This window comes from Taudactylus pleione, unplaced genomic scaffold (assembly GCF_031769625.1).
Source record: "Taudactylus pleione unplaced genomic scaffold, aTauple2 ptg000276l, whole genome shotgun sequence".
Taxonomy (NCBI): Eukaryota; Metazoa; Chordata; class Amphibia; order Anura; family Myobatrachidae; genus Taudactylus; species Taudactylus pleione.
This window is the reverse complement of record NW_028284678.1, coordinates 447,704-519,792: the sequence shown is the minus strand read 5'-3', so window position 1 is coordinate 519,792 and position 72,089 is coordinate 447,704. Positions and strand designations below refer to the sequence as shown.

The window sequence follows — 72,089 nt, the reverse complement described above, 5'->3', positions numbered from 1 at the left end:
GTTAGAGCCGAAAGCTCTCTGGGGCTTGCGGCAACGAACATCGCAAGCCTGCTGGTCTCGATGGTCTTGATCCCAGCTCCTTCCTATCCCTCCACCGCCTCCTCACTACCTCCTCGTCGGCTTTGTGCCTGCGTGACCCAAGGTCACGCAAGCGTAGCCAGGACGACAGGGAGCAGGTAAGTAACACAGCTACAGAAGTAGCTGCGATACTAACCACTGGGACAACTGGTTCTCGGACCAGCTGTCTCTGCACCGGAGCAGTGATGAACTGCTCTGGTGTGACGTTTTGCCCGCGTTGAGTTGGATACTTAAGTATCCCTTGCAGCGAGATCAAAACTTCATCGTCAGAGGCCATACGGCCTTTGATGTTGAATAGTGATCAACAATCTAAAAATAAAACTGTATGTTCATAATTTGACATAGAATTCTTGTTATAATCTCAAAGGTAGTCCAAGAACGTAATTTGGCTGGTCACACTGGCAGGTAGGGGATAAGTGTACCGACCGTATGGTCTGGAGCAGGGATTCTCATACCCGACCGGAGCGGAGATAGCTCTTCTGCAAACATCACTAGGGGGTGTGGCGGTAGGGTCTCGCTGCCGGAAGCCCCAGGAGTGATTTTGGCTCTATCAGAGCCAAAATCACTCCCACTGACATCATTACTGATGTCAGTGGGAACGCCTCCGTCTGGCAGCCACGCCCCCGGCACGCCCACCAAAGGGGGAGTGCTGTCAGTCACCATCGACAGCACGCCCCCTTTGGTGCGAGACCCCGAGCGACGTATTCCTCGTCGCTCGCCGGGTCTCGTGCATGTGCACGACGGAGCTCCCTCCGTCGTGCGCATGCGCATTCGGCAAACATCGACCCGCTTGCGAGCGTCCTTTGCTCACGAGCGGGTCTGAATGACCCCCATGGTTCTATGTGTCAGTGCCAGCGGTGTGTGATATGCAGGCATTGCAGTGCTGGGTTTCCTGGGTGACAATCTGCTTTTCGGCGTTGGCCTGGAATGCATATTTTTAGGATGAATTGTGAACTTTTAAATGTGCTTTAAATAACCAAACACGACCAAATCCTATGTACAGCCTGCATTTTGCCATCACGGCAATAAAAATTCCCATATTATGGTGTTTATGTAATAGGATGTGGTGCTCCTTCGTTATGGCCGGCTGCCGGCCATAACGTACTGTAATGAGTCAGTCAGTTATTATTAGTACTGTACTGATCTCTGATAATGCCGCCGGCTGCGGGCCCTGTGATTGCCGTGGGCCCCGTTGCAAAGCAATGTCTGCACCGCCGATAGTTCCGCCAGTATGTATGAAGAAAATCATAAAGAACAGCTCGGTAATAGCGGTCCTTTGCGAATGAGGGACTTCCGGATCTAAGGGCCTGATTCAGAGCCGCTCGTAAGCAGCAGTACGCTCGTTCCGAGCGATGTTCGCACATCTGCGCATGCGTACGGTTTTTAATAGTCAGTGCGGCCGAAAATCGTTTGTTCGCTATATAGCAAATGCCTGCTATTTTGAGTGACAGGAGGAGGCGTATGTGGGTGGTAACAGGGGAAGGTGCTTGAAAACGGGGAGTGGAGATCAGAACGCAGGCATGCTTAAAGGTCAAAGCGGGCGTTTTATGGGTGTGCATAATTAATACAGCAGCGTCATTGACCACGTCACTGGGTTATTTTATAGCCAGAACTGCTCGCAATATAGTGGTAGGAAAAACCAACCACAAGAATAGCGAGCAGTTCATACGCTGTTCGATGTACTCGATTAATCTAATAAATAGCGGACATGACGTATGATGCGAGCGGCCAGGGGGCGTATTTTTCAAATAAACGTCCGCATGTTTTGTTCGCTCGTTCAGACATGGAGGCGTCAACAGACCGCAAGGAGCGAACGGTTCATTGGAATAGCCACCCCCTTTTTCTGAACGAGCGAGCGCTAATTGCGTCCGGCTCTGAATCAGGCCCTATGAGCGCTGGGGGGTGCTGGGAGGGATCCCTCTCACAACACTCCCCAAATAGAAGCCCATAGGCTTCTATATGGTAACGCCATCAGAAGATGGCGTTACCCACCGCATCCAAGATGGATTCCGGGGCATATGAGAAATGCGGTCAAACCCGCATTTTGGGGGTTTGACCGCAATCCTCCCGTTGCTGCATCCCGCCCTGTATGCTTCTGGGTTTTGAGTAGACCATTTTAGGCAGACTACAGTATATGTATGTATCAAACATAAGGAATTATGCCAGTAAATTTTAGTACCAAGCAAAATGATTTAATAAGACCTCATTATTAAGTAGGGATATCATTTAAGTACATAAATACATTTTAGCTCAGCAAGTTCAAAACTGAACTTGCTGAGCCCAAGTGTAATAAAGTGTAATAAAACTCTATAACATTAAAGGTAATCCAACTACAATTCTTATACCATATATACATAGCGGTAGCACTTACTGCTGTAAAGGAACTGGGAGATCTGCAGCAAAGGATTTTATTAGGATTCTTTTTATTCCTTGGCTGTCGTCTTAGTAATTGATGGGAAGGCTCTTCCTACAGTTTATGCCTTTCACTTGTATCCTGCGATTATTCTCACATGCCCATCCTCCATCTTGTTTTGACAATTATTCTTCTGGCGCCATCCTAAGCAATTATCTAGGATTAAAGTAAGCCTAATGATATGTTGCCCCTAAGTATGGATATTTATTACATCTACATATTATTTTCATCAAGTTGTTCAGGGATAAGAAGGAGGGTGGGATCACACCAAAGACAGATTATAATAATAATATTTTCAGCCCGTCTACTGCAATCAATTCCCCAAAGATAGTAAAATGTGCAGTAGCTTGATAGATTATATCTTTTTATTGCTTATAATTAGCATCCAATTAATCAACACCTCCCTCTTGTGGTAAGATGCACTAACGACATACACTACCGCAGTCATATCATTAAGAATCATTTAATTAGCCTGTTCCCTTGTGAACTGACACGTGTTTATGCTGAGATAGATATTTAGTGGGATGTGTTTTTCTGTCAATATATATTAATTTGTCAGCTTCATAAATATTGAAGTGAGCTATAAACAGCAAAAAAAAATACAATATGTGATGTCTTTCTGTGGTAATTAAGACACATAGGAGTCAATTCAATTAGGTGCAAGTTGGGTACTTGAAAGCTGGCGAACTCGCACCGCAAATTTCAGTTGCAATCCAATTCCAAACTCAAAATATTTTAAGATAATGCCGGAACACAGGGCCTGATTCATTACGGATCGCAACTGCGATTATGCATGCAGATGTGCTGCGAAAATATGCTAATGTTTGCAATCGCAATGCCATCACAGGCCAACGTAAACGCCCTGGCACATCTGCGTATCACCGTCCAAGCCCCGTCAAAACCCCTAAACATTCACTTCCATCAATCACTCTGCGATGAGTCTGCGTGGTCTTTATGGCAGTGCGATGGCAGTGGTGCCTTCGTGCACGTGCACTGCAATGCATAGGCTTTCACAGTACGCAACAATCGGCCGTCAGCGTGCATAATCGCAATTGTGATCCTTAATGAATCCGGCCCACAGTGCAGAACATCTGGTACTCCCCTCACAATGAATAATCATGCACTTGAAGGGGTTTAACTGGCATAATTTGGCCAATAAAAACATGTCAGTTTTCAGGTGAAAATCTCTAAAAAGCTCAATAAAGGGTTAAATGATGTGGGACAGGTATGTGGATGTGTAAATTATATGTGACAGGTAGGTTGAGCTGTAAGTGCTGTGAGGCCGGTATGTGAAGATGTAAATGATGTGGGACAGGTACGTGGAGCTGTAAATGTTGTGGGACAGGTAAAGGGAGGTGTAAATGATGTGGGACAGGTATGTGAAGATGTAAATGATGTGGGACAGGTAGGTGGAGGTGTAAATGATCTGGGACAGGTACGTGGAGCTGTAAATGTTGTGGGACAGGTAAAGGGAGGTGTAAATGATGTGGGACAGTTATGTGGAGGTGTAAATGATGTGGGACAGGTATGTGAAGGTGTAAATGATGTGGGACAGGTATGTCAAGGTGTAAATGATGTGGGACAGGTATGTGGAGCTGTAAATGTTGTGGGACAGGTAAAAGGAGGTGTAAATGATGTGGGACAGGTATGTGAAGATGTAAATGATATGGGACAGGTATGTGGAGGTGTAAATGATGTGGGACAGGTACGTGGAGCTGTAAATGTTGTGGGACAGGTATGTGGAGGTGTAAATGATGTGGGACAGGTATGCGGAGGTGTAAATGATGTGGGACAGGTATGTGAAGGTGTAAATGATATGGGACAGGTATGTGGATGTGTAAATGATATGGGACAGGTATGTGAAGGTGTAAATGATGTGGGACAGGTATGTGGAGGTGTAAATGATGTGGGACAGGTATGTGGAGCTGTATATGTTGTGGGACAGGTAAAAGGAGGTGTAAATGATGTGGGACAGGTATGTGGAGGTGTAAATTATATGGGACAGGTATGCGGAGGTGTAAATGATATGGTACAGGTATGTGGAGCTGTAAATGTTGTGGGACAGGTAAAAGGAGGTGTATATTATGTGGGACAGGTATGTGGAGGTGTAAATGATATGGGACAGGTATGTGGAGGTGTAAATGATATGGGACAGGTATGTGGACGTGTAAATGATATGGGACAGGTATGTGGACGTGTAAATGATATGGTACAGGTATGTGGAGCTGTAAATGTTGTGGGACAGGTAAAGGGAACTGTAAATGATGTGGGACAGGTATGTGGAGGTGTAAATGATGTGGGGCAGGTATGTGAAGGTGTAAATGATATGGGACAGGTATGTGGATGTGTAAATGATATGGTACAGGTATGTGGAGCTGTAAATGATGTGGGACAGGTATGTGGAGGTGTAAATTATGTGGGACAGGTATGTGGAGGTGTAAATGATATGGGACAGGTATGTGGAGGTGTAAATGATGTGGGATAGGTACGTGGAGCTGTAAATGTTGTGGGACAGGTAAAGGGAGGTGTAAATGATGTGGGACAGGTATGTGGAGGTGTAAATGATGTGGGACAGGTATGTGAAGGTGTAAATGATATGGGACAGGTATGTGGAGGTGTAAATGATATGGGACAGGTATGCGGAGGTGTAAATGATATGGTACAGGTATGTGGAGCTGTAAATGTTGTGGGACAGGTAAAAGGAGGTGTATATTATGTGGGACAGGTATGTGGAGGTGTAAATGATATGGTATAGGTATGTGGAGCTGTAAATGTTGTGGGACAGGTAAAGGGAGGTGTAAATGATGTGGGACAGGTATGTGAAGGAGTAAATGATATGGGACAGGTATGTGGAGGTGTAAATGATATGGTACAGGTATGTTGAGGTGTAAATGATGTGGGACAGGTATGTGGAGGTGTAAATGATGTGGGACAGGTAAGTGGACAGTGTAAATTATATGGTACAGGTATGTGGAGCTGTAAATGTTGTGGGACAGGTAAAGGGAGGTGTAAATGATATGGGACAGGTAAGTGGAGGTGTAAATGATATGGGGCAGGTATGTGGAGGTGTAAATGATATGGTACAGGTATGTGGAGCTGTAAATGTTGTGGGACAGGTAAAGGGAACTGTAAATGATGTGGGACAGGTATGTGGAGGTGTAAATGATGTGGGACAGGTATGTGAAGGTGTAAATGATATGGGACAGGTATGAGGACGTGTAAATGATATGGTACAGGTATGTGGAGCTGCAAATGATGTGGGACAGGTATGTGGAGGTGTAAATGATATGGGACAGGTATGTGGAGGTGTAAATGATGTGGGATAGGTACGTGGAGCTGTAAATGTTGTGGGACAGGTAAAGGGAGGTGTAAATGATGTGGGACAGGTATGTGGAGGTGTAAATGATGTGGGACAGGTATGTGAAGGTGTAAATGATATGGGACAGGTATGTGGAGGTGTAAATGATATGGTACAGGTATGTGAAGGTGTAAATGATGTGGGACAGGTATGTGGAGGTGTAAATGATGTGGGACAGGTATGTGGAGCTGTAAATGTTGTGGGACAGGTAAAAGGAGGTGTAAATGATGTGGGACAGGTATGTGGAGGTGTAAATTATATGGGACAGGTATGCAGAGGTGTAAATGATATGGTACAGGTATGTGGAGCTGTAAATGTTGTGGGACAGGTAAAGGGAGGTGTAAATGATGTGGGACAGGTATGTGAAGGTGTAAATGATATGGGACAGGTATGTGGAGGTGTAAATGATATGGTACAGGTATGTTGAGGTGTAAATGATGTGGGACAGGTATGTGGAGGTGTAAATGATGTGGGACAGGTATGTGGACAGTGTAAATTATATGGTACAGGTATGTGGAGCTGTAAATGTTGTGGGACAGGTATGTGAAGGCGTAAATGATATGGGACAGGTATGCAGAGGTGTAAATGATATGGTACAGGTATGTAGAGGTGCAAATGACGTAAGACCGGTATGTGGAGGTTTAAATGATGTGGGACAGGTATGTTGAGGTGTAAATTATATGGTACAGGTATGTGGAGCTGTAAATGTTGTGGGACAGGAAAAGGGAGGTGTAAATGATATGGGACAGGTATGTGGAGGTGTAAATTATATGGGGCAGGTATTTGGAGGTGTAAATGATATGGTACAGGTATGTGGAGCTGTAAATGTTGTGGGACAGGTAAAGGGAGCTGTAAATGATGTGGGACAGGTATGTGGAGGTGTAAATGATGTGGGACAGGTATGTGAAGGTGTAAATGATATGGGACAGGTATGTGGAGGTGTAAATGATATGGTACAGGTATGTGGAGCTGTAAATGATGTGGGACAGGTAAAGGGAGGTGTAAATTATGTGGGACAGGTATGTGGAGGTGTAAATGATATGGGACAGGTATGTGAAGGTGTAAATGATATGGGACAGGTATGTGGAGGTGTGAATGATATGGTACAGGTATGTTGAGGTGTAAATGATGTGGGACAGGTATGTGGAGGTGTAAATGATGTGGGACAGGTATGTGGACACTGTAAATTATATGGTACAGGTATGTGGAGCTGTAAATGTTGTGGGACAGGTAAAGGGAGGTGTAAATGATATGGGACAGGTATGTGGAGGTGTAAATTATATGGGGCAGGTATGTGGAGGTGTAAATGATATGGTACAGGTATGTGGAGCTGTAAATGTTGTGGGACAGGTAAAGAGAGCTGTAAATGATGTGGGACAGGTATGTGGAGGTGTAAATGATGTGGGACAGGTATGTGAAGGTGTAAATGATATGGGACAGGTATTTGGAGGTATAAATGATATGGTACAGGTATGTGGAACTGTAAATGATGTGGGACAGGTAAAGGGAGGTGTAAATTATGTGGGACAGGTATGTGGAGGTGTAAATTATATGGGGCAGGTATGTGGAGGTGTAAATTATATGGTACAGGTATGTGGAGCTGTAAATGTTGTGGGACAGGTAAAGGGAGGTGTAGATGATGTGGGACAGGTACGTGGAGGTGTAAATGATGTGGGACAGTTATGTGAAGGTGTAAATGATATGGGACAGGTATGTGGAGGTGTAAATGATATGGGACAGGTATGTGGAGGTGTAAATGATGTAGGACAAGTAAAGGGAGGTGTAAATGATGTGGGACAGGTATGTGGATGTTTAAATGATATGGGACAGGTATGTGGAGGTGTAAATGATATGGTACAGGTATGTGGAGCTGTAAATGATGTGGGACAAGTAAAGGGAGGTGTAAATGATGTGGGACAGGTATGTGGATGTGTAATTGATATGGGACAGGTATGTGGAGTTGTAAATGATATGGGACAGGTATGTGAAGGTTTAAATGGTATGGGACATGTATGTTGAGGTGTAAATTATATGGGACAGGTATGTGGAGGTGTAAATTATGTGGGACAGGTATGTGGAGGTGTAAATGATGTGGGACAGGTATGTGGAGGTGTAAGTGATGTGGGATAGGTATGTGGAGGTGTAAATGATGTGGGGCAGATATGTAGAGCTGTGAATGATGTGAGACAGGTATGTGGAGGTGTAAATGATGTGAGACATGTGGAGGTGTAAATGATGGGGGACAGGTATGTGGAGGTGTTGTCTTGATGGGAGAGGGGTTTCCGAACTTGCAGATGAGAGATAAAAGTGCTTATTCCAACTTTTTACAAACTTGTATAATTATAAATACAAAAAACAAATAGTCACCCAAGCGCAATGAATTTAGAAGTATAATGTGAATAGTTCCTAAATAACGTAACTCTGGGTACAGTTCTTTGGGCCTGATTCAGAGCCGGACGCTCTGAATGAGCGCCCGCTCTGAATCAGGGCGTTTTTTTTTTTTTTGGTGCATCCTCCTGGACGCTCGCATAGCTGTGGGTTACCACCCACAGCTTATGCGAGCGTCCATGATAATGGTCGCGATGGTCTTGACCATTGCGACCATCCGGCTTGCAACGAGACCCTGCGGTAGGGTCTCGGTGACCGCAAGCCCTGGAGTGATTTTGGCTCTATCAGAGCCAAAATCACTCCCACTGACATCACTAGTTCCCATGGGAACGCCTCCGTCTGGGCAGCCATGCCCCGGCACGCCCACCAAAGGGGGCGTGCTGTCACTCACCTAATTGCACCCTTGCACCTAATTGAAAAGCGAAAATCCCGCATCTGCTGAAAAAAGCTCGCAGTCGCAGGATTATTGCTATCCTCGTCCTCAATTGAATATGCCCCTAGGGTTCATTTAAGAACCTCGAAAATATGGCTGTCAGTGCACGTCATTTCTTCCCAATTTCTTATGTAACACTAGTTTGTACAGGAAAGTGCATGTTTAGATGAGGTTCCTGTGAGTAATATATTGGGAGGAAAAGTGAATGTTAATACGTTCAATATCCCAGCACTGCGGATGCTGTCAGAATACCAGCGCCGGCATTCCGACTGTCAGCATCCCAAAGGTAAGTAGCGGGTTTAGGGGGGGCATTAGGGTTAGGGAGGGGTTAGGGTTAGGCACTAGGGGGAGGGTTAGGCACTAGGAGGGGAGGGGGAGGTTACGTTAGGCACTAGGGGGGAGGTTAGGTTTAGGCACTGGGGAGGGAGGGTTAGGATATAGAGAGGAGCAGGGTTAGTATACCTACCGATAGGTGTCGGTATTCTAACCCTGTCAGGGATTTTGACTGCCGGAATCCCGAGCGACGGCATCCCATACCCATCTCGCGCCCAGTAAGCCCCAAGGGCGCACATATCATGGATCTCTGGAGCTCATTCAGACCCGCACGCTAGATACGTTCACTCGCACCCAGCATATGCAAATCCAGCGCACACCCAGCAAGGCAGGCAATCGCACGGCAAAGCATTAGCACGCCCACTAAGTCATGGCGTCCGATCACTGTGTGTATGCAGATGCCCACCAGCCATTCATAAGACGCCCACATGCCCACGTCATCTCCTGGAACCGCTTGAAACCAATGGTACATCGAGCACCATCGGATGCGATCGCAGCGCTTGAGGTTGACTATACCCTGCCGCAAGCACTGCGATCACTTCAGTGTGAATACAATCAGGTGATGTGTACTATGAAGCTGCCTGTTAATTATGCACGCCTCTGCAACGGTGTTAAGATGGTCAGGAACGCCTGCGTTCGCTCCTCGGCCTGCCCCTGTTACCACCCACAAACAGCTTCTCCTGTCACTCACTCTGCTGGGCTGTCTATGCGTAGCATGCGAATACTTCCTGATTTCTCGCAGTGGTTCGCGCACGCGCATTGCGATGCATATGCATGCGCAGAAAGCAACAATTGGCCAGCTACGAGCGAACGCATCCTAGCAAGCGGGTCTGAATCAGCTCCTCTGTTCGCACTTTTTTGGTGTGTGACCAGAAATCTGCATTAAATGAACCCTCTGGAAATACCACAGTCCATAATTCAATAGGTCCGGGCACTGAACCCAGCTGCTAAAAGCCTGCAGTAAGTCCTGCGGCTAATTGAATATGCCCCATAGAATTAATAGTGTTTAGATTTTACTATTGATTATTTACAGTTTGCAACTACCAAAGCAAAGTCTACATATGATGTAGCAGTGGCGTAACTAGGGTCTTTGTAGCCCAGGGCAAGTTGAAAAACGGCGCCCCCACACGCACACACAAACACACAGCCAAATATATTTGAGCGCCTATGGTGCGCGTCCAAAAAATGGGCGTGGTCACTGAAAATGGGGCATGCCAACATGACACGCCACCCATTTCTCATCACTCTGGGAACATTCCTTTCCATTCTATATGCACCTTAGCTATTTGGTAGTTTCTCACAATGTGGAACCTCTGAAGAAATGTATCCTCCCTGGCAGGGGCGTTTCTAGAGAGGAGGGGGCCCGTGTGCATACTCCGACACAAGCACCCTCCTCTCTGAACGGCGGCCGGCAGCGCCGGAGTTATAGACTCTGGGCACTAGAGTGCGCCCAGAGTCTATAGAGTATGCGCAGGTCACCGGGAAAATGGCCACGGCAGCCATTCTCCCTGTACTGCGCATGCGCAAACGATGGAAAAATGGCTGCGGCGGGCATTTTCCAGTAGTTTTTACAGCGCCAGACCCCCGCACCGAGCTCATGTAGCTTGACAATTAAAAACAGGGACAGTTTAAGCAAGTCGTATAATTCACTGTGTACTACATTTTGGAGGGCAAATAAGATAAGCCCTCTTTAGGATCTGTTATAGATTTGTTTCTTTTAGAAGAAATCATTTTAGTTCAAAAGCATATGTCTGGATGAGGAAAAGGGTTAATTGATTGGACGAGAGACAGTCCCAGGGACACAGGGCCTGATTCAGAGCCGCTCGTAAGCGGGCGCTCGCTCCGAGCGATGTTCGCACATCTGCGCATGCGTATGGGTTGTAATGCGCATGCGCCAACAAGTCAGTGCGGTCCGAAATCGTGTGTTCGCAAAATAGCAAGTGCCTGCTAATTTGAGTGACAGGATGAGGCGTTTGTGGGTGGTAACAGGGGAAGGTGCTTGAAAACGGGGAGTGGAGATCCAAACGCAGGCGTGCCAAACGGTCAAAACGGGCATTTAATGGGAGTGGATAATTAACAAAGCAGCGTCATCGGCCACGTTACTTGGTTGTCTTTTAGCCTGAACTGTTCGCATGATTGCGGTAGGAAAATCCAACCACAAGCACTGCGAGCAGTTCAGATGCCTTTCGATGTACTCGATTAATCTAATAAATAGCGGAGATGACGTATGATGCGAACAGCCAGGAGGCGTCTTTACAAAATAGCGAGTGCATGTTTCGTTCGCTGGCTCAGACATAGAGGCGTCAACAGACCGCAAAGAGCGAGCGCTCTATTTAAATCTCTGGCCCCTTTTTCTGAACGAGCAAGCGCAAATAGCGTCCGGCTCTGAATCAGGCCCACAGTTCTGAGAGATATCTGGGGACACAGACTCTCACACACGATATATCAAAATATGTTTCCAGAATATACTATTAATTACCAAGCATAATATGGGTTAACACCTTTCTACATACTTACTTAGATCTAACCAATCACATTAAATGTCATGTTATTGTGTAGAGGCAAAAAAGTGAACTACACTAAGGCCAGTTTCACACATACAGTACTCAAAAGTTCTCATCACCTGCTGTTTTTATTGTAGCCACAACATAGGCCCTCATTCAGAGCCGCACGTTAACAACAGTACGCTCGTTGCGTTCCGATGTTGACTAACCGCGCATGCGTCGGTGTTACACTGCGCATGTGCGTACGGCAGATTGCGAGCTTTTTTTCTCTCGTTCCTAAAATAGCGTACAGGAAGTGACATGTCAAATGTGATTGACAGAACAGGGCGTTTTTGGGTGTTGACGGGGGTGGAGATGAAAAAACGCAGGCGTGGCGAGGCGTTTTTGGGGCGTACATACATTAGCAGATGCGAACGTCCAATGTGTTTGGACCGTCTCATACGTCACTGGAACATCCGCTTTCCCTTCAAAATGCTCGCACAGCTTAGGGTCAGGATTACTCGACCACATTGGCGATGGCCTTCTCCTCCGTCCCGGGACTCAACGATGGTGCTGGGATTAATCGCGGCTGGTCAGTAAAGTAATTAGTGTTGGATTGAAAACCGGCTTGGTATGTGTTTGGAAAGCAGTTTATTGGGATAGCACAAAAGCGTACGCAGGTGGAAATCAGAGCTGCTAATGTCATGATTACACAATCAATTAGCGTACATTTTGGGTGTTTGATTTTGGCCACAATTTGTTGGTTATGGCCTATTGTAACAATAATGTCATCATGTTTTAATTAGCTCCCCTTTTTTTTGGTTTACTGTGGAATTTGCATCGCTATGTGATTTTTTAAACGTTCCTTAAAGAGGCCTTTTTTTTTTTTTAAGAGGGTCAGTTTTTGCCTTTAGGGCCAGGATTAAATGGAACCCATTTGTACAATAATGTCACAATACAATCTCAGTTTTTTGTTTTAAATTTATTGTTTAAACACAAACAAATTGGCATAATATTTTGTTGCCTTTTTTTGTGGCAAAGATATTTGTTAAAAAAAAAAAAAAAAACATAACTGGTAACATAAACGTAAATACAAAATTTAAAAACATTTCACAAGAAAGGAGAGGGAAGTTTTGACCAGAAAGGAATATGAGCCAAGCACAGAAGGAGTGTGGGAAAAGTCGCCATTGCTGTCACCGTTTTCTCGCCCGTTTGGCTGGGTGAGGGTGGGCGCCAGACCGGGTCCGGGATGCCATCGGGCTGGCCTGTCCAGAGGCAGATGTTGTGGCCTCTGGACTAGGCACAGGGCTAGGCACATTTGGAGGATTGGCTGATGTTGTGCCAGAGGTGTAGGATCCGGATGTTCCGGCAGGAAGGGAGGTCGGCTCCACCATGTGCTGGCGAACGAGCTGCTCCAGGGCATCGGCGATGCGGATGTTGGCCCTGGTATTTTCCGCCAGGGCCTGACCAATGGTCACGTTGGCCGCAGCATTTTGCTCCAGGGCCTCAGCCACCCGTATCAGACTGGCGTCCATCCTCTGCAGAATCTCCGTATGGCAATCCGATTTAAAATTGAGTTCTGTGAGGAGGCCCACTGCCTGCGAGGGGGCACGCCCTGGACTGGCTTCTGCAGGGTCCTCAGCCGGATGTACTGGTTCCTCCCCTGCAGAGCCAGCAGAAATTCTGCGGCCAAGGCTCCCCTCTGGAGCAGACTCATCCGCCTCTGTCTCTGTTAGGAAAATTGCGAAAAGACTCACATTAGAATCTACATATTGGCACAATAGCATTTCACAGTTGGTGACATCACAAGACTTACCTTGGCCAACATGAGGAGCCGCAAAGTCTGGCATGTCCGTATCCATGTTGGACACGCCAAACACCTCCACAGCCTGCACACACCCCTGTGCCAGCTCTTCTAAGTCTGTCAACTCCAATGACACAGGGGTGGGACCCCCACCTGTCCCCCTTGCATGCCTAGCCCTGTCGGCAAGTTTTTGCTTGAGACGATATTTGAAGTCTGCCCATCTGTGGAATGAAATTGGACCCATTATCCTTTTTTTTACAATGGGGTTTGTTTATAGGATGGGAAAGTGTTTACTTACCGCCGTTTGACATCCCGGGCTAGACGGACATAATCACCCACCCTATTGACAGCAACGGCGACCTCCTCCCACATTCTCCACTTCTGGCTTTGGCTCATATTCCTGGCTGCCTGGGGCAGGATGTCAACGCACTTCTGGATCAAAACCTCCATCTCCTTGCTTGTGAAATGTGGCTGCCTTTTTTTTTTGGCAGCTTTGGCGGGTTGACTGGGGCCAGCAGTCTCTTCCATGTCATCCTCCTCACCTATTTGGGTAAATATGCAGATTTAGCCACTTCACAACTTGACCAATATATTTGTTTTAAAATAATCATTGAGACAAAATGCATGAAGGCCTTACCGCCGGATTTTTGGCCATTGTTTCCCTGGTCTGAAGCCATGTCTCTGCTTCCAGAATGAAATCAACCAGAAATTCAATGTGATTTCGTGACGTATTTATACATGCGTCCTTTGTTTGCGGCCGCATCATTGATTGTGCGTCCCTATGATTCATCCTTAATTTGTGCGGGAAAATAAACACTATTTATGGCTTGGTGTGTGTGGAGTCGAGGTTGGGTTGTTGGATTGTTGGCGGTTAAGTAGTTTGGATTTGGTTGTTTGCGGTTGGAGGATTTGGCAGAGTTGGTTTTTTGTTTGGTTTTGCTACAGTTGTTTTGGTTTTCCGTTCGCATTTTTTTGCTTTTTTCCCCATTCTTTCCTGATTTGGTAAGTTTTGTGCAGTCTAATTTGTGGCCAATTGGTGTCTACTTCTGTTTTTTGGTTAGCTATTTTTTTTAAACACTAATTTCATCTTTTTTAGTTTGTTTTGGCTTTCGGACCCAAAGACCTTTTTTTTGGAAATCTTATATATTCGAGTTGGGTAAGTCAATTTTTTTTCTTGCATTTGCGAACTAATTAACGCATTTTTGACTGTTGGTGTAGTGACTTGCATTTGCGAATTAATTACCGCATTTTTGACTGTTGGTGTAGTGACTTGCATTTGCGAACTAATTAACGCATTTTTGACTGTTGGTGTAGTGACTTGCATTTGGGAACTAATTAACGCATTTTTGGCGGCTTATTCATCATGTAAACCAGTTTTGCTTTTCCCTTTTCCATTTTTGGGGTCCATTTGAACCCTATTTGACGTACGGTGTGCAATGTCGTTTTCATCCATGGCCAAATGTGTGTTTCGCCTATTTTATGTGTTGGCTTGCAACAATTTGAAAACCAAAAATTCACCCTCTAAATTTTTGATGTCTCATTTTTGGCTTTTTTACAGTTTATACGTATCATGACAAAACCCCGGCATGTAAGCAGCTATGGATGGTATCAGAAAGCTAAGTTGTTTTTTGTTACTTTTGGGGTGGCTCAAAAGCCTTACATTGTAAACTTTGAATTTCAGGTAGATCTGGGGCGAATTGTTCTGGCCCTGCTCCCGGAAGACGACCAACCTCAAACTCGTCCCAGGCGTAGGCATCGTAGGCATGCAAGGCCCCAGATATTTCGAACACGTGTCACCCTTTTTGGAATGCCCGATGATGAGGTTTTAAGACGCTACCGTCTACCTCCCAAAATCATCATAGACACTCTCTCATTAATAGAAAGTGATCTTGAGCGGCAAATTGACAGTCCAACAGCAATACCACCACTGACGCAATTTATGGCGGTGTTACATTTCTGTGCCTCAGGATCGTTTCAAACAACGGTGGGAATAGTGGCGGGCATCTCCCAATCCTCCTTTTCCCGGATCCTGAGGGCAGTGATGGAGGCACTTTTCAAGCACCTCCATCATTTTATTCAAATGCCTTTGGATATGGGTGCCCTTAGTGTGGCCAAGGCCAATTTTTACCAAATAGCTGGCTTCCCACACATCATAGGGGTTGTGGATGGTACTCACATACCACTTCAGCCTCCAGCACGGCTGGAGGCAATATTTAGAAACCGTAAACACTATCACTCCCTGAATGTAATGGTGGTATGTGATGCCTCCCTCCAGATCCTGTCCCTGAATGCTAAATTACCCGGAAGTGCTCATGACTCCTTCGTCATCCGGCAATCAGGGATATGGCAGAAATTAACCAACCTACAAGCTGGTGATGCGTGGCTTCTGGGTAAGTGGAGACCTTTAGTACATAACAATGTTAAGCTTGATACACAGTGTTCCTGATGTGGTATATTTTTGTTCACAGGAGACAGTGGATACCCTTGCATGTCCTGGCTGCTCACTCCTTATTTGGCTCCCACACCAGGGCCACAAAGTGCGTATAATTCCGCACTTACAGCCACCAGGCAAGTGGTGGAGCGCTGTATCGGCCTTTTAAAAGGCCGATTCAGATGCCTCCACCGCTCTGGTGGCGAGCTCATGTATGTGCCGGATATGGTGTCTAAAATTGTGGTCCTGTGTGGGATATTTCACAACATTGCCATAAGGAGTGGTGTCCCAATGCAGCCAGAGGATGCCTTACCTGAGGATGGCCCCCCCGAGGTTGGTCAAAGGTCAGTATGTGGGGGGGCCATACGCGATGATGTGGTGGCCAGATTTTTTAGGTAAGTTTGAACAAAACTCCAGTGTTTATACCTAATGTGTTTGTGTTTGTTTGCGAACATCTAATTTTGTGTTTTTTTTCTCACCATCTTCTGTTTGTTCACATAATCTTTGGCACTCCAACGCTCACTACTTCCTGCTACCCTTACCAAACCTGGATCTGTTCCTTTTGGGCATATATTCTGGAACCCATATCGCAACGCCATGTTTGTGGAATCATGTTGGCATGGTCCTTCGTCAACCAGTTCTTGATTTTTTGTTTTTATTTAATTATTTCTTGGTATGTGTTGTATTTGAATTTATCACTGTGTTCTTTTTTTGGGAGTGACCACTTTGTTTTCTCTGTTATGTTGTGAATAAATGTTTGGAGAGTGAAATGGTCTTCCTTTTTTGGGACGTTAACAGCAAGTGTAACCAGGTTAACACAAGTTACATTTGACTAAGGGGTAAACCAGTACTGACGCCAGTTGAGCTAAACTGAAATATGTTTTCAGCTTCCCAATCCACACCAAAAGGAAGCCTGGCCCAACCTTGGGATTTGTAAGATTGGCCTAAGCAGCTTGCGCACCAACTAGGAACCTGGAAAATGTAGAAATATGTAATTGACACTACACCCAAAAAGGGAAATGACATTGTTACTGTTATGTGTTTCTTGTGTCTGTTTGACATACAAAGACAAAACACAATCTAACTTTTAAAAAAGGGAAATCCTTGCAGGAACAGTCTACTTATGTCATGCTAAACTATCTTGGTTTTGGTTTTTAAAAATGAGCCACAACGTATATTTGTCTTAATAAATTTATTTTGAAAATATAACAAAAATAAAAAAACTACTGCCGAAGGAGGCCAGACAGCCGGTCGAGGGCCACCAGAATGCCGATGACATGTTGGCGCATCTGCCCCACACAATCCGCCACCTCTTGCCGACGCCTCTGTTCCTCTGTGGGTGAGAAAAGTGTGTGGGTTAATACAACAATAGGGAATCCACATTAAAAAAAAAAAACACAACCAAATCACTCCTAAACCCAAACCAAAAAAAAAAAAGGGGGGGCTGGCAAAAATACAAGGCCTAGGTACAAATTCCCACAGGTATGATATGTGTATGTTGAAATCACCAGGAAGAGGTAAAGGCAAACCTTCAAAATCACCAAAAGTCAAGCCACAAAAACACGAAGAAAGGCACGACACATGATTACATACAAACTGTTTGTGCTTTAAAAAAAAAAAAAAAAAATACATACCGGGAGACAAAACGGGAGCTCCGGAAATACCTCCATGATCCTCCTCGGAGGATCCGTCATTACCCAAAGAATGGGGAGGAGTTATGATGGACTCCGGGGAGGGGGTAATTGGAAGAGGGGTGGGTGGAGGAGAGGGGGAAGTGGGACGGAGGGGAAGGAGGCCCGACATTTCCGGGAGAGGGTCTGGGAAGGATGGGGAGGAGTGGGGAATAGGGGAAAGATTTGGGGTGGAGTGTTGGCTGGGGGTTGGGGATAGTGGCCGGGAACGCCGTCTGGATGGACGGTGACGGCGGAGTCTTGGCTGTCCCCCTAAAATATGACAAAGAAATTGCGGTTAGTTTATGGACAAATCCGGGCAACAAAACTAAAAAAAAAAAAAAAAAAAAGCCAAATAGCAGTAGAATGAATAAATCAGAAATAGAGGGGAAACATGCACACGCAGATATGAGTACAAATAATAAATCGGACAGACAGGAAAACATGCACACGCAGATATGAGTACAAATAATAAATAGAACAGACAGGAAAACATGCACACGCAGATATGAGTACAAATAATAAATAGAACAGACAGGAAAACATGCACACGCAGATATGAGTACAAATAATAAATGGAACAGACAGGAAATCATGCACACGCAGATATGAGTACAAATAATAAATAGAACAGACAGGAAAACATGCACACGCAGATATGAGTACAAATAATAAATAGAACAGACAGGAAAACATGCACACGCAGTTTGCCCCACAAACACAAACATTAAAACCACAATACATAACACTTACTTGCCAGGATCTGCATGCGAAAGCATGCCAGCAAGCGGGGCGTTCGCCGTTGCAGGTCGGACCACCTGCGCTCCAGCTGCCCAATGTTGCGGCGTGAGCCGAAGGACCGCAGGCGGGACCGTGCCTCCGCATACGCGGAGCGCTTCTGCCGGTTGGTCATGGGTTGAGGTTGGCTGGTGATCCGGCGATCCATGACCTCCGTAAGCACCAGCAGCTCGCGCCTGGTGAATGCGGAGGCTCTCATGATGGCAATGGTGTTTTTCTTAAAAATCATTTTTGATAAAGTGTGTAAAAATTTTCTGATTGGCTAATGTATTTTGGAAATTAACAGGAGCAATTTTATTGGTTAGTGTATGAGTCATGTGTTCGACAGGGCCAGAAATCTCTGGAGAGTTATGATAGGCTTGATGCAGTGACATGCGTAAGCAAATTTAAATAAAGAAATGAACCCAGGGAAATATGCGGGGATCCACAGCAATAGTACAATTGTTTAATTGTGGTTCACATGTTTTTTGAACAATAAAAGCGAATGTTTCATTCGTACGTATTCTGCGGGTAAACACAAACACGGACAAGAGTAAAGTTTCTTGCATTGTGTTGAAAAAAACAAACAATTAAGCTAATTGATACATTGATTGGCATGATACGATTGATGGAGGTAGGCAGAATAAAGGAGCAGGTAATCGACATCTGACAAGGCCACTTCCTGTTTATACTTGTGCGTGCGTTCCTTTCAAGCCATTTCGGGGATGTACGCTCGCTATTTCGTACGCTCGTTAGTTAGAGGAGGGGTCGTCAGAGTTTTGGGAGGAATTTTAGATGCGAACGAAAATACGAGCGAGCCATTGAATTTAAATATTTTTGTACGTACGCCTAACGTACGTGCGCCCGCTTGCGAGTGGGTCTGAATGAGGGCCATAGTTCCATGGTGTATGAGATATGGATTGCAAGCCTGGGAAACCCAGTTGAGTAAGAACACAAAACAACATGAAGTGTTTCACACAGAACACGTTCTCGGAGAAAATCCTTACAGATACATTTATTTTACCTGTCTACAAGATGGCCTCCAGCTTCCATTGTGAATAAAGACTTAGGGGTCTATTTACTAAGCAGTGTTATGAGACAGAGTGAAAAGTGATAAGGTGCCAGCCAATCCGCTCCCAACTGTCAAACACAGCCTGTGAGATGGCAGTTAGGAGCTGATTGGCTGGCACATTATCACTTTTCACTCTGTCTCCTAACACTGCTTAGTAGATAGACCCCATACCAACATACTTACCGGCTTTATATTTCACCTCTCCAGGAGAAGCCCGGAGAGGAGATGCAGATGACCACTTCAGGGGCGGGGACCATCTCTTGGGGAGGGGGCGGAGCTAAAATAACTAATTGAATAGTTTTAGCATCACTTCCTCCTTACGGACCTTTGATGCCCGATATTATCATCCCATTCTGGGAGGGATGCGGGAGACTTACCCACTGTTCTAGGAATCTGGGGGAATACCCGGAAAATCTACAGTTTCCCACACCTTCTGAGAGAGCAGGTAACTATGTTTAACTATGACAGGAACCTATTTATTGGGGTTCTAAAGAATGGGAAAGTAAGATCTGTAACTGGAAGATTTCTAGAAGAATGGGCATATAAAAGACCCATATTTTTATTGTGACAGGAAAGAAGCTTCTCTGGATCATTGTCTACACAAAAAGTAATGGAACAAACTAACCTAACTTTGGCATTGTCCACACCATAGTGCAACTATGAGCCCTCATCTGAATATTCCTAGAAACAGGGGTATAACTATGATATAAACCTCCAAAGGTGAATAACAACCCCCACAAATATACTATGGGCCTGATTCAGAGACGGACGCTAATGCAATTGCAGATGCGTTTTTGGATGCAATGCAGCTGCAAAAATATGCTATTGTGTGTAAAGACTACCTGAGCAAAAAGACGCCAACTGCTGCCTTCTTACCTGCGTTCTACGATGCATACCTGTGTAAATATTAGTAACATCGATGCCAGGTCCGGATTACGGACTGTGGGGGCCCCTGGTCAACAAACTTGTGGGGGCCCCTATCAAATATATGATAAGGGCACAGTTGTTCCCTTATATTAAGGCTGAATCTAAAAAAATGGAATTCTCCCATAGAGAACTCCCGATGGGGGGGCATGGTGTTTAATGGGCTATTCCTCAAACGCTATTGAAGGTACAGAGCTGAAATTTGGCACAGGCAGGTAGAACTGTTGCTCGGTGCTGTATGTCAAATTTCAGGGCAAAAAAATAAAAAATTAGGATTTGGGATTAATCTAAATTTCCAACTGTCAGCTTTTTCTGCCACTCTCAATTAGGACCACTTTTCTGCTGTTCTCTATGGGGGACTTTTTGGAAGGCATAACTCAGGGTAGGTGGCGAATTTAGACTTGGGGTTTGTTTTATTAGGTAGCTATTGTTCCAGGGTAGGTGCTTTTTGAGTTTAGGTAATTGAGAAAGTTACAGTTTTTAAACTATTAACTCATGAATCCGCCATTGTAGAGATAGGAAGTTTCAACTTGTTGCGCAGCCTCAGTAGGAGCCTCCAGCAGGTGTACTCACTGTGGCTTCACTTGGGTGCACCAAGATGGCTGGCCAGTGCGGGTGGTAGCGGAGGTGGGCTCGGGGGAAGAACCACCCGCTAGCTGCGGCCGGGACCCGGGGGTGGGGGGGGGGGGTGGCAGGCATTAGCTGTGTCCTGGACCTGGGGACAGTAGTGGGCATTAGCAGCGGCAGTGTGGTGGCAGTGTGGGCAATGGTGGTGCAGGCAGCAGGACAGGGGGAGGTAGCAGCAGACAGATGCAGGCTCAGAACAGAAAAATCTATGATACCTGTATCTGTGTATAAATAAATAAACAGAAGCACGAACGGTATCAGTGAGACCCATCTGTGCTTCTGTGCTTAAACAAAAGAAAAAACCTGTGTAAAAAAATTGTGTGGCCTCCGCTCCTCCCAAAAAAACAACAACCAGCACTGAGCTTTGGATACTTAGTACTGGTTGTGCTAAATACAGGGGACAAATGACCTTATGGTTTCACATGTCCCATTAAGGCTTCTTAGACATGATCTTAAATTTCACAAAACCTACTGAATTTGTGCCACTTTAAAAAGCAATGAAATTCCGATCATTAAGACAGACGCCTTAATGGACGTGTTCCTTGCACAATGCAGATATGGTATGCCATCACACCATGTGGTTAACTGCAGATTCAGCACTCTCACAGAGTGAGATTGCTGTCACTCACAAAATGGTGGAGCTGATAATTCACAGAATTGTGTGCTCATTGGAATACACATGCAGTTTATGCAACTGAGGTCTGAGCAGAAGATAGAACTGCACAGATGGGATAAGAGTGGAGTGGATGGGGGAAGAGACAAAAGCGGTGTGGATGGGTACATATAGGCGTGGAGAGGGGGGGATTAAGCAGCACTGATGGGAGAGAGCCGAGCTGATGGGTGGAAAACAGTCGTGCAGATGTTGGGATCAAAGTGATGCAAATGAGTGGAAAACAGTAGTGCTGATGCGGGGGAGACAGAGTGGCACAGTATGGGAGAACAGAGCGATGTGGATGGGGGGTACAGAGTGACATGGATGCGGGAAGACAGAGGAATGCAAATGGGTAAAGACAGATTGGTACAGGTGAGGGAATACAGACTAGCACAATGGGAGAACACACATCAGTAGGGATTGGGGAAGACAGATTGGTGCAGATGGGGGGAAGACAGAGTGGTGCAGGTCGGGGAAAAAGGATTGCCATGGTTGGGGGTGGAAGACAGAGTTGTGAAGATGGCTAAAAACATATTGGTAGGATGGGGGAATACAGACTAGCACAATGGGAGAACACACATCAGTAGAGATTGGGAAAGACAGATTGGTAAGGAGAGGGGTGAAGATGGATTGCCATGGTTGGGAGTGAAAGACAGAGTGGTGCAGATGGAGGAAGAAAGACTGGCACAGATGAGGGGAAGACAGAGTGGCGCAGATGGAGGAAGAAAGACTGGCACAGATGAGGGGAAGACAGAGTGGCGCAGATGGAGGAAGAAAGACTGGCACAGATGAGGGGAAGACAGAGTGGCGTGGCTGGGGGGAAGGTAGTGGTGCTGATGGAAGGAAACAGAGTGGCACAGATGCAGGAAGACAGGGAGGTGCAGATGGGGAAAAACAGATTGGCGCAGATGAGGGAATACAGAACTAGCACAGTTTGGAGACCACACAGCTGTAGGGATTGGGGAAGATAGAGCACAATGGAGGCGAAGATAGTGTACATGCATAGACAGAGTGATAGTTTTAGCAATTAGGGAGCTGAATGTGTATAATGAATAAGATGGATGTATGGAGTGAGAAGGATGTTGGAACCCAGTGGGATTGTTGTGGTGAACGAATGGAAAGATTGTGGGCACTGAGTGGGATGTGTGTGCCAAACAACTTCTCAGACCTCAGTTGCATAGAGTGCATGTGTGTATTCCAATAAGCACACAATTCTGTGAATTAGCAGCTCCACCATTCAGTGAGAGTGCTGAATCTGCAGGATGCGATGGCATACCATATCTATATTGTGCAAGGAACACGTCCGTTAAGGCATCAGCCTTAATGATCGGAATTTCATTGCTTTTTTAAGTTTAAGTGTCAGAAATTCAGTAGGTTTTGTGAAATTTCGGATCATGCCTAAGAAGCCTTAATAGGACATGTGAAACCGTAAGGTTTTTTTTGTCCATGGAATATATATATATACAGATGTGCCCACATACATCTATCCTCCGTGTGCTACAAGTCGCGCTACACATAAAGCGGGAGCTTAGTGTGACTTGGTAGTGCTGAGAGTATTTTCGTGTATCTTTTTAGCTTCAATGCGTCTTATTCGCACAGCGATATGACTAGCTAGCACAAGCAGCTTCTGCTGATTAAAATGATATGCAGCATGCCTATATTCTCTGAGCAACTGTGGGTGTATCTGCATGCTAAACACTACATTACAGTGTTACAGCCACTGACACTGTAACATAGCATTTTGTATGCAGATACACCCGCAGTCACTCAGAGAACATAGGCTGCATATCATTTTAATCAGCAAAAGCTACTTGTGATATCTAGTTGCATCGTTGTGCGAATAGATGCATTTGAAGGTAAAAAGATGCACAAAAAGACGCTCGGCACTAAAAGTCACGCCATGGCATGGTGCGATTAGAAGAGCTGTTTAACACGCAGGGAGGCTAGATGTATGTGGACCCATCTGTGGCGTAAGTGGTACATTGACAAACAATGATAAGCTAAGCTTGCCACTTGCAGTGACTGAGAGGCTCCAGCAGCAGGGCTCACCCGGCTCAGCAGAAACCGTAAACACCACGGCCGGTATGAGGGGCCGCATGACCACCTGTAGCACTGGTCCTGGGGTAAGAGAAAATCTTCCGGTGGTGTGGCTGTCAAGACCGGACTGGAGGCAGCAACATGCTGTACTCCGGGATCCGGGTATTGTTGGGGCCCCGGGAAGACCGCCTCTGTTGCCCTCCCGTTAATCCGGCCCTGATCAGCGCACATTAAGGCGCCATCTTGCCCTTGCGGTAAGTCTGACCATCTGCAGACTCAGCAGCTCTCCTTGCACCTAGAGGACTCTCATGCTGCATACACAATCGCATTGGCTTATTTATACATACCCATAAAACGGCATTCTAACATACAGTCACGCCTGCGGTTTTGTGACCACCCCCCTGTTACCACCCTCAAAAGCAGTCCACCTGTCACTCACTTTGCCATGGATTCCTATGTGCGCCCGTCATCGCATTGCGCCATGGAAAACACTTGCTCGGTTGCGTACGTAATTTCCATTGCGGTCATCTCTGAATCAGGCCCTATGTACATAAATATCAGGTAGACGACAGAAGAAAACAAACTGTAGAAAAGAGCTTCAGTCTAGAAAAGTTAGAGATGATCAGTTCTTGTTATCTTCCCAGTGTCACATGATATTGGGTCGATTTACTAAAGTGAGAGTTTTTAGATGTGGAGATGTTGCCCATAGCAACCAATCAGATTCTAGCTATTATCTTCTAGAAGGTGCTAGATAAATGTTAAGTAGAATCTGATTGGTTGCTATGGGCAACATCTCCAGTTAACAACTCTCACTTTAGTAAATTTACCCTCAAGTCTTTATTACATACATGGACCATACTTGCCTACCCTCCCGATTTGGCCGGGAGCCTCCTGAAAATCGTGTGCCGCTCCCGGCCCTCGGGAAAGGCAGGCAAGCCTCCCGGCAGCCGCCAACCCCCCGCGATTGTATAAGAATCCCCTGCAGTGGGGGGCCGGTGACGTGATACACGCAGAATTGCGGCATTTCAGCCCGACCCCCTACTGCACAATGCTGGAAATATTGGCATCGTGTAGCGGGGGCAAAATGACACGATTGTGTGGCCACACACCCTGCTCCACCCACAAATGCCGGCCACGCCCCCAATTTTGCCAATCTGGCTGCACCCTCCCGGAAGGGGCAGCCAGATCTATGACATGGAGCTCATTGAAATTCACTTTTCATGTAAAACCTTCAGCTAGTTTTTGTTATAATTAACGAGGCACAAATTAGCATGGAGGTCCAACCTTACAGTTTGATTCATCATATCACCCCTGTCCTCTTTTGTTCCTGCTATGAATCTTTATTTTGTCATGTAGATTCCAACTCTCTTCCATATGCAAATGTTCTCCAGATGAATCATCATTGCCCTCACACCCACACAGGATAACTATCATTATTAATGAACAATGGTTCGCAGCGAGCATTCACTGTACTGACACGGCACTCTGTCTTCTGCAGAGAATTCATTTGCTAACTTCAGGTTTTTTTTTTGTGGGAAAAGGTTGTCAGCATATTTGTGTTTAATACAGCTACGTATTACAATTGTAGCTTGCAAAGGTGAAAGATTCAGATCTTTGCACACTATACACTTAAATCTACACCATTTTATGTTGAATTTCCAGTAAACTGATCTGATTTTATAATCATAAATTCAGTTTTTAGCTAATATGGAGGTGTAATTTTTCTTTTTTTGAATTGCTTTGAGACTGCAATGTATCTGTAATTGAACAAAGATGCCATCTTGTGGATAGAGGTGTTATAACACAATGCAGAAATTCCTACGTGATACCTATCTAAAGTGCCAATTAATTTAAGAAAGCCTCCATGTATTCTGGCTCTAGATCTTAATAGAGTAATTTATAGGATATCTGCTGTTTTCATGCACAGAGCATAATCCATATTCTCTTTGGGACTGGCTCTTAGGCCCTGATTCACTAGGGAACACCACTGCGAATGCAATAGCAATCACGCACGCAGTTCATCTGCGATAGTATGCTAATTCCCTACCGCTACACTACATAAGGACGCCCACTTTACCTTGCACACATCCGTAATGTTTAGCAAGACTGCGAAACCATCGGTACAATCGAGTACCATCGCAGCCTCACGCACACTTGCACAAGACCTGACCTTACTCAGACATTGCTAAGTTCCATGCACGCTATCAGATGTCAGGCTGCGTAAAACATTGCAGTGGATAATTTATGTACGCCCCTGCAACGGTGTTCAAATGCACTGGCATACCTGCGTGCGGCCGACCACTCCCCGTTACCACCCACAAACGGCACTTCCTGTCAATCATTCTGTGATGGGTCTTCGTAGTCACTGCGATCGCAGTCCTGATTGCAGTGGCTGGTTCGCGCACTGCGATGGATACGCATGCCCAGTATGCAACAATCTGCCAATTGAATCAGGCCCTTAGTCGGGTGCATCTGCAGACGCTTTTCCACCTGACTGTGGCAGCCTGCTTGCTACAGTATGCTAATGGAGGTACCTACCCGTCTTCATTCAAATGTCCATCACCCCCACTGTTCTTCCCATCTCCAGCTGCAGCCATCATCATCAGTGTTGGGTGCAAATGATTCAACAGAAACAGGCATCCCACCTCTGTCTGCGCGTTCCACAATAGCGCAGAAGTCGGTCTACACACCCATGACACTGCCATGACAATCCCACGAGAGAGATCTACTCTGTGTGTCCACACGGTAACCGTTTCATGCAATTAAAAGAGATCCATCAACAGATGGATCAGTCAGTCCGCACTTTCAATCTCAATCCATGTGAGTATGCCGTACCGGAGCATGCCGTACCGGAGCATTCACAGTATGTGGTGGTTTTCTAGGGTGCATGCACAATTTGCAGACATCCTCAAGATCCATCCACATTTGGACTTAAGTCTGACACAGAATTAGGCCCACTGTCTGCTTCCAGCCCTGACCCAGCTCTGGTAACTAATACTGCCTGTCTGCTGCCAGCCCTGATCCAGCACTGGTGATGAATACTGTCGATCTGCCTCCAGACCTGACCCAGTTCTGCTATCTGTTATCTGATACTGTCTGTCTGCCACCAGTCCTAATTAGAGATGAGCGGTTCGGATTCTGTGGAATCCGAACCGCTCTGAACATTGGGGATCCGAGTCCACCCGAACCCTGTTCGGGTGTTTCCCGCCTGACTCGGATCCCCGTTCGGGGCCGAACGGCGGCCGCCTGATGTCGGATTCTCACTAGAGAATCCGACATCAGGGCTGCTATTGTGTAGGGCAGAGCGCTGTGATAGCGGTCTGCCCTACACAGACACAAACACACAGCCGCCAGCGGCAGCTGTGTGTTTGTTACAGCAGCCAATGAGAGTCACACAGACTCTCATTGGCTGCTGCACGGAGGGAGCCGACTGGAGCTCACACATGAGCTCCGTCTTCCGGCTCCCTCCTCAGCGTGTGACAGCAGAGCGGACGGCGCGGGAGTGGGGATTCAGGTAAGTTTTTTTTTTTTTTTTTTTTTTACTTGTGCAAGGGCTGGGGGCGCTACTGGGGGGGGTCTGCTACTGGGGGTCCATACTACTGAGGGGGCCTGCTACTGGGGGGGGGCTATACTACTGGGGGGGTCTGCTACTGGGGGTGACTATACTACTGGAGGGGGCTATACTACTGGGGGGGTCTGCTACTAGGGGGGTCTGCTACTGGGGGTCCATACTACTGAGGGGCTATACTACTGGGGGGGGCTTACTACTGGGGGGTGGTCTACTACTGGGGGGTCTGCTACTGGGGGGGCCATACTACTGAGGGGCCATACTACTGGGGGGGCATACTACTGGGGGGGCTTACTACTACTGGGGGGGACATACTACTGGGGGGGCTTACTACTACAGGGGGGGCCATACTACTGGAAAGGGGCTGCTACTGGGGCAGCCTACTACTGGGGGGGGATACTACTGGGGGGGCCATACTACTGGGGGGCATACTACTGGGGGGGCCTGCTAATGGGGGGCATACTACTGGGTGGCATGCTAATGGGGGGCATACTACTGGGGGGGCCTGCTAATGGGGGGCATACTACTGGGTGGCATGCTAATGGGGGGCATACTACTGGGGGGGCCTGCTAATGGGGGGCATACTACTGGGGGGCATTCTACTGGGGGCACTGCATAGGGGACCCTACTACTAAGGGGACTGCATAGGGGGCACCACTGCTGGGGGCATTGTGTAAGGGACACCGCTACTGTGGGCATTGTGTAAAAGGGGCACTACTGTGGGCATTGTGTAAAAGGGGCACTACTGTGGGCATTGTGTAAAAGGGGCACTACTGTGTGTCGTAACATAAATAAGAGACACTACTTTATGGTGTAATGTGAATCAGGCCCTATGTGCGGTGTAATGTGAATAAGATTGTGCACTGTGACTCCTTGGGCCGTAGCCCACTATGTAAACAAGTACTGTGACTCTGCTGGCCGTACCCACTGGGTGGGTGCATTACTTTTCATTTCTGCCACTGCTGTGTGGCAATGTATCATAGATGTGCTTTATACTGTGGTGTCTGTGTCCTTGTGCCGCTGCTTTGTCGCTTAGTAACCAGTCAGCTCACTGCAACCTTTGGCCAATAATGTTGAAAACAATATTATAAGCTGTGATATGGTCTAAATTGACTGGAAATTAATGTGATTGAGGTTAATAATACTCTAGGAAGAAAAAAAAGACCAATTTATGTGATTTTAGCTTTTTTTGTAAATTTTTGTAAAAAAATCCAAATCCAAATCCAAAGCCAGTCACCGCAGTTTGGCAAATCCAAATCCAAAGTAGGACGACGAATTAGAACCAAATCCAAATCCGGCAAAAATGGTCCGGCGCACATCCCTAGTCCTAATACAGCTCTGTTAACCATTGTCTATCTGCAGCCAGCTCTGACCCAGTTCTGTTATTTATTATCTGATACTTCCTGTCTGCTACCACCCCTGCCCTAGTTCTGTTATCTGATACTGTCTGTCTACCACCAGCCCGACCCAGCTCTGTCAACTGTCACTGTCTGTCCGCTGCTAGCAGTAGTTTGGACTGTAACTTTGAAGGAACCACTGAACATCCTATTGGAGGATTCTGACAAATTGAGGTAAATGCAACCACGCAGGAGGAATCAATAATAGGCATGGGCAACATCTCCACTTCTAAAAAACCTGCACTTTAGTAAATATACCCCCTGGTGTTAGTTAATAGGTGACCGACATAAAGGATCTCAGACACCGTAAAGTGACATTTGTCTGGTGTGAGCATGAGATGTATCTCATTTACTGTGTCCAGAACCGATATAACCTCTCATCGTTATTCCTGTGTGGTGCAACTCTATACCAAGACATCAATGACAATATAAATGCATAGTTAGCCAGAAAAAAAGCTGCTCCATGCTTTGTTGAAATACTTCACTGCAAGTGGTCAGGCAAATATGGCATGCACAAGAATGTGCATGTGCAAGTCTCTGGGAAAATGGCGTCTGTGCCTTATTCCCAGGGACATCTTTACTGCGTATGCGCAAGTCACCAAGAAAATGGCCACTTTCCCTGTGATTTTTGCTGCTCTGCAGTGCCGGACCAGCTACAGAGCAGCACACTGAAAACTACAGAGAGGTAAATATAACTATATATAGGTGCAGTATCTGTGGTGTGCCTGTGGTGTCCCTTGGACCCATTGGCCCTGTGCATAGTGTGCACCCATTATGAAATGCCAGTGTACAGTGTAATGAAGATACTGAAATTGGAGGACTCAGTATCAAGGGAGAATTACCAAAATCCACATTTGGCATTAAGGGTACCGAAAACCTTGACATCCGGCATATCACCAATCACCTGCTCAGCAGTCTAAGGCCGGGTACACACAAAGCGATATGTTGCCCGATTCAGCGGATCAGCCAGTGTGTACCCGCTATGATGCTGACCATGCGTGCTACAGATTGGCGTCAGCGGCATGGCCCGTCGGACCTGCATGCATGCCGAATGCAGCATGGCCCCCGTCGCTTCATCGCTACCGGCATCGGGAAGTATGATGTATGCACTTGCCGGTGCCTGCACCCCGCCGGGTCACGTCGCTAACGAGGTTGGTACACACTAGACATCGTCTAGTGTGTACCGGCCTTAAGTGTTTGGTGAGGCAGAAGAAGTGCCTTGTTGAGGTGAACTGGACCAATACATATTTTGACTGTGCCATACTTTTTGACTGCAGTCACCATAACATCTGAATATTCCTCCTAACAATACACTATTGTACTTGTGCTCTTATATTAACAAACACTGTTATTTTAGCTGTATTTTTGCCAATTTCACTGCACACTGCCTCCATTCCAAGTTCCAGTTTTCCCACTCCTATTTCCTGCTTCCACATCATATCCACCTTTTCCTCAACTCCCCCCTCACATGTACCCCCGAGTGCCAGAGGGGGGACAAGATTACAAAAATTGTGTACACTGGAGATACCCTGGATGTTTAGGTTGGGATCCCTTCATCCAGAAGGTCTAAATGAAAGTCTAGAACTCAATTCCATCATCTAATTGGGGGCATTCTCAATATACCACCTGGAATCCCATCCCATCTGTATTTCCTAGTCTTCCTTCACCTTTTTATTTTTATTTTATTATTTTTATTATTTTCAAAAAAAATTCAGATTGGTTAAATCATTAATATTTGTTTATTGTTCTAACTAATTACTCTATATTTCTATATTCTATATTTACCATTTCCCATATGGGGGATAAATGCAGATCGATGTGGATATCTATATACCTCATATTATGTCCATTTGGTTAGGTTTAGGGATTATGGTTATATCATATTTCATTATTTCCATAACGTTCTGTGTTATATGCTATATTTTATTTACAATGGATTGCCTTCTATAGATAGTAGCAGATTATATTGGTCTTTTTTGTATTGCAACCTTCTGTTATTGTCATTGTGATACACAGTTGAAATGTACTTAGTATCAGCTGCAACCTGTCAACTAAATTAAGGGCCTATTTAAACCTGCTACCTTGGAGAAAGCGGCATATGCCTCTGAGGAAGCCGTGGGTGGAGCCATGGGGAAACGCGTCAGTTATGCTCTTTTAGTTTGATTCTAACCGGAGCACTTTCAAGTACTATACCAGCTGCAGTGAGCCACACTTCACAGCCTCGTTGCTGCTCTTTCAATGCTGTTGTGAGATTGCTGATCATCTGGGTGCCTGTTATTTCTGTTTGCTTTCAGCCGCTCGCACGAATACTGGATTTCCACTCATGCGGTGAGAGTACAGGCTATTATAGCTGCCGTCACAAGGCCCTAACACACAGAACTTTGATTTGCTTTACAGGCTATTACTCATCCATCAGCTTACCACCGGGACACTGTGCAATTTCCATATGAGCTGCATAGGAGAGCTCCATTATCGGAGGGCATATCATTGGACTCCAACTTATTAACAGTTTTTTCCCTATGTGGGTATGATTATACAGTTACTATTTGCAACTCTGATATCTTTGCGCTACACTCTGTTTTTTAATTGCTACAATGTTTTAATCTTGTTATTCTGATTGATTTAAATTAATAAAATTTTTAGGCAAATATTACATTTGTATCATTATACTAATTGTGGTTCAGCGCTGTGATCCGTTTTGTTTCTTGTTCCAGTCTCTCTTTTGAGATCTAAATAGGAGGTTTTACACCCCTCCTCACAGCTGCGATAGTTATTTATTTATCAATTAATCTACAGCGCCTTGTTTGAGAGCTCTTTGTCTGTTTTCCCCCCTCACTTAGAGGGTCTATTTACTAAGCAGTGTTAGGAGACAGAGTGAAAAGTGATAAGAAAGTGATAAGGTGCCAGCCAATCAGCTCCCAACTGTAATTTTTCAAACACAGCCTGTGAGATGACAGTTGGGATCTGATTGGCTGGCACCTTATCACTTTCTTATCACTTTTCACTATGTCTCCTAACACTGCTTAGTAAATAGACCCCTTCGTGTTTACATAATCCTTTATTCTACCTTCTGTTCCCACCACTATCCTCCCCCCCAGTCACCTCCACCTCCTCCTCCCTGCCTTTGTCTCCCTTCTACCCCTCTGCTTCCATCCCCAAACTCTCCCGTTCCTCCATTTTCATTCACTTTTTTTCCATCATGGTTCTACTACCCCACCACTAAGCCCTGCTCCCCTCTTCTCTCCTTGTCTCCTCCCCTCACCTCCATTCGCATCACACTAAACTCCCTCCCTGCCCACCACCTGCAGTTTCCCTTTCTCGGGCAGGAGCTCGCACAATATTACACTCTTCATCTCTGTCCAAATTAAGCTCAACTCCACCCTACAGCATCCATGATAGTCTCATTCACATCTCTACCATTAATTCAGTCCCTCTCTCCTGTGCCCTCTGAAATTATAGATCGGTCTGTAATAAACTGGTCCCCACTCATGACCTCTTCATCTCAACTCCCTGCATCTCCTGGCCATCACCGAAACATGAATTTCCCTTTCAGACACCACTTCTCCAGCTGCACTCTCCTCTGGGGACCTTGCATTCTGTCACACATCCCGGCCCAGGGATCTCCATGGAAGTGGTGTAGGGGTTCTTCTATCTCCGACTGCTACTACTAACTCATACACTCATAACCATCTCTTTCATTCTCTACATTTGAGGTTCATGCTATTTGCCTCTTCCATGCTGTTCACCTTCATGTAGCTATCATCTATCATGTGCCTGGTCCTAATTCCAACTATATTTCTGGATTCCCCACCTCCTATTTCAGACCTTCCATCCCTCATCTTAGTTGACTTCAATAACCCTATCAATGTCCCTACTGACCCCTCTGCTTCTAAACTCCTTACCCTCTCATCATCATGTGGTCTCTCTCAATGGACCACCTCACCCTCTCATGTGAGCGGACACTTACTTGATGTGTTCTTTACTCACCACTGTGAATTATCTGATTTCACCAGTTCACCATTCCTTCTCTCTGACCATCACCTTCTCCCTTTTAACTTATCCCTCACCCTTTCTCCACCTCCTAAGGCTACCATTACTAAGCATAACATTGAGGCTATTGACATTGTATACTTATCCTCCCTGCTTGACTCACTTCTCTCCCCCATTGTCTCTCTCTCCTGCCTTGACCAAGCCATTTCCCTATACAATGGCTCCTTAACTTCTGCTCTTGGCTCTGTTGCTATGGCGGTCACTACTCACCCTCGCAACCTTGGCACTCCAAATGCACCAGATACCTGCAAACCACCGAGCGACAGTAGAGGGAATTGCTCTCCAATGCAGACTTCCTCCATTTCAATGTTTTATTATTGTCTTTATTTATGACAGCATAAAGCATACATTCATCTAGGTATGGTGGTGGCTGAACATCGCATATGATCAACCTAAATGTATGGTACAAAGAACAAACAACATCTACATATGCAAACAAAATAGAACATCTCACTCTTAAATTGTTAGAAAACCAACATATACTATTAGTAAACATAAGAGAGGACCAACTACAAGTAATGACACCTAAAGTCTCATTGTGGTTGAAAAACAAATGTCTAACTGCTGAGTTTTTACAATAAATACATCAATGGGCAGTGGGGATAGGAGGAGGAAGGTGGGGATGAGTTATAGGCAACAACAAAATACAGGTAATCTTTGGAAGACAGAAGGACATATTAAAGGCCTCTATTACAAGACAGAGCACAGTAGAGTTCCTCGGGCAGAAATCTAACAAAATCCGTGCCAAAGGTTGGTTGTGTTAGGTAAACCAGGGCTCTCAAACCTTATGGTATGCTGCGACTTTGTCACCTAGTAGAGTTGTAATGTTTTCCATGGAAGCAATATACCATATTTTATTGACAAGAGCAGGGGCAGAAGGTGTTGAGGGAATGGGTATGAAATACCGGTTTCTGAATAGCCACCAGTTAAAATCCGATGCCTAAAGCCCAAACAATGAAGATCCTGTGGTAAGTATACTTTCCCTACCCCTCTCCCCCCTCTAACCTCCCTCTTTGGTGCCTAACCTCCTTCCCCTAGTGCCTAACCCTAACCTCCCCCCGGTGGTGCCTAACCTTAACCCCCATCCCCATAGCCTAACCCTCCCCGGGGGTGCCTAAGCCAAATCTTCTCCCAGGGGTGCCTAAATCAACTCCTCTATCCCCAGGGAAACTGCAATACCTACCGGGATCTGGACGTTCGGGATTCCAGAGTTCGGGATGCTGACGCCAGTATCCTGATATCGACATTGGCATTTTGCCGGGCGGCGGTATTTCAGAGGCCGGTATCCCGTCCTTTGGCAATTTAACTACATCCCGGTGTTGAGTGCTTCCAATTTGTAGTGATAAGGAGTTTAGCCACATTGTGTGGCCTAGAGACCCCACGCAAATGTTTGCATAGCAGACCATGTAGCAGGTCTCTTCAGAGGTGGTCATATTAATTGTTCTGCATATCAGGGTCATGACCAGATCCCCAGATTCTAAGATGCAAGGACATTCCCACCAAATGTGCAAGAAGATACCTTTGTGTCCACACTGGCACAAAGGTCAGATGACAACGGATATAAGGAACGCAGGAGTGTAGGGACCAAATACCAGCAAGTGTAAATGTTATAAGCATTTACCTTAATATTAGTGCTAATATAAGCCTTAGCGTTGACAAAGGAGCGACCACTCCTCCTCTGCTAAAAACATCCCTAGATCCAGCAGTCAGTGAGGTGGCTAACATTGATTAAAGAATGGAAATGGCACCTCTGCGACCTGGGTCAGAGGTGCAGAGGTCGTACGAAAGGAGTGAGTGGTCTAAGTCTGGGCAACTTATTTAAAGATTGGATAAAACTAGTAATTTGTAAATATTAAATATATAGCCGAGGTTGTAAACCTAATTACTCAGAGTCCAGCGAAGGAACAAGGAGCAAACTCCCCAGATATAGGTGAAACTTGAGTGATTCCTGTTGCAAACCAGGGCCGTAGATACGGCCTTACACAACCCAGTCGTATGTGGGGGTGACGCCATATAGGCATTAGAGGGGACAAATAGGGTGCCAAATCCATGCGTTTGTTGAGTCTGTCCCATATGGTTAGTGTGAACCATATGCAGGGAACCACATGGCCGGTCTCCGGTGTGAGGGAAGCCAGGGAAGGAACCAAACCTGCTGATCAACAATCATAGTACTCTCAGGGGTATATTTACTAAAGTTCGAAATTGCTTTAAAATTTATGGTCGATTTAAATCAATTGAAATCGAATCAAATTGACATTCGTTTTCACTGTCAAAATCCCACATTTACAAAGATTTGATTTTGAATTACTTCAATATCGAATATGATGTTGGTCGATTTTGACTAGTGGTTTCTTGTTTGGTTTTGAATGTCCCTTACAAAATCGAACTTCAAATCGAAAACAAAATCGAAAATTCCAAACTTCCTCGTACCAAATATACCACAAGCAATATTAATAGCAAAAAAGGAGTTGCCGCCGCGAGGAGTCCCCACTGGTACCTACCGAGGAAGTGTGGGGAGGACAGGCTACTGCAGCCTGGAAGTGCAGATGCCCACCTGTCTGAAGAGGACACTGCTGGGGAGAGGACCTGCGTTGCCCGGAGATGACGACCGCGAGGACGATGCTGCCGCCGGGGAGAGGACCTGCGCTGCCAGAGAGAATGATGCCTGGTGAGGATCGCCGCTGGGACTAGGAGCTGTGCCTGTAAAATCCCAGGAGGATCTGTGGAGCACTTGGAGCGCTGCCCTGCTGATCGCTCCCAAGTGAGGATTACTGCCAAAAGGACAAGCTCCAGTAATTTAGTGTAGCCCGGTGCAGTGCTTTGCATCCCGGGCCTGTGGCTGCTGTATCCCTGGATGCCATGAGGGGGCTGAATAGCCGCAGCGTGGGGTGAGAACTGATGACTGTCCCCCTCTTTCCCCTCCTAAGTGATTCATCTAGCAGTACTCCCCATTGTAATGTAGAGCTGCCTCCGAGCAGCTATGAGAAGAGGCTCCCAGGTAGTAAGACTCTCCAGCCCCTATATTATTGAAGTGTTAACTCTGAGCTATCTTAGGGGGCAAGTAACAGTGAAAGATTCTGTTTAAGCTGTTCATTTGTGTGGTGTGAGGTGTGCAGCTATTTAGGGGGGGAGTTAGGGGTAGATCTCCCCTCTATCTCTGCGTGATTAGTTTACTCACCCATGTGCTTTGTGTTGTTGTCACTCCCACTGGCTCATGCTGGGTGGTTATGTATTATTCTGTATTGTACCAACTAATGTCTGGTGCAACTGTTTAAGTTGCTGATAAATATGTATATGTTAGTTGTCTTCAATGCATTGTGTGCTCATCTGCAGATATTCATCTAAATGCTAGTTTTTCCTTATGTATAATTGGTATGTTTGCTGGTATCCACTTGATCGCTAAATTCTCCAAAGGCATTATATGTACATTTGCTGGTAAACCATTCAACTGTTGGTCTTCTTTAATGCAATGCATGTTCATCTCCTGGTGATTATTTAATTGCTAATTTTCTCTAAAAGACGTATACGCACACCTGGTATTTATTTGAATGCTCATTTCAAAATGCTTCATGTGTACTTGTAAGGGGTAACATTTAACCTGCTTAAGTCTGTTTGCAATTCAGAGACTGCATTAACTTTTCTGCTCACGCTAATGTACTACAAGTGTCATAGAAACCTGCTTAAACCTATTTGCAATTAAGAGACTGCTTTAATTTCTCCTCTCACGTTAATGTACTACAAGTGTCATAGTAACATGCTTAAGTCTGTTTGCATTTCAGAGACTGCTTTAATTTCTCTTCTCACGCTGATGTACTACAAGTGTCATAGTAACCTTCTTAAACCTGTTTGCAATTCGGAGACTGATCATGTGTTCTTTTTGTTTCATGCGGTTGCACTGCAAACAACTTAGTGATCTGCATTTGCTGCCTACTATTTGAAAGTTTTATTTCATTGCAAAGACTGTTGTGAACTGTCAGTTGTTTTTCTCTCTCTTCAAATAAAATAGCATTGGACCCTCCTATTTCTGTCTGTCATTGTGTCTGTTGTTAAAAAAGGAAACACATCGCTTGCCCCTCTGATTAAATTCGAACCTGGTCCCTGAGTTAAAAATGGGGCATTACAGATGGTACACAGCTGTAGCTGGAATGCAGACAACGATGATCAGTCTGTGTGTGGCGGGGAAGCCACGGCGCTGAGAGATGATATACAGCGGTAGATAGAATGCAGGCGTCAGCAAGCGGTCTGTGTTGTGGCGTGGAAGCTGCGGTGCTGAGATGGTATACAGATGGTAAACAGTACCGGTGGTTATCTGAATGCAGCATGGAAGCCTCAGTGCTGAGAGGCAAACAGCGATGGTCCAAGTGGGTAATGGTTGAGTTTCAGCAAGGAAAGTATCCACAGGAGAAAGCTCTGGAAACCCAGGAGACACTGAGCCTGGACCCAGGGCCGCAACTGGGGGGGGCTGGAGGTACACATGCACCGGGTGCCGGAATGCAGGGGGTGAAAAAGGACTGACTCATGGTGGCTTGGGGACTGCAGATTCAGAAAACGTCCATCCAAAAATGGCCGCCACCAAGGAGGAGACAGACACTAGAGGTCCTACTAGACCTCTAGTGTCTATTAGGCCAGCGCAAGTGCCGGGAGAAGATGCTGAAAGCTGCATCTTCTCCCGTGAAACCCCCTGGCAACGAGCATAAACCCCATAGCAACGAGCATGAAACCCCCTGGCAACGAGCATGTAACCCCCTGGCAACGTGCATGTAACGCCATGGCAACGGGCATGGAACCCCTGGTAATGAGCATAAAACCCCTGACAATGAGCAGGTAATTTTAAAGTAATTAGAAGCCTTAGTGTCGGGCAAATATGTAAGTGGCACTTTGGTAATAGGCATTACAGTGTGTGGCATAATGTGTAATGGGCATTATGGTGTGTGGAATAATGTAAGTCACTATACCAGGGACGTTTGACTAGTGTACTGCCTTATGGAGGAGCAAGGACAAAATCCAGGTACAGGAAGGGAGAGGGCGTAAAATTGCCGCCTTGCACCGGGTGACAGATATCCTAGTTTCGGCCCTGCCTGGATCGATCCTCAGTAAGGAACACAGTTGTTCAGGCAATGAGTCTTTCCTAGGCCTGAAATATATAGGGAGTGTCAGGGCCGTAGCTTGGGTAGTGCGGCCGGTGCCATCGCACAGGGCACCACAGGTGAGGGGGCGCTGTTTGGGCCTGTCAAATTTCTGTTTATTATCATTCTCACTTGTAGCTTCCTCTTATTTCATCCCCAGCATCTCCTGGCCTCCCCTATCTCTTCCCTGGCCCTTCCCCATGAAGCTATGGCTCTTTTTTGGGTGCATTATGTCCCTTTGAAAAATTAGGGGGCGCCAATGCTCTTTCTGGCACAGGGCACCAGTGCACTAGTTACGGCTCTGGGGAGTGGTAACAGGTAATTGGTCAGACTGACTAGGCGAGCAGCCAGGTGAGCGGTAATCACTGGGATAGTCTATTGGAGGTTTTAGACACAGCAATGAATGAATGTTTAAACCTGTATGGGCAGCTAAGACCACGATTCGTGACATGGGATTTGTGTTCGATTTTCAAAATGAATGTTAGTAAATCAGGGGATCCTATGTTCGTCTATGTAAAAGTACCAATTTTTTGGCGATATTCGACTTTGAACTGGATATGGTTTTGAATTCAATTTTACATTCAGTTTTGCCTGTAGTAGATCTCTGATGTGCAAAATCAAATGAAAATCGAATTCAAATACGCCACAAATATACCCCTCAATGTCCACCCATGTTTTCTCCCCGAGTCCACTTTGTCAGGACATAACATGGCTCAGCTGCGCAGTGTGAGAGCACCTTTAAAATATAGGTAGGCCTAAACCCCCATGGATTTAGCGGGACAGGTTCTACGGTTCTGTGGTTTCTTCCTATGCCATACAAAGAATCCACAGAGGGACCTGCAACATATAAAAGGAGGTGGGTACAGCAACAGGTAATGTTCAAAACAAGTGGAGCAGCCTTAGCAAAATATTCATTTTTATAGAGTTCATATGTTTGATCCATGAAATCAGAGCTGTCTTCAGTGCTTTAAAAAAAACAAAAAAACATTTACTCACTGGCCACGACTGCAGGGGGCTGGAGGGCCCCTTGAAGCTTCGGGCCCTTGGGCAACTGCCCTAAAAGCCCAATGGAAGAGACAGCCCTGCATGAAATACAGAGGGGTGGCCACCTAGCCTAGGTCTTCTTTAAGAGACTGCAAATGAAAAGTGTGATTAGATTAATATAATTGGTTAAAGGTCTCTGTGATAAAAATACCAGGTATTTAATAGACAGTGGGCACCACCAATAGTCAAATTGCAATGCCAGGAGCTTTGTTGTGGGGGGAGAGATGGGGCGCTAGCATTTCTGATTACGCACTATTGACCTTGTATCCAGAGAATTTGAATGTATCTATTTCGGTTCCAAGATTGAGGAGTTAAGTTAGGGGAGATGACAGCATGTTGTCTGCAAATAACAAAATCTTATATTGCCTGCCATTCACTGGGATAACCAGAATGTCAGTATTACAGCACATGTTAGCCCCAAAGGTTCGATACTTAATTCATAAATTAGCAGAGAAAGGGGGCAACTCAGACTTTCCTACACTCCCGAAAGCCGCGGGAGGCTCCTGATATTTCGGGTAGCCCCCCCCGCACTCCAAGAAGTGTAGGCACTTTTCCCGCATCACGACCACTTCCTAGTGAAGTGGGCAGAATGGGGAGAAACTTACCTGTCCGTCGTTAGGGGGCAGGGCTTAATGTCACAACTTTATGATGCTCGCGTCATTTGGTCCCACCCCTATTAAAATATGTGTGATTCACAGGGATTCACCGCGTCAGGACCCGCCCCCATCACTGCCCGACTGCTGCCTCTCCCTGGGCTTCTCCTGGGGAGGGCAGATTAAAAGACGGCAAGTATGGGGCAACCTTGCCTAGTCTCGTTGCTCAGTCTCTAAGCACTGGCGAAGAAAGTCCATTCACAGACACTGAAGCAGCTGAGTTGGCATATAGGACACTTATCGGTGACAAAAAATACCACAAAAGCCATAGGTTTTTAAGGTATGAAACTTAAAAGTCCAAGATAGGCGTTCGAAGGCCTTTTCCGCATCTAACGCTAGTAGTACCGTCGGCAACTTATGTTGATTGATGCGAGAAATAAGGTTGACTGTATGCAAATGCCAGAAGGGCCGATGGCCATATGGGCCGGTCCGAAGTTAAACCCTGGCCGAGCAGCTCTGCTCGGAGGGGATACTGAAAGACAGGGGCGTGCCGTGAGGCCAGGCCCCGTAACCGACAAGGTCACGTCCCTTTTACAAGCGCACGTCTATGACACATGCCGTGACTGCTTTGGAGCCCCAGTCTGCCCTTGTCGTCTAGTGTTATCTATAGGCTGTCTAGATGATATAAAGCCTATCTAATCAGCATTTATCAGCTGTGCCATACACGCATTTAGTCTATTTACCAGAACTTTTGCAAAAAGGTTAATATCTGCATTGAGCAGGGATATCGGCCTGTAATTAATTATTAGTACTACATGTAGAGCCCTTATGGGGCTTAGGTATCAAAATAATAACTGATTTCAGTAGATTGGGATTAAATAGTTCACCTTTCATGACCCTATTAAAAAGGGAGACCAAGTGAGGAATTAATACCAGAAAATATCTTATACCTGTAATAAGACGACGAGAGGCCACCTGGGCACAGGGTTTTAGATTGTTTCAGAGATTTTAGAGCAGTACTGACTTCATCATCTGTAGTAGGTGAGTTAAGCTAAGCTAGGAGGAAGTGACTTCTGACGTATGCTCCCCTGTCGCATCGACGCCAAGGGTGGAGCCACAGGGAAGCACGTGAGGTGATTGCTGCAGCCTCTACAGCAATCACCTGACGTGCTTCCCTGTGGTTCCACCCACGGCTTCTACGCTACAGCGGAGCGCATGACTCCAGCCCTGCCAGAAAATTATACAGTAGCCCTCCCTATGTATTTTGCTTCTCTACTGCACGTACCTCTTTGGAGGCGGTAATTAATAGTGAAATGTGCCTGTGCTTAAATGTTATTTACAAACTACAACAATATCACTGTAATAATTAAATGCACTTTTTTTTTATGATTTTTTTTTTCTACAATTTTAGTATCTCTTCAGGAGGTTTAATTTTCCTAAAGTAGCTCACACCTCAATTAAAGTTGGAGACCACTGCGCTAGAGCAAAGTCTAGTTAACACAAAATTCCAGCAAGCTGCAGTGACAAATGCAGGATTTTTAGAGGGGGGGTTTAAAAATGCCTGATTTTATAGCGAGTGTGGCCAGTCCATTAAAAGGGCATAATTAGCACTTAACCAGCTGTAATATGTGTCATACAAAGTGCACTGTGTGTCATAATTCCAGAATATACAGGACCAGCAATCACAGTAAGCCATTATATGCGGGAGAAGGGCATCCTGCCTGAGCAGAATGTATTTATTTTAGATGTGGGCACCATTCCAGAGCATTGGAGGAAGTCCGGGAGTCTGGGGGAGCAGCAGAAGAACCTAACACTACCCTGGAGCCTGGACATATATGTACATATTGGTCTCGTCATGCACTGGATAGTGTATCATAATATGGTTTTCAGAATTAACCCTATTGATGGTCTATAGCCGGCATTCGTAACAGTGCATGTTTTCCATATCTCCTAGTTGGTGCACAGGTGTATTTATAACTGGATGACACATATAAAAGATCCACAGGTGGTGCTAATTATTTCATTTTCTTCTGAGATGAACATGCAGCACAAGTAAAATTCTATTGCATTACTATTTCTATTGTTGTCATGGTGTGGGCAACCAAAACCCCCCTCCCTGTTTGCCTATGCCCAGCCATATTCCCAGTCCAGAAATACATGAATTGAGGACACTTATACCCCTTTTACACCAGAGCTAAAACCAGGGTTATTGCAGGGTTAACCTGGGTAGCTCCTTGGTGTAAAGGGGCCTATCCATTAGCAGATAAATTTGAACGATGAACGATTTATCGTTCAGTCGTTCAATTTATCTGCTAATGGATAGGCTCTGAACAATAAAAATGTGCACTCCCGCGGCCGACAAATTGGGTCTTTTGATTCTCCAACATGTTGGTCAATTATCGTTTATCGCTGACAGATATTAGAACTATCTGTCACGGTAAACGCTGAACGATTTTTTAATGAAAATTAATGGAAACATTAAAAAAAATCCACAACCAGAATGATGTCATGCAATATCGTTCGTCGTTCGCAAAAATCTGTCATGTACATGACAGATATCTGTCACAGCAGCCCCAGGAATTTTTTGTCTTTCAGAAAGATCTGCTAATGGATAGGCCCATTAAAAGGGGACAGGGTTGGATTCCTGGGTGGAGTGACCCGGTAATCCAACCCAGGTAACTTGCAGGGTTTAACACAGGAATAACCCGTGAAACCCTGCAGTGTAAACGACGCAATCCGGGTCACGGTGACCTGAATCGTGCCGCATGCCTGCCGATTAGCCGGCTTCAGTGGCGCTTGTCCACTTCAACGCCGGAAAAGCAGGATCTCTGCAGACCCGGCTCCTGTGTGAACGGCGCCAACTCAGGAATATCCTGGGTCAGCGCCGGGGAAACTCCGGGTCTAATCCAGATTGGAACCCTGTTCCAACCTTCGGGTCAGACCCGGAATTTCGGTATAAAAGCGGTATTACAGTACTGCATATAGCTCTCATGACATTTCATGAGGTGAAAGGAGCCTGTGCAAGTTCTCACAATTTGTACAGCCTACATGTCTACCACAAACCTCCAAGACCACTGTACCAACAGAACAATGCAAAGTGGTTGGCTGTGGTCATCCATATAATGTATTGTATCTAAAGGGGCGGGTCATTCTTTTTCCTTCTGTAAGATACACAGTGCTATGGTCGATTTTAATTCATTGTAATTGATCTAAAACTGATCAAAATTTATGTTGTATCTCTAGGGCTAAAGGCCCCCATACATCAGCAATTGAATGCAGCGATCGTGCAATTTGCAATCGATTGTGTCTAAAAATCTTTCCCTTTTTCAATCGATTGCAGATTGCAGAATTGCCACAATCAATTGAAAAAGGGAAAGATTTTTATACACAATCGATTGCAAATTGCACTATTCCTGCAATCAATTGCTGATGTCTGGGGGCCTTAAATCACACATTTACTAACAGACAGTTTTTGTTTATTAACCATTTAACTGTCAGATTTTTTTCTTCCAAAAAACTGCTCCAAAATTATGCATTTTTTTTTTTTAATTATGATTGAATAAGGTACTCTGTAAAGCACTGCAGAATATGTGTGCACTATAACTGGTAATACATAAAAATATTAATAAATAGGTCAACAACATCTATTTAATACTTGTCTAACATGGTTTTATAAAAGAAAAAAAATATTTGGGAAACACAACATTAACATCATGACCATCACGACTTCCCCAGCAGCTGCTCCTCTGATCAACAGTGAGAGTGATTACCCCCAACTTCCCCCCACGCTATACAGAAACTGTCCCGCTGATAGCAGGGCAATTGGGAGGTATGTCCTTAGTTGTGCCCATGCACCCAGCATGGCCTGGCGTAGGTTATGATATGGATAATGATAACTGTTTGCTGTGGATGTTTAGTTCTGGCCTACGTTTCCTTTCTCTAAGAGAGAAGATGCAGCTGACAGCTCTGGGGATGGGTCATCAGGCCCTGCCCCCATCGCGCCAAAATGCATCATTTTAGCCCTGCCCCCCTCACTACGGTGCCACAATTAGAAGTTGGCGAGATGCTGGAGATCCACCCTTCAGGGGGTGCGGGGGACTGCCCGACTGCAGGAGTCTGCCGCACCTTCCGGGAGAGTAGGCAAGCACTGTGCGAACACACGCAACTTGCGTCACATTATCCGACTGTATTTTCATTCATTGCGTTGGACTCAGGCGCATTATCTCGTCCTTTTTCTGCATGAAACTGGAAAAAGAATCTTAGGTAACTTAGTTAACACTATAAAAAAAGAAACACTATGAAGATGATAGGCTCATTGTATATACAGAATACAATTACTTATTACACACCACATTCATACAGTACATTCTGTACTCCTGCCAGTACTATGCCCGAATTAAAAATGGCCGCCGCTGTGTCTACGTCCTGTAATATGGACTGTAGGAGTGGCTGTGCAGCGACCGACAGCGGTACAAACCGGCATTGCAGTGGAATGCGACCCTGGATGGTCTCCTGACGTCAGTGAGAGCGGGAGGGAGGCGGGAGCTGGCCGGGCAGAGGCTTCTACTCTCTGAGCATCATCAGCTCATTGCTGGGTCCGGCTTCAATGAGGTCTCCCCGGGGTAAGAGAGATGGACTGGCCTGCTGTGGGCTGCACATTTGCAGGGTTATCGATGATTTACATAGAACTAATGCTACATCTTTCTATGACTCTCATTGCACAGTGTCTGTCAGCTGCTCATACCTACAGCTGACTCTTCTGCAGGACCTGCAGACTTTATTGTAAAACTACTTATAGAAGTCTCTCTGCTGCTGCTCCCTATTTATATTTGTCATTTTCTACTGACAACAGATACTAATTATCATCTGGCCAGAAACTACCCCCCAACTTTGTGATTGTGCGGCATATGTATCAAAGCTTGATGTGAGATCTATATCTATCACCAACCAATCAGCTTCTAACTTACATTTTGCAGGCTGTGTTTAAGAAATTATAGTTTGGAGCTGATTGGCTGGTGATATATATTGTAATTTTATCTCACATGAAGCTTTGATACATATGCCCCATAATGTCAGAATTGAGAGGATGTAACTTAAAATATGCTTACCCCCCCCCCCCCCCCCTTTTGTTTTCTCCCCCCTTTGGCTTCATTTCCTTTGTATCTACTGTTCAATCTACAGTGTAATATATCTAGTATGTAGTATTAATGGTAACATTGTGACCAGGGTTACAGTATGTGTGTTCTGTGCCCTCAATAGATGGTAAAAAGCACAGGGGCTTCATACAAGTAACTGCTGGGGGTGATTATATCATTACATGGGCTATTTGTTATATTTGTTCCATGGTGTAACTATAGCCCTATAAGTGCATGAAATTGTTTTGGGGCCCAGTAACACGGGAGCCCTATTCCAATAAGTACAAACCTTAATATGACTTGTGAATGAATGTATGCAGGCAGTTACTTGGCTTGGAAAATAAGGATAAAATGACTATAATAGAAACAACTGGATTGCTCCTATTGTAATTAGTATTTTGCCCTATTGGATAATTACGGGGGGTGGGGCAGGCAGAAATGTTACACCCCTGCCTAACTACAGAGAACTCCAGGGTATGTCTTAAGGCCCCCATACACCTGCGATAGATTGCCGCCGTCCCTTAACCCGGCATTGCAGGATCGGTGAAATCCAACATGATTTGATTGTGAGCATGCGACGGATGGTAGAACATCAATGGCTGTCGGTCAGCATTTCCGAGCGGCAGATCGCAGGATCGCGCAATCCGCCGGCAGATGTATGGGGGCCTTAACCTTGAGGCGAGAATGGCTTTGTCCTGCTTGTTTCTCTCAAGGTGCTTACACACTAGACGACTTTCAAACAACGCAATGGTTGTCCAGATTTCCTTTGAACTCCAGCACAAACGATCTAGTGCATACACACTGTGCAATCTACCAAACGATATAACGTGCGTCGTTCCATCGTTAACTATGTAATGTGAAACATATCACCTGGTCGATTGGTATTGCGTACACACTGCACAATTTGCTGTAACTCGTTAACGAGATTGTCGGATAGAAACGCATGTGGGGGCGACCTGAAGATGCGAGGGACGCTGCCACTATAGCGCACATAATGTGTACACACTTGATGATTTGAACGATTTGTCATTCTGATGCATTGGAATCGGGCAAATCGTTCAGTAAGTCATCTAGTCAGTATGCACCTTTACTGCCCCATACAGCGTCATTTCAAATAAAAAAAATTCATGCCTGGCATATGATATGTTTCTGGCAAGGGCGAATAAGGTGCAATCTGTGTGCAGTTTGTTCTCACGGGTTGCCCTGGGTTCCCCTCACTCTCCAAAAAGCTAATAGGTTACATGACTTCCGACAAAAACATTTAAGTTTGAATATAAATCATCAATTTCAAATGTGCCATCTTGCATTAGCAGTCTATATAAATGTTAGATGTGGGCTATGAATTAATATATATATATCTCTATCTATCATGCTGGCTGAAGCTGCCTATGTGGCATTCTAACTATTACACATGAAGCATAGGAGCTTCCAAGCCTAAACCTCAGCTGTATCATTTACCTCCTGTCTGTCACGTTACCACAGAACCTGGCTCACTCCTGGACACGTGAACCACAACTTACATTATTTAAATACTTTAGACTCTGAAGGAACTAAGAGTATTTATGAAAAGAATGACCAGAAGTATGAATAATATGACATTACCTGGATAACCCTTCTATTTGATGCATATTGTATTCCAATTTTTTTATTTTTTTTTTAAACCATCAAATTTCTTATAGAAATGGGATGACAATTTTTTTCTTTCTATTTTTATCCCATGTTATTGGAATGAGAAGATATTGCTTTTAGCAAGAAGGCCGCCCTCTGAGACTTCTGTCATGTCAGTGATGCAAGTGTAAACCTTCTCAGTAGCCTTTTTTTTTTATTTTTTTTTATTGGCCCCAGAGACTGATTGGACGGGTCGCCTAACAGGACGGGGCCAGTATGTTGGTTAATGGTGAGCTATGAGCGACTGTTACACGCCCTAAGGAGACTGCTTCCACTAACGCTGCTATAATGGGCAGCATTAAACATTGGACTGTCTTGTATACGTTATGGATCATTACTGTAAGGGATCTTCGCTTATTTCTCCTCTATGAGGTGTGGTGAAAAATGGACGAAGATCTGGCACACTGGAGAAACTTTATGGAGAATTCTTGACTAGCACCCCACTCACCCATTGGCTATTGTGTATCTTCTGAATTTGGGACTTCTTTCCACCTGGTCCACCTTTTTGGTGATTTTTCCTTAGCACCTTGTTGATATATACATTAGAGATGACATGTAAGTGTTGGGTTGATCTCATGTCCTTTGCCCTTCTCTGTGCAGCTCATTTGGTAGCAATGTTGACTTGAAAATCTTGGAGCTGTAGTCATTGCTGTCATTTGGTAACGCTTTGTGTTAGCAAGGGTTAAAGCACAGTTCCACTTGTCCCTGCTTGTTTTCCATTATTTGCACTGTGAGGCTTCCTCTTGCCTCTCCTTAATGTGGCCACCAACATAATGAGTAAGGGAGGTGGCCCAATGTCATCTGGGATCATCATGCAAAGGATCGGGCTCCCATATTGTTGCTATGAGGCGGGGAGGGGGGTCTCAAATTATGTAATTATCCTGTAACCTAGACAAGGTGGAGTCCTTCAGGCTTGAACTAACAAAACTGTGGCACAACTTTCCTACGGATTTGCTATGGCAGAGGTTTCCAAACTCTGCCATTACAGTCCAGGTTTTAAGAGTATCCAAGCTTAAGTCCAGCTGGTTAAATCAAATTGACTAAGAAACTAATTAAGTCACCGGTGCTCTAGCATGGATATCTAGTGTTCATTCTAGCACCCTGCACCTGTCACAATCCGTGCAGTTCCTCTTTCTTGCCTGGGGTGTTGCTCTCCACTGTGATGCTTCTAGCACACTCTGGTCTATATCTCAGCAATTTGTTGCATCAGCTGAGTGTGCTAGAAGGACCAGAGAGCGACACCCCAGGCAGGACAGAGGATCTGCACAGGTTGTGACAGGTGCAGGGTGGCAGAAAATATATTAGACATCCTTGAAACGTGGACTGTAATGGCGGTGTTTGGGGACCTCTGTGCTGTGGACTTGTAATGAATAGAGGTTCATACTACATGAGAAACCTTCAGGCACAATCATGTTCACATGTGAACTGCAAAAGTAAAATAACATTGTTTAGTGTCACACTGACTAACACCTATTTAGTTATGTATAATCTCGTTTTATGTATGTTATTCAACTCAGGCAATCACATCTGACATGCTGTGTTACTGGTGTTTAAAACAAGGCCGTAACAGGGGCCTTAAGTAGCAGTTTCAACAATTAAAGACTTAAGCTGCATACATACAACGATTTTGTAAATGAACGATTTTAGTAAACTATTTTCGTTAATTTTTTCAAGGGAAAAATGAATGGAAAGCGTTTACTATAATCGTTCATTTACTAAATGTAATGAACGATTTTTTTTAACTAAAAAACTATTTTTGCATATTCCCTTAATGAAAATCGTTGAGTTGGTCAGTCTGACTGAACTACAAACGTGAACACGCATGAACGATAATCGTTCATCGTTCTAACTTATCAAGCGAACGATAAACTATATCATTAACGATAATCGTTCAAAAAATCGTTGTGTGTGTGTATGCACCTTTTAGGGGTCGATTCAAAAATCTCGCGCCCCCCCCCTTACGGCCTCACCCCATGGAGCTGTAGACAAAAATCAGCGAATCCAGGGAGAGATCAGTCTGTGAGGGGGGTGAGAGGAACTGCAACTCGCCCCTCTTGCAGCTAATTGAATTGACCCCTAAAAGTGTATTTATTTTTGCACAAACTTTTTGTAGATATGTATATTGGTTATATATAATACACCCACATGTACAACAAAGTTATTAATGCTTGTCTGGAAATATGAGGAAAAATGTGACGTCTGCCTTCAGTAAAGGCCGACAGTCGCACATGAAAACGGAGAATAACCTGAAGTAGGATCAGGAATAACATGAAGTAGGAAGACATGTTGACACAGAGCTTGTTCGGAAAATAAAATTCTTTGGGGGCCTAGAGGCAATATTTACAAACTGGAAGTTGGAGGCACTTAGATCAGAGCTGACCTTTTAAAACCTCACTAGCTCTTCTAAGAGCATTTGTGCTGCTGACAACCTATGTATATGATTGTTGAAAGAAATTCGAATAAGCCCTATACTCCCTTCCTCCTATTGATTTGAAGGGCTCTTGTGGGGTCCTTCAATAGAATTACAAGATTCTTAGGGGGAAATTTAATTCTGTGTGGTGTCGGCTAGGGAAAGGTGCAAGGGAAATTTTGATAAGCGCGCTGTTGATCGTGCCAGGAGGGAGCCGGGAACTGGCATTCTCCGACTTTAGTCCGACTTCAAACTCTTAACTGTGAGGTGCGTTGAATAGCTCTGGGACCAACTTCCCTGCGCTGTTCACCTACCTCTTAATTGCCTGCACATCAAACCTAGCGATATCGCTAGCGTCCACTGCACTGATAATGAATGACAGAACGGTGATCGTTACGTCATTCATTAAAGTTGTCCAGTGTGGATGCACGATCACTGTTGACGGGCATTTGTTCTGATGTGTGTACCCAGTCAAGATTGTTAGAAAACTTCCTGTAAATTCCTGAAACTTAATGTGAAAAAGTTTGGTTCTTCCTCCAGTTGTGTGTAATTTCACTTGTTCAGCAGTTCTAGAGTTGAAGAAATATTCTAAACCTTTTATCCTCCAAGTACCTGATTGGAAATAAAGATAAATTGACAGTTACAAAGCAGGGGTTGGCTATAATAAGATATCTAAATGCTTCTAACTTGGCGTTTCACTGTCAGAAATATCCTTAAGAAATGGAAGCTTGGTACACACTATATAATTATTGATCCGGTTTGCCAATATTCGGGTGATCAGCCTCATTTATTGTATAGTGTGTCCGAACGAGCGTTTCGCCAAAAAAACTGTTAGAAAATATCCACAAACACATTACGTCGATTATCCAATCGGTCAAGACCAAGAATCTCAGCCTCTAACCACACCACTAAATGCTGTGGCCACACCCCCTCAGTGCGCGTGGCTTCTTTATAGTTCAGCTTTTGGTGTATACAAAACAGTATTTGGCTAAGCCGGGAAACTTTTGGTGATCTGACAAAAGAAAAGTTTGACTTTTTGTTGCAACCATGGTTGTTATAGTTTGTGTTCCCAGCCTTCTGAAGATTATTTGGTGTCACAGCTGAGAATGGGGAATTCTGTGGTTTGGTCATGAGGAAAGTGATTCAACGGTCAGTGTCCATGTGACACCCGGGAAAAAATGGTGTTTCCTTTAATCTCAAGAACTAGCAATAGCTTCTTGCAAATAATCATTTCAAATATGGGAATAATTTGCAGGCTAAACACCTGTGGTAATTAATGTGCCAGGGCAGGTACCCAGGAGTTACCTAAAATGCAGTGCTGTTCGGGCAGAAAACCATAGGGGCGCAATTTAAATGATTTAGTTTTATATTTGTGTGTTGTAGTGAGTCGTGCTCACACCAGCTGGCATTGTGCCCTAACCTCCCAGTCTGGGAAGTTTCCAGTGTTGTGACTGGAATAATATAGCTACAGATGGGCAATAGGACTGCACTGATTGGGCTTGGTTAACACATGCTAAACATTTGTACATTATGATTGAAGGGTCTATTTACTAAGCAGTGTTAGAAGGCAGAGTGATAAGTAAGTGATAAGGTGCCAGCCAATCAGCTCCCAACTGTACTTTTTCATACACAGCCTGTGAGATGACAGCTGGGAGCTGATTGGCTGACACCTTATCACTTTCCTATCACTTTTCTCTCTGTCTCCTAACACTGCTTAGTAAATAGACCCCTAAATCTTTTTATTTTGTAGAAATAATTTCAACATCATAGATCAGTGGTTCTCAAACTCTGTCCTCGGTCACACAGGTCATATTTTCCAGGTTACCCAGCAGGTGAACAGGTGTAACCATTACTCACTGACACATTTTAAAAGTTAAACAGGTGGAGCAAATTAGTTTACTTGTAATTCTGTGAAGAGACCTGGAAAACATGCACTGTTTGGTGTCCTGAGGATCGAGTTTGAGAACCTGTCATAGATGACTCTAGGGTTGCCATGGCAGCAGCCAACATTCAGTATATTGAAGTTGTATAACGGGTGACTAATTGAAGGTCAAAGTGCAATGTTCAAAGAAAAAGTCACAGTACTTTTCGCATAAATCAAATACTTTTCATTATCATTGAAAGGATGGTGTAATGGGAGAGCTCCTTTTTGTTATGCAAATAAAGCATTAGATTAGTGCATACATATTGGAAATTTATGTCGCATTATATTTCTAGTTGGGGAAAATGGAAAAAGTGCATGAACTTGGTGATGTACTTTACAGTGTATTTAAAAAAAGTGCAGCACAGACCTGCAGCAAGAAGTGGGTCCTAAATGTGGTTTGGTCAATAGTAAACCCCCCCCACTCCTACCTTTTTAATGTAGTGTTAAAGTGTCACAGGGCGATGGGGGAGATTTCATTACTAATATAAGTTGACTCAATTTAGTTACAAATTACAACAATTTCCAACAGTACAGGAACATTTAAGGTGGTCGTGGATGCTTGTTACTGTTAACTGACACTTATGCTGGCTATACCCTGTGAGAGATCACTCGCCATAAGACAGACCACTTATGACATTGCCTTACACTGTCAGCTAATTGGTCTGTCTGATGGTGAGTATAGCCACTGCCAGATCTGTACTCCAACTATTGCATCTGTTGGTCATGCTGAAAGATTTCCCACGCCCAACAGAGCGATAATTGATACTCTGTCATGGCCATTCACTCTGCAATAATTGATCAGCCGATAATGGGCTGTTTGGGCCGATAGCTGCACAATGCATGGCCGCATTTAAGGTGCGTACACACTGGGCGATAAAGTGGACGACTGAACGATATCGTTATCGTTCAGTCGTCCACATTATCGTCCATTTTTAAGCCCAAAAAGATGAACGATAACGACGATGCGCGTTCCCGCGGGTCGTTCGTCATCATCGTTCATCGGGCTGACATGCAGGCCAACCTGACGATCTCGTCAGGTTGCTGCATGTCAGGGAATGGGGGAGAGAGCCCGGCGCTGAACGATATTGTTAATGATATCGTTCAGCGGCTGTGCTCAATGTCATAAACGACATTGAGCACAGCCTGCCGGGGACACACTAGACGATATCGCTCAGGGAGCATATCGTCTAGTGTGTATGCACCTTTACTCTTTAAAGTAGGGATGGCCATTGGTGGGTTAACCATTGATGGTGCCATTAGTGATTAACATCGATGGCCTGAAACCATTGACTGTCATCCCTGCAGAGGGGAATGGCGGGTAGCAGGCCAATCGCTCGGGCCGAGCTAAATGCCGTAAAAAAACATTGCTGCCTGTCAGCCATCGATAGTAGAAAACCATCGGATCTCTGCCATTGATGTCAAAAGCATTGACTATCCATTGCAACCCACCTATGATTGCTAACCATTGATGGCCATCCCTACTTTAAAGTTGTTCACCCATCACCTAGACCAGAGGTTCCTAAATGCGGTCCTTAATGCTCCCCAACAGTTCAGGTTTTAGAGAGATCCATGTTTGTGCTCAACCATGGATATCTCTAAAACCTGAACTGTTGGGGAGCCTGAGGACCATGATTGGGATCCTCTGACCTAGACATAGAAGACAGCCATTTTGTTTTCTGAATCATTATGTGCACCAATAGCTGTGGCCCTGAAGAAATACAGATATTTTTTTTGTGAGGCTGTTCATTTAAATGACACATTCATCTTCACAACTGTGTTTTTTATAGACTTGTGCACTCTTGCAACTAAAAGGCGCCAGATTTGACGTAACGTCACTTTAGAAGTACCTGACGAGTTTGATGCAAAACCCTGTGTGTTTCAGTAGATGGGGCGTAGAACCGTAAATCTACATAAAACTGCGAACATTTTATGAAGTGCAATAAAAGCAAGTGACATGAGTAATCGATTGCTTTTCCTTGACTAGATAAAAGTGAATTAAAAAAAAACTCTCAGTATTTTAGCCCATGTTACTGTAATAACACTTAAGCAAAACACTGTTTGTTCCATTACGGCGTTTCCTGTGTTGGTCTCAGGACACAGGAAACTTTTTCCTTTGTTTTGTTGTTTGATCGTGAGCCACTGTGTGTGACGTATAATTCTGTCTGTGTTCCTACTCAAGGTATTGCTGGTTGGGAATAACTGTAATTGCCGTCAGCTGTTGGGACCAGCTCTGACCTTTTTTTCCTTTATACAGTATTTGTATTGTTTTTACAGCATGAAATATAAAAATTCATGTCCATGACCCATTGCCATGCACAATAAAAGCAGAAAATGGAACGGCCCATATAATTCAACTTCCATTCGTTTCAGAAATGCTTGGGTGAAAATAGTACTAGCCGCTATGTTTGATAAGTACATAACATTGGAAACATTTGTTCTAGTATCCGTCTTATGCTGCACACACACGGTACGATCTGCACAACCAATGATATCGCTTAACGATTTCCCTTGAACTTTTCTGTAATGCAGGACAAACGATATTGGGTGTACACACTGATAGATATCTATGATGGATATCTTTCAGTGAAGTCATCCTGCCACATCTCTGAATATGCAAATCGTGATGAAATCGTCCAAGTTGGGCTGCGTGTACAGATGACCATTGATATAGTTCATGCGGGAACGCGCATCGTTGGTTGTTCGCTGCATAAAAATTGAACGATTTATCATTGAACGATATCGTTATCGTTCATAAAAATCGTACCGTATATACGCACCTTTAGCCAACCTTATTCTGCTAACTCACAGCGAGTAACACCCCAGCAGCGATGTTTACTTTGCAAATGATCAACATTTGGAACACTCCCTGTAAAATACTGGATAGTTTTGACCGATTTCTGGGCCTGTACACCGATCAGCCATAACGATAAAACCCACTGACAAAGTGAATAACATTGATTTATCTTATTTACAATGGCACCTGTCAATGGGTGGGATATATTAGTCAGCAAGTGACCACTATGTTCTTGATGTGATGGAAGCAGGCAAAATGGGCAATTGTAAGGATCCGAGCGACTTGGACAAGGGCCAAACTATGATGGCTAGACTATTGGATCAGAGCATCTCCGAAACGGCAGGGCTTGTGTGGAAGGACAACTGGTAAAAAGATGACAGGGCCATGGGTACCCAAGGCTCTTTGATGTCCGTGGGGAGCAAAGGCTAGCCTATCTGGTCTGATCCCGCAGGAGTGCAAAATAGCACAAATTGCACAAAAAGTGAATGCTGGCTATAATAGAAAAGTGTCAGGACACACAGCGCATCATTGCTTCACAACTTTCTGCGTGCGGGGTAGCTTAGCTGCAGGCCGGTCAGAGTGCTCAGACTGAACCCTGGGCCGAAATCATTACGGATCGCAACAGCGTACGCAGATCGGTTGATGGTGCGTACTTGCGCATTCATATGCATCGAACTGCGCCAGATAGCATTGCGATCGCTCTGCGTTTACCTACGAAGATACAAAGCCATCGCAGACAGAGGGACGGGACGTCAGCGTTTGGGGCTGGTGATGGAGAAGTGGTAGGAGAAGAGCAGGTGTGCCAGTCCGTTTGAACGCCGTTACTTGGGTGTACAAAAATTAGCCACTGTAACGGCATACGTAGCTTGTGTACTCACTGCGTGCGACGAGGTTAGCAATTTCTGAGTAAGGTCAGACCTGTTGTAATTGTGCCTGAGGGGCCGATGTTACTCGATGTATGCGCAGGACTGCAAAGTATTGTGGATGTGAGAGAGCGGTAGTGGCTGCAGTGGGCGTCTCTATGCTGGCTGTGCGACGGCATTGCGATAACATTCATTAGCATATTTTCGTAGCGGTACTGTGTGCGTAATCTCAGCTGCAATAGCGATCTGTAGTGAATCCCCTGTCCACCACCAAATGCACCTACAATGGGCATGTGAGCGTCGGAACTGGACCATGAAGTAATGGGGGAAGGTGGTCTGATGAATCAGGTTTTCTTTTTAAATCATGTGGACCGTCTGCTTCATGTGTGTCGTTGGCTAAGGAAGAGATGGCAACCAGGATGCACTATGGGAAGAAAAAGGCAAGCCGGTGGAGGCATGTGATGCTTTGGGCAATGTACTGCTGGAAAACCTTTGGTCCTGGCATTCACGTGGATGTTACTTTGACATGTATCACCTACCTAAACGTTGTTGTAGACCAAGTACACCCCTTCATAGCAACTGTACTCCTTAATTGCAGTGGCCTCTTGCAGTAGGATCTATGCCTTGAAAGGTCAGAGCTGATTTGGCAGCACAGGGGGTACCTACACAAAATAAGGCAGGTGGTTTTAATGTTAAAATATATATATATATATATATATATATATATATATATATATTTTTTTTTTTTTAATTAATGTGTACTCCTCCCCACATCCATGCATTGTAGTTATTTTCTACATAATTTGCTGAATATATTTTCTCGTCACTTGCTGATTTCCACAGATTAATCTGTTCTCATATCTGTTTTTTCTTTCCAGATCCTTATAACAGATCTACTTTTGTATTTTTTTTTTTTTAAACTTTTTTTTTTATTTTTTTTTCGTGAGGTTGAAGATGAAGAACGAAATCTCTGCAGTTGTATTTTTTCTTTCAAAGCTGTTAAAAAATAGCGACAAGTTAAGGAAGGGGGAGATTGAAATGTTTTCCAAAGAACTAAGCAGGATTCTGCAGGACAAGTATGCCAATCACTGGTACCCAGAGATGCCAACGAAAGGACAGGCGTATAGGTATGTTGGCATTTTAATCCCTCTAAGATTGAACTAAAACATTGGTATGCTAGATATGTATATAAGTTACAACCCTCTTAACCTCCATGTAATGGTTTATGGACACCTTGTATCATGATCTGCCCAGTTATGTCTGAGTACAGACCAGGGCAGAACACCGATGGTGTACTGAAGTATTGGGGGCAGAACAAACCCACAAATTCTGACCAACTCCAAGCAATGATTAGGTAAGAATGGGCGGCCATTAGTCAGTATGCAGCACAGAATTTGATTGGCAGCATGCCAGGGCCAGAGGTCTTGAAAATGAAGGGTCAACACTGCAAATATTGAATCTTTGCATAAACTTAATGTAATTGTCAATAAAAGCCTTTGAAACTTATGAAATGCTGTAATGTTACTTCAGTATACCATAGTATCATCTGACAAAAAGGTCTAAAGACACCGAAGCAGCAAACTTTGTGAAAACCAATAATTGTCATTCTCAAAACTTTTGGCCATGGCTGTATGCAGCGTGTGATTGCAGGGGATTAGATGTGTGATTGCACATTACATAGATAGACCTTGCTTGGAGTGTGCTGTAAAGTATTTGTAAGTGTGTGTGGGGGGAAAAAATATAGAATAAAAAAAATATTATATACATATATATTTTTATTTTTTTAAGTACCCCAATATTTTATCCTGCTATGCCGACCCGAGTCAGTCTGTCCCGAAACACTGAATGTTTGCAGAATAGTGATGTAGAACTGTTTTTCTTTTTAGATGTATCAGAGTAAACCAATTTCATGGTTTCGATCCAGACCTCCAGAAAGCTTGTTTCAACTGTGGTCTAGAGTATGAGGATTTAGGATTACCTAAGGAAATCACCTTGTGGGTAGATCCTCATGAAGTGTGCTGCAGGTGAGTAATTACACCATGGAATCGGGTGGTGGATACATGGCTGAAATATTTGTGCAGCAGATTTGATTGGCCAAATGGTAAATCGATGATCCTCCCATTTTCTCGTTTTCTTTTCCTTTTAAAGCTGGGACCCCAAGTTAGTCTGTCATTGTTATAGAACCCCAAAAGAACCACCCTATTGCACATCTCTGACTAGGAGGTTGGCACCTCTTATTCAACCTTCATGTGTCAGACAATTGTGTATTTTACTAATTATATGATCACTATAGTTTTAATACTTACTACTTTTTTTTTTTTCTGTGTTTTTTTTTGTTCCCAATTTTCTCCATCTTGGATAAGCATATGCATTCTTGTCAGACACAGATGAATAATGGTGTGTTTTTTTTAAAGAAATCTACAACTCACTTATGTAGCGGACATTGAGAATACCCTACAATCCAGAGATGATATTGAGGGAATGCGTGTTTGCTTATTAAAGAACTGTGTATTCTGCCAGGCTTCTGTTCTAGAGAAATGCACATTTTAATTGAGACAAAACATTGAAAATGTATTAAAACAAGATTTTTTTTTTTGGCGTTTCATGTTTAGCTTACAATGTATTTGAATTCTAATAGTAAACCTAACAGTTTATAGTTGCTCTGTTACATATCTGGCTAAAGTTTTTTATTTGCTATAAAATCTCTAGTTACCTGGCAACCTTTTTTTTTTTTTTTTTATGGAAAATGATTTATCCCAGCACTGACAGTCTGGTAACTGTAGGATTAGGTACAATGTGTAATACAAACTATAACTTATTTGCCAGCTGTGCGCCAATGTGTTTTCCAGTCTACAAGGTCCTGCTCTGACAATTGTTACACAAAAGGGAAAAAAATAATTATGCCTTCCCCCGCCCCCCAAAGTACTTTTCATCATAAAACTTACTATTTGGGTATTTGAAAAGTGTTGACTTCTATTGCTATTTAACATGCGCAAAATTAGAGAATGCACCATGGAAATTGTGTTGACATAAGTAGAGCTTTTGATTTTTGTTTAATGATGCACAATGTTGTGTAGGTAGTGTAGTAGTCCTTTAATATTAGTCTTGCAGTTTTACCTGTATCTGGAGGGTCCCAGTTAAATACCCTCTGGAAAGGAAGCCGGGGGCCGTGTTGCTTCAAAAGGACTCTATTTGCCACACTGGGTAACAAGCAGAGGGACTGGCTTCTTTCTATAGGTGATGCTCATGCAAAAAGGGGTCTTCTGGGTCACAGAGTCTATAGGCCGACTGAGGGTGGATACCTCCAAGCTACTTTCTGCTGTCCCCTGCATTACATTGACTGTGGGTTTATACATATTGCTATCTTGTGGAGCGAGGACCTGTTCTTGGGAAGTCCCTACTTCAGGTGCTTTCTACATTTGTGCTTTGGTTATTTCTGCCATTCTCTGTAATCTTTCAGAGCCCATTGAAGGAAAGAAAAGTAGCGAGTCTCATTATTGTGTTTGTGGTGTGTTTGACAAGTCTTTCTCTGTGAATTGTGATGGGACTTTCTGTACAGCCACTTCCCAGTCTCCAAAGCCATTTACACATTGTTCATTGCCTGGATGGTGAGATCTGTGTAGGACACTTTTTTTTGTCTCAAAGGAGGATTTATAAATTATGCTTGGCCTGAACAGTAATTTCAGACCATTGTAGACCTGGATGATGCACGTCCTTCTACCTGTAGGTCCTTGGGTTCTCTTGTTGATCCTGAATGGTCTTGACTATCAGTGGAAATTGTTAAATGCTTTGAGATCTTCCCCAATGTGGCTGTCCTTTTAAACATATTAAGAAATCCATGGGGATGATGAAACACCAACTCCTTCCTTACTCCAGGATTTACTTTTCAGGCTCATCAGAGGAAAGGCAGAACGTTGGATTACTAAAAATGTCCTTCAATGAGGAATGGGAACAGCTGGACAATCCTTGGCCTAATCTCAGGAGACTTGACTGCATGTATCCATTCCAGTTTCCTAAGACTTCTATGTACTGTTCGGTGTCTAAAACTGAGCATATTTCTGGGCCAAGACCTATTCCATTTGAAGATGCCAGTCTGTTTTAAACTTATGGATAGAAAATGAAAGCTGTATGAAAGCTTTCGAGGCAAGGTGTATGGCCTCGAAAACTGTACTGAAATCTGGTGTGATGGTGGTCTCCAAAATGCTGAGTGAACGGGTATGGTCCGATGCCCAGTGTAAAGTAGTTGATGGTAAAATTAATAACATATCTACACAAAAGCATTGTCTTTGTGTGAAAATGGATTGAGTTACTTTGTGAAGCATCATAGGACGCAATTACCTTTTGACCCAGGTGTATGGCTTCAGCCAAGAGAGCTCACTGGCTGTGTCCTTGGGTGGTGGACCTGCAGCAAAATAATAGTTTGGAAATATTTCCCATTGAAGTCACTTATCAGTAATAAGCTTGATTCTGTAGTTCTAAAGATCATTGTGTGCAACTCCTATAACTTGCCGCAAGACTGGAGAACTCCGCAGTCTTCAGGTAAGCAAGGGGCGAACGACCTGGGAAGCTGTATTTTACACGATACGGTGCCAGCACGGCTGTGCGATCCTCTTACCCCTGGAAGCCTGAGCTGAAGGACTTTATACGACTCTCTACCAGCTCAACCTCCCCAGAATCCTGTTGGTGGCATGTGTTCAAACTATGAAGAAGTGAGGATGCTTACCACTCAGGATCGCAGGGTTCATGGTGACATAAGCATGGAATACCAAATCAAATTTGACTCTGTGAAGACTCGTGAGGGGCAGATGTGCTAAGCTCTGGAAAGTGATAAATTGGAGAGTGATAAACTACCAGCCATTCAGCTCCCAATTGTCATTTTTCAAACACAACCAGTAATATGACAGTTGGGAGTTGAGTGGCTGCTAGTTTATTATTCTCCTATTTAACACTTTCCAGAGCTTAGTACGTTTTCCAGTCCTCCCCAGTGGAACTGTAAGCATTATGAAACAATCTGCAGATTTTGATGGAAGAGAGTTATTTCTACTGTTTTTGTAGACCAGAGCGGCACCATCTTCTAATACAAACTCTTCCTGGTAGAAAAGTCATCGGTGGGTTTTGGGAACCATCCTTAGTTTGCAAAGGCTCAATCTGTTCGTTTACCCAAGTAGTTTCCAAAGGTTGAAGGGTAATGGCGTGTCTCTCTTATAGAACCAGAATGGATAGTGCTCACAACATATTTCTGCTTCATCTAGATTCGGACACCGTTTGGTGGCATGGCGATCATTGCTGAGAAGCTGATGTGTTTATTTAAGCTGGGCTCTAAATTCTTCCTCTGTTCATCCTATGTTTTCACACATTCTTGATTTTCTTCAGGATGGCTTCAACAGCGACCTTGCTCTCACTACCCCGAAGGTTGTGGTGTCTGCACGGAGTGTTTTCCTGGACACCAGATTGTTCTCTCACAAACTTTTCTTTTTTTTACGTTATAAAGATAATTTATCCTTTTATCATGCCATTCTTGTCCTATAGCAATCCTAATGTTGTCCTGGGCGCCACAATGTCTGCTTTCTTTGAGCCTTTACAAGATGTTAGTCAAATGGCTCACACTTGTGTTGTTTCTTTTAGCAATCATCTGCCAGTCAAGTGGGGGAATCGCCTGCCCGATGGCATAAATCCTACTTTATATTTATATCAGTCAGGAGATGATCCTTTAATCTCTCTGCCCAATATTCCCACCCATGTTGTCTGAGAATTAACTCATTCATGTAATGCTGAAGTGGAATATTTCAGGGAAATTTATATTAATGGTAACTTGGCCATAGTCCGACTCCTTCACCTCTTGCTGCGAGGCTTTACCCATTTAACATTTTCGTATAAGAGTACCGGCTGTTATATAAGGTCACCTGGGGGTGTATTTCCGAAAAAATTGTGGAGAAGATTCTACTTCTACCATTGTTTTAGGTGTAGGCACAGTCTACCTACTGATGGAAAGCTTTATCCTCAGGTGGTATTGCATTATTACATGAAATGTAATTTCACCTGTCCCTGTGTAATTGTCCTGGCAGAAGAGAAGACAGTGGACCTGATTCAGAGCCAGACGCTCTGACAGAGCGCTCGTTCTGAATCAGGGCCGGCCTTCTGGTTTTTTAGAGCGGCCTCCTGGCTGCTCGCATAGTTGTGGGTGACCACCCACAGCTATAGCGAGCGGTCATGAAGATGGTCGCGATGGTCAAGACCATCGCGACCATCGGGTTTGCGACGAGACCCTTGTGGTAGGGTCTCATTGCCGCAAGCCCTAGAGTGCTTTCGGCTCTAATAGAGCCGAAAACACTCCCACTGACATCACTTGTGATGTCAGTGGGGCCGGCCCCAGACAGTAGGCGTTCCCATGGGAACGCCTCCGTCTGGGCAGCCCCAGCCCGCCCACCAATAGCACTCGCGAGCGGGTCTGAATCAGGCCCAGATTTTCATTCCTTCATTGTCCTAGATAAAGGAGCCTTTGGAGTCAAGTTTTCTGTGTCTGATGAAGAAAATGGAGTTTTATTTGCAGACTAGCTGTTGGCTGCGGCTTCGCCCACGATGAAATTGCTTCTGCCAACATTTTTTTTTTTTTGAGGTGTTGTATTGCATTGCATAGGGGCCCTGTCACGGGAGTGGCCCACGTGACCAGCAGCGTTACACAGACTGGTAGCAGCAGCACCTTCATCCACCACTCACACTTATGTCACTGTGTGCCCTGTACACAGACTGCTATGTAGCCTATCCTAATCACCCACCTCTCACACTTATGTCACTGTGTGCCCTGTGCACAGACTGCTATGTACCCTCTCCTAATCATCCACAACTCACACTTATGTCACTGTGTGCCCTGTACACAGACTGCTATGTACCCTCTCCTAATCACCCACCTCTCACACCAATGTCACTGTGTGCCCTGTGCACAGACTGCTATGTACCCTCTCCTAATCACCCACCTCTCACACTGTCACTGTGTGCCTTGTGCACAGACTGCTATGTACCCTCTCCTATTCAAGTGACCGCATGCCCAAAGCACCTCCCCCCCCCCCCCCCCTTCCCTCCCCACCCCCATCCCTTACCGGCCACATGCATGGTGCCACACCTATCTCTTGCATTGATGATGGCAACTAATTGTGATTTTATTTATTGCTCAGCTTTAACTTGACGGATCGAAATGAAACAAAGTGCAGGTTATATCTAGGAGTTTCCACTACAAAATGACACAACGTTCTTATAATATTAGTATAGATTAAATGCCATGTATGGGCGATGCAGGCGATGGGCCAGTGGTTGGTTGCCAGCAACAGCACCCAACATCGCCATTACGTCATACATGTAACTTCTCACCCCCATAGGAATATGCTACCACATGTAAAGGAGATGTGCGCACAACACAATGACCGTGCCATCTTACATCGCATGTCATTCATTTTACCCCATAATGTATCCTATAGTATTTTTTTGTGCACTGTTAACAATGATTATTATTGACTGTTTCTGCCCATTTTGTTCATCTTAGAAGTGTTAGCTTCTAGCTGTGTGTAAGCCGGCGCCCTCCTGTGGGAAAGCTGGTTAGGGCAAGTGGTGATCGTTCCTACTTGTTCCTTGACCTGCTCTGCCTCCTAGGGGTTTAACTGTAGTATGACAAAAGGTGTAATTCTTCTTGGGTTATTACTTAGATAATGAGCAAAGCCCTGGTTGCTGCTTGCTCCTTAGTTGGGCTTCCAGCTCTTGAGAACCTTTTCATTTGTTCTGGCAAGAAACATATACATAATTTATTGGGGTGATCAGTGATCCCTATTTTTAAGTACTTAAGCAACAGTCATGAATGCACAACAGAGCAAGCAGTCAGCTCATTTTATTATTTTACACCTACTTTCTCGCATGAACTGTTTTTATATTTTCCCCCAGCTGCATCAGTATGACATTTCCAGTCTCTTTAGTATATAGAAATATCTCTCAAGACAACTTGACGTTCACAGTGATAAGAGCAAAGTAAAGTTATGGTCAGCAGGTGGCGCTGCTCTCTGAGAAATAAAAATGTTTTTCAAAGTGGCGTCCTTCACATTCAGTAAATCTTTTGCGATTCAAAGACATGCTGTAGGCTGTTTTGTGACATCACTTTTAGTGGTGCAGTTGTGGCATATTTCACTTCATCATCTGAGAACGTATTTCCGCGCAGTTGTTTGTTCAGGGTTGGGAATGCCCAGAAATCACAGGGCGCTAAGTCTGGGCTATATGGAGGGAGTTCCAGTGCTGTCCCATTAATTTCAGTCAGAGCTGCCAATGCAACAGCAGCATCATGTGGTCAGGCATTGTCTTGGAGAAAAAACCACGGCTTCTTCAGCAAATGTGGTCTTTTCTTCCTCATAGGTCCACGCACATGGGTTTCAGGACGTTTGCATAGTAGTCAACATTAATTATCTGTCCATGGGTAACCCAGTGCTGTATGATAATATCGTGCGCATCAAAGAACAGCGGAAACATGACTTTTTACACGCCGAAGGAATCACATGGAATTTTTTTGGGCGGAGGCGAATTCGTGTGTTTCCATACACTGAACTGATTGGATTCTGGATCATAATGACTAATCCACGATTCATCACATGTCGCAATCAATGTTAGGAAATTGGATATCCTCTCCGACATTCGAACAGTGTTCTTCCACGATTCATCTCATCCTCGCATCTGCTCCTCTGTGAGATATCTGGGTACCCACATGGCACACACGCGATGCATTTTCAGTTCCTTTGTCACAATATGCTGAACCTGTTAGAATGAGATGCCAAGTTAAGACGAAAGTTTGCGTAAAGTTAACTTTCTGTCATTTTGCAGCATCTCCGCAGCTTTGACATCATGTTGACATCTGTAACCGCGATGGACGGTCTCCCAGAACGCGCTTAGTCAGTCACTCACGTATTAGCCTCTTTGAAGTGCTTCCACCCCTGAAATACTGCAGCGCGGCTAATTGTTTCTCCACCGTATGCTGCCGTAACATTTCATGAGTTTCATTTCCGCTTTTTCCAAGATTAACACAAAATTCAATCACACATCTCTGACGTAATCTCACAGACACGTCTTCCTCATCCTCCATGACAAAACGTACGAAGATCTTCCACTCGCTGTAACCAAAGAAGACTACGGCAGTTAAAACCGCAGGTTCAGTCACATCGACATCGATGTATGAGCCTCACAGTAACCAGTATAGTGTTGCCACGTCTGCCTATGGGACAGAAAAACAGAGGCAGTCTCATTACAGCCCTTGTGCGTGTGCATGTGTGTGTGTGTGTATATGTATATGTATGTATGTGTGTATATATATATATATATATATGTATGTATGTATGTATATATATTTATTTATTTTAATGGTCTAAGTCAACCGTGCAAATTTCTCATCAGAGAGCAGAAAGATGTAGTATTTTGAAGACTTTATGTATAATTTTACTAGACAGTACATCTTTTGTACGTCATTCTTGATTCTACGGTGTTTTATTAATAAACGCATGCATGCTTACATTTGGTTTAGGTATGGGGAGAAGAACCCTTCCTTCGTGGTGGCAAGCTTTGAAAGCAAAGACGACAGGAGCGAGACCCCTCAGAAAGTGACCTATCCGTCGGAGAAAGTGACTTCTGATTATCATTCCGGTTCCTCCTCTGATGATGAAGTGTATATAAATCAGAAGAAGACTCCGCCCACTCCAGTGATGCACAACACATATGAGGCTTACCAGGTATATATTACATGGGGCTCTCGTGCATACTGACCGACACCAGCACTCTAATGGAATATAATTGTGTGAGATGTTTATAAAAAAATAAAAAATAAATAGGGGGGCAGTTCAATTAAATGGAATGTAAGGTCCATGCAGGTGATGTGTTGATGGGACGGTGTGGGGACAATGGCACCTTATATTTGTACATTTTACATTGCACCCCCATAGGCCATGCTACATATGTACGTGAGATTTGCACACAGTCCTTCCTTGTGCTGAAGCACGCAGTGTAAGATCCCACCCCTCACTTTGCCGCCATGAATTCTGATCTGGCATTAAGAATATTACACGTATAAATGCAGTAAGATTAGGTACCACAAACCATTTTCTTTAAGATACCATCTGGATTTTAAGGATACAGAAAAATGACTTGGTCACCGAGTGGGTAATAGAATGTTCAGCTAATCAGAGTTTGAAGAGAACCTGTTACATTATAGGTAGTTCCTGTGCTGCCTCATCCCTACGTGCGCTACATATGTGAATGGGGAAATAGTGAAAAGCTTCTATCGAGCATAGGGGAAAAGAAGAGCCCACTGCATGCAGTCATATGTTGACAGTCAGCAGAAGGTCGACATTAATTATGTCAACACGGTTATTATGTGTACATCATTATTGTCTGTGCCTTCAAAATGGCAACATTTCCATTAGGGTTGAGGACAAACTTAGACCAGAAACACATTGTCGACATTTCAACATGACGGATGTCGTCCTGGTGATTGCCAACACTACAACCATGTCGACAAAATATACCGCATCCCTGTAAGCAAATGAAAGGACTCTGCTTAAGAGCCAATCTGCCTCATACTTGCCCTTCCTCATTCTCTGAGCTGCTTCCGAGGCTGGGAAGCTGAACGAGAGCTGGCCCGGGACCAGGGTTGCATAAAATTTAGAGTTTTTTTTTTTTTTTTAAATCAAAAACTGATTAGTTTGATTTAAATAGATTTAAAAAAAAAAAAAAAACATTTAAGTATTTAAAACGTTCACTTAAAAAAATTTTTTTAATAAAAAATCCTATTTAAATCCCAAAAAACTGATTTTAAATTAAATAAATCAGTTTTTGTTTTTTTTTAAAAAAATAATCCAATTTTATGCAACCCTACCCAGGACTGAGGCCCTTATTTATGGTGCTAATAAAATGTGAATTTATTTTTATATATTTGTCTCACACAGTGTATTATGCAAGTACTACCTGCAATGTGACACATGCTCTGCAAAGATGTTTGCAAATCCGCTATCGTAGCTTTTTTTTTTTTTTGCATATGAACCTTAACTGTACAGTAACTGCAAAGCAACACAAGTATACACATGTAGCAAGATCATGCCCTACATACACCACTATGACCTGTAGGGCGCCTGGGCATTTGTGAGTGTGGTCCTTTACCTCACTCAGACTGGAAAGCTCATCCGCATTCTGGATTATAATGTGTTGGTGTATCTATTCAGATACAAATAGAGGATTTTTTTTCTCCAGTTTTATTTAAGGTATAGTTTCTGTAAACCATGATACATGGCCCTGCAATTATAGAAGCAATTACTGATTTCATGAATGATAGGCTCATGTCTCTTATTGTATGAGATGAGAATGGGCAATATTGTGGTCCCATGGTAATAAGTAGTGTTGATATCCCATCCTCGCACCCCACAAAAATAAAAATGGCCTCTTATGAATTTAAGACGCTCATGGATAGCAGATCACCAAAAGAATCTGTTTCTTGATAAGTCATGTTAGGTCTCATTGGGGTACAAGTTGTCTCATTGGGGTATAAGTTTTGGTTATGTCTTGTCTGTGTAGGCACTGTTGTATAGTAGATGAAAGGTTTCTTGGGTAAAGTTGGTCTCCAGGAAAATGGCCACTTAAAAAAGTAATTTTATGTAAGTAAAAACACGAGCTGGTGTTTGAGTGAGAGTCCAGGAGATCAGAGTTCTGTCCTGATGGTCTTCAACACGAAGACCACCAATACCTGGTTATATAAGAGGTCTTTATGATCAGGCACGTCATACTGGTATGTTCTATATACAGTGATCAGCGTACCAGTTGTGTGATATCAGTCTGACCTGTATATAGTGGTCAGGGTGTGATATCCGTGGAATTGTGTCGAACAGGTATGTGATATATACGACTGATGTGTGAATCAGATGTGTGATATCATTGTGAACGGTGTATGGTGTGTGAATCAGGTGTGAGACCTGTGTATTGTGATCAATGTGGGTTATCTGTGTGACCTGTGAATTCAATGTCTATCAGTAGTGAGAATATAGTAGGACCCATGCATGGTGATTGATTGGGGTGTGGTATATTTTGTCGACATGGTCATACCGTCGACCTACAGCAAGTTGCCATTGACCATCTCAACAAAACGTTCCTGGTGGTCTAAAGGTGATTTTAATGTGTCAGCTGATGAGGGCTTCCAGTGGATCCAACTGAGCTTCCAGTGGTGAGTAACACTAACCCCTGCTCCGTAGTGCATAGCCTATCCCTCCCCCCAATGCCTAACCCTGCCTATCCATAGCCTAACCCTCCCCCTAGTGCCTAATCCTGCCCTCCCATAGTTTAACCCTGCCCCTCTGTAACCTAACCCTCCCCCTAGTGCCTAACCCTGCCCCTCTGTAATCTATACCTCACCCTAGTGTCTAACCATGCCCTCTCATAGCCTATCCCTAATCTCTGGTCCATATAGAACAGAGGTGTCAATCATGCGGCCCCTCCAGCTGTTGTAGTTCCACAGCAGCTGGAGGGCCGCATATTTGATAACCCTGATGTAGAATGTTGACATTTCAACAATGTCGACATTATGACTGCATCCCGATCAATGTGTATCGTGTGAAATCAGTGTGACGACCTGTGTATCAGGCGCGTGATATTGGTATTTAGTGTGATCAGTGTCTATCAGTTGTGCTGCCACCAATGTTTTAAACTATCCTTAAAACCGAAGTACCCTTTTGTTTTTACAAATCTACTAGTAATCACAATTGTGCAAGGAAAAGTTCAGGGACTTTTTTTTTTTTTTTTTCTGAAGGTTTGAAAAGATTTTCAAATAAATAAATACCAGCGCTGATGTATATATGAAAAATATATCAATGGACAGTTGATATCCTGATAAAAAACAATTTATTAGACAATAATCCTAAAAAAACATAATCTATATGTATAAAAACATGTGCATGATTGATGTAGCCACAAAATATAAATTTTTTTTTTCATTTTTTAATATTTTTTATATTTTATGGCTACATCAATCATGCACATGTTTTTATACATATAGATGATGTTTTTTTAGGATTATTGTCTAATAAATTGTTTTTTACCAGGATATCAACTGTCCATTGACATATTTTTCATATATACATCAGCGCTGGTATTTCTTTATTTATTTGTATTACTCTTTTTTAGGGGCTTATTTCCCCTATATACCAGCAGCTCTCTGACAGCGCTCTGTATTTGTGTGTTTTTATTTATATATTTGAAAACATTTTCAGCCTTTGGATTGTCTGTCTTTCTGCACCATTGTTTTTCTTCTTATTCCTTTCCGTCACTATCCTGTGCCTTTTGCCACGGCCTTAGCAGATCTTCGTCATGCCCAGGGACCACAACATGACAAATAACTCTTGGATGCTTTTACAACTAATGTATATATTTATTTTTCTCGTCTCGCACTTTTCAGGTGCCAGAATTTATGTGTCAGCCACCTCCTCCCCCTTCCTGGAGCAAGACTCCTAAGAGAAAGCAAGGTTCTCATTACCACTATCAGCCTCGTTTCCTGTCTGGCTACCAAGAAGAAAGAAACAAGGTGTATGGTCAGGTGCCATGGCTGCCGCCGATAACGCAGAATGAACGGAACCACTGGACTAGTCTACATATGCTGAATACCCGTCACCAGTGCTTAGTCTGAGCCACAAGTACCTGCTAAGTGAATGCTGGACCAAATTGTATGCTCATCATTTTCTATTAGATTTTTACTTAACTGAAACTTTCTTGCACTTTTTGTACATGTAGAAGTAATTTGAGAAACACTTTTTTGTTGTTTTTGGTTAAGGTTATAGTTAAGTGCCTAAAGTATTTTTTAATATTTATATATTGTGACTTGCACATAATCATGTTTAATCAATTGTTGTACTGGAAGTTTCTATACCAAATGTATTTATCTATAGACTTTATTTGATATTTTATGTAGTAGACTAATAAATGACATATTTTATTGTAATAATAATAATAATAAAAAAAAAATTATATATTACAGCATTGGAACTTTTGCAATGATATTCAATGCTGAACATTGTCTGTATTTGCAACGGTTCTATTTGTAAATGAAAAGAAAAAGAATTTCCGAAATGATGATATTGCACATTCTAGGTAACGTGACTTGTCCTAATCGATTGTGGGCACATTGTTGGTCTTTCATTCTGTTACTGGAAGTAAAGAGGGAAAATCTCTTGCATAGTTGTGTGGTTTATTTTCATACGGGTCTTCAAGGATAATGAGCATTGTAGTTTTAGAACGGGTCTACTTTATTGATCCAAATGGGAAGTGCAGTGGGGGAGGGGAGTCACATACGTGGCAACATGATTGATCACCATGGCCCAAACCCCGTTGTACAATGCTTTGAGTTGTGTTGTGCTGCGATATAGGTCTCCAGTAATGCCAGAGAAGAAATTGTCTATCACACAGTGCACAGAAAAAGGGGGCTGCTAGGTGTTCCAATAACCAATGAAGGTATTCCTGAATGATTTTCATACACAATGGTTGTGTTTCTTCAGCTGCAAATCAGGCGTGCAATCCCTTACACTATTTTTTTCCCTATTATATCTGAGTGATGTAACACCCTTTTAACAAGCAGCATGTATAACGACATTAAATACACCAGTACAATCATGAAATGAAGTATATGAACATAGATTGGCTTAATTGGCAGGTAACCTCATCATTGCTGCAGATCATCTAATTTTTAATTATTTGCAAAGTGAATAGATACCTAGTTCTTCTTAGCTTTGTGCCATTCACTGTTCGTTTATGTTAGGACATTTATTGGTAGCCATATTAGTGGGAGGGCATTGGGGGATGATTGGATTCATTGCATACACATGCAAACACTGACTAAGTTCATAGGAAGGCCGAAGGCCCTTGGGCTGAGTAGGGCATAATTATTATAAGTGCATAATTTCTAAAAGTGCATTTCTTACCAAATTCGGCATTATACCAGCATTAAACTGAAGGAGACCACTCTAACCTTAAACTATTCTTTAACAAGAACATATGGACAAAGTATAATTAAGAAATGTAAGTTCACAATATCTACACTACAAGCAACTGCTGTCTGCATCACCTGGGCAATCTTCACTGGCCTCTGTTTGCGCACTATAAGAAATTACACCTGCTATTATTTGTACTGACTCGCTCGTTTCACAAACAACTCATAGCTTACTGTATTCAGTGCCAATTTTAGTTTGTCTTAGAAATAATGTCTTCCCACCTCTTTTCTTTTCCTAGCCTGTCATCTGTCTTCTAATTCAGTTTACTTTAATATTCCATTTCTCCTGTTTTCCTCTGCTCAATAATAGTTTGGAAATTTTGCAGGCACACTTTCCTCCATTGTACTATTACTTGCTTCTCTGCACTCATACTTTATTCCTACATCTAGTTTTCCTCCCCCTACTCAACTCTTCCACACCATTATCATGTGTACCTCCCCCTCCACTCACTGTCTACCCAATCCTCTGCTCTACCCCATTTTTCCACCTATATCATTTCCCTCTTGTCTCCACCTCCTCCTTCCTTTATCTCCCTTCCTCTGTCTGCCGTCCTCCCTCTCCTCTCCCACTACTACACTTTCATTCTCTTCTACCCCTCCTATGTCCTACTACCCCACTGATAATCCCTCCTCCAAACCTCCTCTCCATGATGCCCCACCCCACCCCCATCATATTAAACTCCCTCCCTGCCAACCACCTACAGGTTCCCTTCCCAGCACTGGTCCCCGCATAATCTCTCCACTACATTCATCTCGGCCACCCATATTAAACTCACCTTCTCGCTACAGCAACCCAAATAATCTAATTCACATCTCTCCCACAAACACTGTCCCTCTATCCTATGCCCTCTGGAATGCAAGCTCAGTATGTAACAAACTCGTACCCACCCATGACCTTTTCATCTCTAAAAACTTGCATCCCGTAGCCATTACTGAAACCTGGATTTCACCCTCTGACACCACTTCCCCTGCTGCTCTCTCCTCTGGGGGCCTTCATCTTCTCTCATACCCCTCGGCCTGGCGGTCGCCATGGTGGTGGGGTAGGGGTCCTTCTATCCCCCGGTTACTCCTACCCTCTGAACCATCTCTTACTATCTCTACATTTGAGGTTCATGCTATACGCCTCTTCCAACCAGTTCACCTTAGAGTATCTGTCATTTACCGTCCCCCCTGGCCCTCCTGCCAAATTCATTGACAACTTTGCTTCCTGGCTTCCTCACTTTCTCTCCTCTGACCTTCCCTCTATTATCCTAGGTGACTTCAATATTCCTATTGATATCCCCACAGAAGCCTCTGCCTCCAAACTCCTTACCCTCATGTCTTCATTTGGTCTCTCCCAATGGACCTCCTCACCCTCCCATGTGAGTGGGCATTCGCTTGACCTGGTCTTCACTCACCGTTGTGATATTTCTGATTACTCCAATTCCCCCTCTCAGACCATCACCTTCTCTCTTTTAACCTATCCCTCTCTCCTTCCCGTACTCTACCTCCTAAGGCCACTATCACTAAGCGTAACATTGACGCTATTGACACCATTTATTTTTCTTCCCAGCTTGACTCACTTCTCTCCCCTATCCTCTCTCTCTCCTGCCCTGAACAAGCCATTTCTCTATACAATACCTCCCTTACTTCTGCTCTGGACTCTGTTGCTCCAGCGATCACTATTCACCCTCGCAGATTTACACCTCAACCCTGGCATTCCAAATGCACCAGATACCTGCAAAAGTGTTCGCGAACTGCCGAGCGACAGTGGAGAAGATCACGCTCTAAGGCTGATTTTCTCCATTTCAAATTTATGCTCTCATCATACAGTGCTGCCCTTTCCCTCTCTAAACAGTCATTTCAAGAACCTCATCTCCTCTGTCCTCAAATCCCCATCTCTTCACCACCTTCAACTCCCTCTTCCTCCCACCCCCTCCTCGCTCTCTGCCCTTGACTTTGCTACCTACTTTACATCTAAAATTGACTCCATACGTCAGGAACATTATATCCCACCAGTCCCCCTGCTATCCACCTCCTCTCTTCCCAGATCACCCCTCTCCTTCAATTTTACCGACTCTAACTTCTCCCCTGTATCTGGAGAGGAAGTCATGTCCCTCATCCAGTCCTCCCCCTCCCCCCCCCTTCCACCGCCCCCCTTGACCCTACCCCTTTACATCTTCGCTACCTCTCTCCTGCCTGCTCCCATATTGCCCACCTCCTTAATCTCTCCCTATCATCAGGCACTGTCCCGTCTGCATTCAAACATGCCCTTGTCTCCCCCATACTAAAAAAACCATCCCTTGATTCTAACACTCTCTCCAACTGCCGTCCCATCTCTCTCCTCCCTTTTGCCTCCAAGCTCCTTGAGCGTGTTGTTTACAAGCGCCTTACCACCTTTCTTTCCTCTCATTCCCTCCTTGACCCTTTTCAGTCTGGCTTCCGTTCTCTCCACTCCACTGAAACTGCCCTCATAAAAGTCAGCAACGACCGCCTTGCTGCTAAATCCAAGGGCCTCTACTCTCTGCTCATTCTCCTTGACCTTTCTGCTGCTTTCGACACTGTGGACCACCCTCTCCTTCTGCAAATCCTTCACTCCCTTGGTCTGTATGACACTGCCCTCTCCTGGCTATCCTCCTACCTCTTTGACCGATCCTTCTTTGTCTCTTCTCATGACTCCTCTTCTCCCCCACAGCCTCTTGCAGTGGGTGTTCCCCAAGGTTCTGTTCTTGGACCTCTCCTTTTCTCACTCTATACATCCTCACTAGGTGAACATCTCTTTTGACCTCCAATATCATCTCTATGCTGATGATACTCAGATCTACCTTTCCTGACCTCTCTCCTCACTCGTCTCTCCAACTGTCTCTATGCCATTTCTTCCTGGATGTCCCAGCGATTTCTTAAACTTAAAATGTCTAAGACTGAGCTAATCATCTTCCCTCCCCCCTACGTAACCACACTTCCCACCATTTCTTTATCAATTGATGGCACAACTATCTCCTCTAGCCCCAAAGTGCG

The 72,089-nt window shown here is 44.2% G+C and overlaps 1 protein-coding gene across 2 annotated transcripts; it reads left to right on the top strand.

Moving 5' to 3' along the window:
- Nucleotides 1–43,792: 43,792 nt before the first annotated feature.
- Nucleotides 43,793–68,264, top strand: BTG3 (BTG anti-proliferation factor 3). 2 transcript variants are annotated; one of them, XM_088481675.1, is made up of 5 exons: nucleotides 43,793–43,880; nucleotides 54,931–55,179; nucleotides 55,939–56,076; nucleotides 63,600–63,804; nucleotides 67,509–68,264. In XM_088481675.1, the coding sequence occupies exons 2-5, from the start codon at nucleotides 55,007–55,009 to the stop codon at nucleotides 67,734–67,736; spliced, it is 744 nt and encodes a 247-aa protein (XP_088337801.1). In that variant the 5' UTR covers nucleotides 43,793–43,880; nucleotides 54,931–55,006; the 3' UTR covers nucleotides 67,737–68,264. The 2 variants fall into 2 exon arrangements, with proteins under 2 accessions (XP_088337801.1, XP_088337802.1); XM_088481676.1 differs by having other exon boundaries at nucleotides 43,800–43,880; nucleotides 55,000–55,179.
- Nucleotides 68,265–72,089: the final 3,825 nt, after the last annotated feature.

Coding starts and splice junctions, on each gene's coding strand:
- BTG3 (XM_088481675.1), top strand. CDS start 55,007: ATGAAGAACGAAATCTCTGCAGTTGTATTTTTTCTTTCAAAGCTGTTA. Junction 55,180..55,938: donor ACGAAAGGACAGGCGTATAG/GTATGTTGGCAT, acceptor TTTTCTTTTTAG/ATGTATCAGAGTAAACCAAT. Junction 63,805..67,508: donor ACACATATGAGGCTTACCAG/GTATATATTACA, acceptor CGCACTTTTCAG/GTGCCAGAATTTATGTGTCA.